This window comes from Ranitomeya variabilis, chromosome 8 (assembly GCF_051348905.1).
Source record: "Ranitomeya variabilis isolate aRanVar5 chromosome 8, aRanVar5.hap1, whole genome shotgun sequence".
Classification (NCBI taxonomy): Eukaryota; Metazoa; Chordata; class Amphibia; order Anura; family Dendrobatidae; genus Ranitomeya; species Ranitomeya variabilis.
In genome coordinates this window covers 194,845,638-194,917,726 of record NC_135239.1, presented here as the reverse complement: position 1 = coordinate 194,917,726, position 72,089 = coordinate 194,845,638, and the positions used below count along the sequence as shown (strand labels likewise).

At 42.8% G+C, this 72,089-nt stretch overlaps 1 long non-coding RNA gene across 1 annotated transcript; it reads left to right on the top strand.

The window, feature by feature from the left end:
* Positions 1–33,121: 33,121 nt before the first annotated feature.
* Positions 33,122–40,027, top strand: LOC143788524 (uncharacterized). The gene is made up of 4 exons (XR_013218657.1): positions 33,122–33,258; positions 33,454–33,582; positions 35,808–35,871; positions 39,809–40,027. It is a non-coding gene; the product is annotated as an uncharacterized LOC143788524 (long non-coding RNA).
* The last annotated feature ends 32,062 nt before the right edge of the window (positions 40,028–72,089 follow it).

Below are 72,089 nucleotides of genomic sequence, written 5' to 3'. Positions count from 1 at the left end.
ATTGGCATTTTCATTTATCCTTGTACATCTTCTTTTGTTAGTCTGATTTGTGTATTCTTATACACTACAACTCCCCAACCTTCTAGGTGATGGAGGGGGCAGATAAGGGCTGATATAGGAGCTCAGCAAGGCACATGGCCCCGGCATCTTCACCATCAGAAGAAATCCGGGAAGCATGGATAGCTAGGGCGCCCCTACCTTTAGGGATAGGGAAGGAGCCCCGGGGATATCCTGCAACAGTGCAGTGACATAGTTGATATGGTTGAAAATAGACAAAGATCGCACCATCAGGTGTAACCTGTAATTCTAATACGTTGATAAAAAAGGCAAAAATTCCAGAAGGAAAATTCTAATTTCCCCAAATTAGGCAAAAAGAAAAACATCCTGTTCGGCTCCAGATATTAAAGTCATAATAAATGTTTTGATCAATGTCCCATCTCCAAAATATAGTAGCCATTACCTGTAAGTTCATATTTCTTAAGGATGGCATCCAGACTCTTCTTGAACTTGTTTAAGGAATCGACCATCACAACAACCTGAAGAAGAGAGTCTCACAGTCTTACTGCTCTTAAAATGTAAAATCCATAGTCTCTCTGCTCGTACAGTAAAGAATCCATACTCCCATAACTTGGACAGTAAAGAACCCATAGTCTTACTTCTTGTACAGTAAAGAATTCATAGTCCTACAGCTTGAAGGCGAATCCTTCTTTCCTCTATACTTAGAGGATGCAATTCTAGGTTTAGAAAAGATCAATAGAAAGATCTCTGTACTGTCCCCTCATATATTTGTACCTTGTAATAAGATCGCCCCTAACCTTAATTTTTTCAAACTAAATGCCTCCAAGTTTATTAGCTTATCTGGTTACTTCAGTTCACCCATTACCTTAATAACCTTGGTTGCTCTACTCTGCTCTCTTTAGTCCAGCCATGTCCTTCTTATACTATGGAGCCTAAAATTGTACACAGTGGCCGTACTAGTGACTTGTACAGAGTCAAAACTATTTTTTTGGCAGGGGAATCTATGTCTCTTTTTACGCATCCCATGATTTGATTTGCCTTGGTAGTAGCGGTCTGGCATTTTTCTGTTGACATCCACCAGTACACCCAAGTTTGTTTTCCACACGATATTGAATCCAGTGTTTTACTACTTAGTACAGAGAACCAAAGGCTAACATTTCTCCTTACGGAGAGCGACAACGCAAGCATGCCGAGATGTGGAGACTTTTAAGCCACAATGCTTCTCTGGGAAATATGCAAATTGTCCCTTCAGAGAGGAAGAGGACTAGAACTCCAGTGCCACCTATAGGAAGTAGCAATCCTAGAAGTCAATGTTAACCCTTTAACGAGCCTTGTCACATGACTTAGGATAAAAGCCAAACCAGAATCTCAATTTGCAGACACGGTGTTTCAGGGTGCTGACCCTCGTCAGTGCAAAGTGGAGATCTAGTTTGGCTTGGTGAGAGACATTACACCAGGATCCAAGGGGTAACTTTTCTCCTTACGGTGAGCAACATGTCAAGCATGCCGAGATGAGGAGACTTTTAAGCAGCAATGCTCCTCTGGGAAATATGCAAACTGCCTTTTCAGAGAGGAAAAGAACTAGAACCCTAGTGCCACCTATAGGAGGTAGCAATCCTGAAAGTCAATGTAACCCATAATTGTACATTTTCTTTCCTTTGCCCAAGTACATGAAGTGGTCAAACTTTGCCATCTTCTGTTTCACCTCATAGTAGATATTTTTTTTGGATGGGCAAGAATTAAGACTACGCTTAACTGTGTCCCTTCAGGACTTATGGAAATGGTCCACTGCCGTAAACCTCGTTAACAGATATTGTCAATGTTCCAAGAGAAGAAATTAATCAGAACAAAGGATCAATCATTTAAAAAAAAAAAATTTGAGTATTTTACTTGGTTACTCCAAGTTTTTTCCTGAATGTATCACATTTGAGTTTGTCAATGGATTCCACAGTCTATGGCTCTTCTGAAGTCAATCACAAAGAAATTTGATTGTTGTCATTTTTTTTGTACAAAAAATTGAAGGCAAATTAATTTCACCTTGAATTGACTCATCTCCATTAGTGAAATTGATACAACATGAATCCTTAGTTGGTTCCAAGCCTGCTCCTGCTTTATTTAAGTAGGCCATTGGGTTATACATTAACTTTCTTCGAGATGTCGTTTCTTTATACAGGAAAGGAATGTTTACAGTTCTGATATTTGGGCTTGAGGAGCAATCTGTCAGATTCCCACCCACGTTGCACCTGTTCCTCTCTTTGGCTGGTGATTGATTTTTCAGCCTCACTTTCCTCACGTAGAGATTGTCAATCTTTTGTCTGACTGTTCCTTTTGTTCGGACAGGTGCTGCGTAAGCCGCTCCGTGAACTTCTATTTACGCCGATCTATAAAACATTGAATCACTTATGTCCTTGATTCTGGAGAGTTGGCCGCTTGACCGTACGATCGATTTCTTGCATTAATAGCTTTTTGCAGTAGAAGTGAATATAGCAAAAAATAAAGATTTTTTTTTCTATTTTTCAATGATTGGCTTGGAGCCAATTAACAGCACTTTAGAAGGACAATGGAATCCATTATAAAATACAAACTGTATGTATTCTTCACCATGTAGGCGTTTTATCACTAAGATGTGGATCCATAGAAGTTTTTCTTAAAGTTTATCTCTAAAGTGTATCTCTGTTCTTCCTGATCTTTCTTCTTGGCTTGGCATATCCCAAGATCAGGGGTGGATTAAAACTAGTCAGGGCCCCGGGCAGATTAGAAGGTGTGTCCCCTCCTGTGTACAGTATGATCCCCACATAGCCTCCTATGTACAGTATGATCCCCACATAGCCTCCTATGTACAGTATGATCCCCCACATAGCCTTCTATGTACAGTATGATCCCCCACATAGCCTCCTATGTACAGTATGATCCCCACATAGCCTTCTATGTACAGTATGATCCCCCACATAGCCTCCTATGTACAGTATGATCCCCACATAGCCTCCTATGTACAGTATGATCCCCCACATAGCCTCCTATGTACAGTATGATCCCCCACATAGCCTTCTATGTACAGTATGATCCCCCACATAGCCTCCTATGTACAGTATGATCCCCACATAGCCTCCTATGTACAGTATGATCCCCCACATAGCCTCCTATGTACAGTATGATCCCCACATAGCCTTCTATGTACAGTATGATCCCCACATAGCCTCCTATGTACAGTATGATCCCCACATAGCCTCCTATGTACAGTATGATCTCCACATAGCCTTCTATGTACAGTATGATCCCCCACATAGCCTCCTATGTACAGTATGATCCCCACATAGCCTCCTATGTACAGTATGATCCCCCACATAGCCTCCTATATGCAGTATGAGCAGCCACATAGCCTCCTATATACAGTATGAGCCCCCACATAACCTGCTATATACGGTATGAGCTCCTATATAGCCTCCCATATACAGTATCCACCCCCACATATCCTACTATACACATTATGAGTCTGCACATAGCCTCCTATATACAGTATAAGCTCCTATATAGTCTCCTATATACAGCTCTGGCAAAAATTAAGAGACCTCTGCAAAATGTTCGGTTTGTCTGATTTTTCTCTTTATAGGTATATTTTTGAGTAAAATGTAAATTGTTCTTTTATTCTATAAACTTCTGACAACATGTCTCTGAATTTCCAAGCAATAAATTTAGTATTTTTTTTTCTGAAAAGGAGAAATGGTTAAAATTAAAAAAAACAACCCAGTGCTTTCAGGCCTCAAATAATGCAAAGAAAACAAGTTCATAATCATCACAATCAACAACAATACTAATGTTTTAACTCAGGAAGAGTTCAGAAATCAATATTTGGTGGAATAACCATGATTTGTAATCACAGCTTTCATGCGTCTTGGCATGCTTTCCACCAGTCTATCACACTGCTTCTGGTGCAAAAATGTAAGCAGTTCTTTGTTTGATGGCTTGTGTGACTATCCATCATCCTCTTGATTACATTCCAGAGGTTTTTAATGGGGTTCAGGTCTGGATATTGGGCTGCCCATCACAGGGTTTTCATGTGGTGGTCTCTTAATTTTTGCCAGAGCTGTATAGTATGAGCCCCACATAGCATCCTATATCCATTATGAGCCCCCATATAGGCTCCTATAAACAGTATGAGCCCCCCAAATAGCCTCCTATATACATTATGAGACTACATATAGCAACCTGTATGTAGTATGAACCCGCACATCCCATATACATTTTAATAAAAAAAATAAAATACAACACATACAGATATACTCACCTTGCTCCCGTTTCCCTGACGCTCTGCTCCAGTCCATGAGGCACTACTTCTACTGGTAAGCTTGTACATGCTAGTATGATGACATTATCGCACCGGTGCCAGCTGATGATGCCATTGCGCTGGCAAGTCACAGTAGAGATGACAGGAGCTCCCTTGGAGCTGCGCTGCCATTTTCTATCACTGGCAGCTCAAAGTCAGGAAAGTTCCCTGCCAGGAGCATTATAATGAGGGCAATCTGGCAATGGGCCCCCCGGAGCTTCAGGCCCTGGGCAGTAGCCCAGATTGTCCTCATTATATTTCGCCTATGCCCAAGATGAGTAATGATAGATGACCAACTTTGAAAAAGAACACGATTTTGTGATACCTTGTCAGGAAATGTTTATTCTATATGTGAGCATATATGGCCACATGGAAGTGCCGATAGTGCACATCGCTCTAGAGCAGTACTCACAATAAGGACTCATCCACATGGCTGAACCAACATGGCAATTCATGAAGACTATACGGCATATTTGTTAACGCTTCCAAAATGCCTGAGGTGCTCCAAAATTTCTGAATTCTGGAATGATTGGAAAATCCCTTAGTCTTTTAGAAAACATTGTTTCTGGAAGACTTATTGGAAGTAAAGCTGAGATGCAACATCATCAAGGGTCTGGAAACAGCAACAGACCCAAGCACATGGCTGAATGTTATGTAGGGAGCTAGAGATGAGCAAATCAAATTCATGTCAAATTTTAGGAAACTTCCTCGACTCGGCAAAATTGAACAATTTGCAATTTGATCATCGTGAATTACTCCCCAAAAAATCACATTGTATCAGCCAGAGAAGTGTAAAATGTTCTCGGCCCTGGAAAAGTGAGCTTCCCAGTATGGCATTGCACCTATCACATCACATGATATAGCAAAATCAATCAGGAAGAACTAGCATAGCCAGTATAAAAGCAGAGGCAGGGAATGTGAAGAGAAATGATCCAGCTTCTTGGTTCAAAAATTCATAAAATGGCATAACTTTTATGTCAATGGTTAAAAATTGCAAAGAGCCTTGAAATATCATTTACTAGAGTATATATCGCCGATAGATTTTAACATTACTGCAGTAAATAGACATTATAAGTCAGAATAAATATTTTTCTCCATTCCTGGAGGTCACATATCAGCCGCCAACAGATATATTAGATAAGTGAGGTTTTTACGGTATGAAATTGTTGTCAGGTGTACATACCGTAATTATGAAATGAAAACTTAAGCGAAGCTCGCCTGGTTATGTAGCGGACTTAAAACCATGACCCCTAAACGCTGAGTTTATCTCTGATTAATGCTAAGCTTTCCTGGAGCTTATTCTAAGGCAGCATTCAGCGGCTGCCTGTAATATGTGTATTTACCTAATGAATACTATAATGTATTAAGCAGAACCTCAGCTTAGGAAAGATCAAAGTGGATCATATATCTAATCATTGAGAGGTCATTTCCAAGTGCAATATGTCTAATCACCTCTTCAATCACATTAAAAGAAAATCTATATTGCAATTTATTTAAGAAATTATTTATTATTTATTTGGGAAAATACTAGACCCCATGATTGCTTTGTCTTGTTTTTTTTTAATCTGGTAAAATTAATAAATAATAAAATATAAATATAAATATAAAATATAAAATATGGTATGGCAAGTGCTGGACCTGAGAGGGCATCATAGGTCACAGGGATTCCAAAAATGCCCAATATAAAAGTCATACACCAAGTGGCGTAACTTGAAGCTCATGGGCCCCAATGTAAAAGCTCCAACCGGGCCCCCAATTATTGCAAGTCTTTAACGGTATTGGTCTTTTCATATAGGTCAAAATGACTTATTGGGCCCCCTTGGCTCCAGGGTATGGGTGTGATTGATACCCCTGCACCTATTGTAGTTACACCCCCTTCAGGCCCTGTAATGTAGAGAATCAATTCTTCCTAGAGCGCTTATTTGGCCCTTCAAGACCCAGTGATTTTTTATTTAATAGTTTTTAGTTTTCTCTCCACTTAAATGAAAAGTCATATATTTCTTAGCTTAATGAGGCCTTGTTTTTTTTTCCAGACCAGTTGTAATTTTCATATACTGAAAAATGGTAAAAAAAAAATTCCAGGTGAGGTGAAAGGGTGAAAACAACGCAAAAAAAAATACTTAACATTATTATTATATTATTATTATTTTTTTATATGTATATATTTGTTACTCAACATTTTCAATGCAACTTTTTTTTCTATTTTTTAGTAGTTTTGTGGAAAGTTAATGATCCCCCTTTGTCTATTTATTGTTATTTTGTTAACGAGACAATGATGTGTTGAATCGTTAAGAGTAAAGGAGGTGGTGAAGTCGTGCCCAGGAAGGAGCCACAAGGCGAAACTCAGAGAGGCCGGATGATCTCATCATATTGATTTTTTTTACGTATTGCTGAAAGAATTTATCTTGTAAGTTAAATAAAATCTTTTGGTGATAATTAAACCCCATGGAGCATCACTATTGTGTGACATGCTCACTTTCTCTTTCTTGCTAAAAGGCATGGAAGAAAATCTAACCCCAGATAAGAAGAGAACATGGGGTAGAAAACATAAAACCTGTGCTGATATACTACGAAGAGTGTGATGAGACCATCTTTATCAATGATTTAGATGAAGGAATTAAGGGTAAACTGATTAAATTTTCAATTAAATGAAACTGAAAGGGAGAAGATACAGATTAGATATTAGAAAAAACTTTTTGACAGTGAGGGGGATCAATGAGTGAAACAGGCGGCCACGAGAAGTAGTGAGTAGTGATGAGCGAGTGTGCTCGTTACTTGAGTTTTCTGAGCATGCTCGGGTGTTCTCCGAGTATCTTGGGCACGCTCGGAGATTATGTTTGTGTCCCCACAGCTGCATGATTTGCGGCTGCTAGACAGCCTGAATACATGCAGGGATAGCCTGATTGTTAGGGAATCCCCACATATATTCAGGCTATCTAGCAGCCACAAATCATGCAGCTGCGGGGACACAAACATAATCTACGAGAACATGCAAGATACTTGGAGAACACCCGAGCATGCTCAGAAAACTTGAGTAACGGGTACCCTTGCTCATCACTACTAGTGAGTTCTGTTTCAGTTGAAGTCTTCAAACAGAGGTTGGACCAAGATCTGTCTGAGATGAATTAGTAAACCCTGGGGGTTGGACACGAAGACCTTGGAGTTCCCCTCAAGCTCTACCTTTCTAGGATTCTAGGATTTTATAAGTCAAAGGAAAGAAGCCAACTACAATGTAACAAGTGCCCAATGGTAGCCGCATGGTCCTGGACATGTCCCTATAATTTTTTTTTCCATTTAAATAATTTGAATAAACCATTTCATCTTACAATTATAAAGGGCAAATAGGTCATATTTTCTGAACAAACATACTGTATTTAGCAAGACTTACAATTGAAGGATCCTTATCTGGTTGGCATCATAAAGAAGCCACACAGTAGGGTCGGATCTACCCACTGTCCTCGCTGAGTCTTCTCTATAGAAGCTGTTATCTCACACCTCAATTTGATTTCAGAAATGAGCGGTAAAAGACGTTTTCACCCGTATCGATCCTACGAACACCGTGTGGCTTTGTAGATTGTAATATCTGTCGATGGTTGAGCTCTAAGAATATCGGAAAAGTTGTCATGTGGCTGCCAAAAATAACTTCACCTTCACTCACGACCAGTAATGTATTTGTGCTGGGATTTCACAGTACGAGTCTAGAGCTAGTAAATACATTGATCTTTGCCTGACCACACGGTTAATGGGCTTCAAAATTAACAATCAATTCTCTGACAAAAAGATCAACTTCCTCCGTCCACTTTTCACGCCAGGTCTTACAAAACCCTTTCTCCCCCATAGGAGTCAAAATGAGCACATAAAGAGTAGGCTACATTTTTGATTATTTACTATTGCAAGGAATTATGAACCTTTATCAAGAAACCTATTAAAATAATCATCAACTGGCTGCTCAACGAAAGTGATGATTGGCCAGCGGAACCCGACCCAAACAGACAGCAATGTACAGATGTATCTTTCCATTAACTTTGCTCTTGGCTTGACAAAATCCGAGTTATCCTACTTTAAAAAAGTACATATGTTTGTTCAGGAGATACTCAGTTTACTCTGCATATCACAGCAAAATGAAAAAATCCAGCATTCGCAGGAAAGGAGGTACATATATTAAACAATATTTTATTAGCAGCTTAGTTAAAAAAAGGGAAAAATTAAAAATCAAAACAGAAAAAGAAAATAAATTGGACACAGGTCTACGCGTTTCGAGCATAACCGACCTTAGTTCTTCTCAAAACACGTAGACCCGTGTCCTTTTATTCTAAATTTTTCCCTTTTTTAACTATGCTGCTAATAAAATAATGGTTTGATATACTTAACTCATTTCCAGAAGATGCTGGATTTTTTTATTTTTTTATGAGGAATCCCACAGAATTGTACCTAAGCTCGTATGGGCCTTCTCTGGCTGATGCAATCTTCTGCTATGTGAAAAAAACATTTTTTGGGGGGGTGATTTGTGCAAATTGAAATTAAAATATTTCAAATTCGCCATATTCAGTGAATGTGTTAAAATTTGTAAAAAAAAAAATTCTAGAAGCTGTCATATGTGTGAGCATGAGAAATAATTATTTCTGGCAATTATATAATTTGTATCTTGCATTTTTTTTTACAATTTTTGGTGATATGACATTTACAATACACAGTAAACAGAAAAATTAGGGTTTTTTGGTTTCCTATCTCTGTACAGCAGAGTGATACATTATACAGCAGTACTGAGCAGTTTAGCTGTGAATCCAGCTCTGGGGTGAGATGAGACTAGAAAGTTGATTTCAGTGAATAATGTGTTCAGGAGGCAGGGGAAGAGAAATGACTCATTAGTGGAAAAATAAGCAGATTTTCTGGGATAAGACATATTACACAGTTTTTATATTCGCTCGTGCTTTTAATTTATGCAAAGTTTGTTGAAACAACGGCGACAATTTGATTTTAATGATATTTTGTACAGGTAACATACGTTCTTCCCCCACCTCCTCACATCTGTAGCCTTTATATTTCTGTGGCGGAATATATATAAAGTTAATGGAAGATCTCTGCAGATATAAATATCCTACAAGGAAACATTAATAGGAGCCATAAGAAATTACACACTCAGAAAACTGGAATTGGATTTTTTTAAAATCAAGATTGTGCACTTCACCCAATTGCGGAATTGGATTGTTATCGTCAAGAACGCTGTTTCTTTTTTAAATATTTTATTATTATTTTTGCAGAATATTTCTGTTTTATTCCTTTTTTATTGTTATTTTTATCAGTGTGAATGTTAGCAAATCATATTGCGCATCTGGACCTGGCCGAAAAATTGCTTTTCAATATGATACAAATTTAATATTTTCACGTAAATTAATGGGAAATGCTTAATAATGCATCCTGCCAGATTGTATATTGTATAAATTGTATAAAGAGTCGACTAAACTTTTGACATGTCACCTAACACCTTCTATATGTTTAATTAAGGGATGTTAAATGGAACATTCCGTATCACGAAAGGATCATAAAAATCAGTGAACATTTTTACTTAAATGACATTTGACAGCCTAGAGAGATGAACTGGAATGTACAGTAAGTTGGTATGTATGCGGTGTGTAGGCGTCTGTTCACACTGGCCACTAAACAGACAAAACCTAAGATAAAAACAAAATGAGCAAATACCCTGCAGTAAATATAAAAATAGCAATAGTGCATGAAAATAACATTGGGAACTTAGTTGACACAATTTTGATAAAAAAAAAAGTAAAAGCCATCCCACCGCGTCAAGGTGACCCTATTCGGGACGGTTCTAACCTCTAGTACTAAAACCATACCATATATCAAATGATGTAAATGTGAATAAAGGCCGAGCAGGACTGAGACCCAACTAATGGACTTCCAGTCATGGAGAGCTACATCCACATAATGTCCAGCTCAAAGAGAAGGGAGGCCATGCCCTTATTTGCAAAATCCTGAAACAAAAACCTATTAGATGAGCTGGAGTATAAGTTGGTATGCATGCAACATGTACAAAACCTAAGATAAAAGCAAAATAAGCAAATACTCTGCAGTGAACAAATGAATATCAATAGTGCATGAAAATAACACAGGGTGCTTAGTTAACATCATTTTATCTCTTTAGGTAGTTGTTTTAGGTTTTTGCACTCAGTGCAAATAAGGGCATGGCCTACTTCTTCTTTGAGCTGGAGATTACTTTTATGTGGCTCCTCATGACTGGGTGTCCATTAGTCGAGGTCTCGGTCCTGCTCGGCCATTATTACCATTTACGTCATTTGACATATAGTAGGGTTTTAACACTAGAGGCTAGGACGTGCCGAATATGGTCACCGTGACGTGGTGGGATGATAATCAAAATTATGCTAACTTAATACCCTATATAATTTTCAAGTACTATTGGTATTTATTTATTTACTGCAGAGTATTTGCTCATTTTGTTTTTATCTTAGGTTTTATATAATATTCAAGATAAAGGGGGTAATGTTTGGCTGCTGTGTCGCATGGCCACACTACTCTGAGGTCACTCCGCTCAACCCACTTTGCCTGAGTCTGCTACCTCCCAATCTTCCTGCAGTGGTGGTGGAGTCCACCCTCGAAGCTCACCAACTTTTTATCTTCCCGTGACAACTTCTTCCCAAGATGGTGGTGCATCTTCCGATCTTTCACAGTGGTACCTACCCAAGCGTGTCTTAGACACTCAGTACACCTGCACAATTGCAGAGATAAGATACACTCACGCACACATATTTTCGGTCAGAGTACTGCTCATGAAAAAAAAATTACATAACACAGACAGCACTTGGTCCAATGTGATTCATTGGGTTGTTTAGATGATCAATTTTTTTTTCATGGACCTAATGTCCAGGTGACGACCGCAGCATGCACTGGTCTCTTTGGATGATCATCCGTATTTTGGATGAGAATTGCCCACTCAAATCTAGGGGTTTCAGAAAATAAATTGATCCTCATATGGATCAAAACTGTTTTGGGGTCTTGTAAATTAAATTTGCTACCGATGTGTAAAAGAAAATGCCACATGGATGACAATACAGGTGAAAAATTATCCGTTTTTTTTTCTGGTTAATAAAGATAAAGCCAAAAGGGTTGTCCCTATAACACCATATAGTTGTCCTAATGCCAAAGGACCTACTCAGAAAAAAACATCCAGCTGAGATGGTCGGCACATTAAATTCAGGAGTAATCTCGAAGATATATCTCCTGCACTGCTATAACACCTGCTAAAACTATTCCAATATCTCCTTCCCTCGTTCTTGTCGTTGGACTGAATTTCGAAAGATGATTCTGCTCCAGAGAGAGTTGCGTTAGATTGCATCCATTTCTAGCAAACTAAGGATCGACTGCAGAAGCAGGTGAAAAGGCATCGTTCTTATGCCCTACAACTTCATATCCATTTTTATGGATGTTTTGCACCACTAAACTGAAACTCCGTAAGAAATTTCTTGCCAGCGCTCTGCTCTACCGAAATTAAATATAAGTGGGACTTTCCTGGAAAATAACTTATCATATCAACCTCAATGGGAATGCCTATACTGTGTCCTCGGCTGCAGAAGGTCTATCTGTTTTGAACATCCCAACTGATCCCACCACATCCCCTCCACAAGCCAAGTCTCCCACCCACGTCTCCCAAGATTAATCTTTGGTTGGAAAATGCTGGTTGGCACTTATAGACTTGTTCATAAGTTGCATTTTTGCCATTTTGTTTCCCTGAGAAAAACTCAGCATTTTACAGCACCAGCAAAGTGAATGATGACATTTCTGAAATCTCATGCATATCCTGCCAACACTCCAGTTTCTATGGCTGAAAAATCTGCTACAAATACTCAACTTGTGCACATATCCTTCTGTGACTTTTTTTTATATATTTGCTAAACGCATTTCCTTCTGTTCTAAGGTCATCTCAATATATTTCGGAGCATGAATGTAGAAATAATAGAGTTAGTGCAAATCGATACTCAGGACCCAGCCTAGCAGCCAAATCAGCAATCTGTGCCCGTTGGACATGAGACTTGAGAACCTCCTCTTACCTGGTGGCTCTTCTTTTGATTAACCGGCATTGCACATCGCAACGATGATGTCGCACTGGAGATGCCGCTTTGCAAGAGGCCATTCTCAGGGTCAGATATTCCTAACGTGGCCAATAGTTTGGGTCTTGTGAATTGATTCATATCAACTCTATAAACTAACAAATGTCCTCTGCACTTGGATGCTCAGCCTTTGTACCGATGGCACCAAGTGTATTTGTTTCTAGCGCTTTGGAGGTGCCATTGAATTTGCCTTTCCGAGTATTTTTGCTGTTTCATGTTTGGTATCTGTTGCATATTTGATGGCGTATTTGTTACTCATACTCCTTGTTGTCAACCCGGCATCTCTATTGTCAGTTATTATCACGCTTTTTATAATTGTCTCTCTAAACGTTAAGGGTGTAAACAGCCCATTCCAATGTAACACGCTCTGGCGTGAAGCCACTTAAATAAATGTATAGACCTGCTCCAAAGTCTCCATCTTCAGATATCATTGAGACATGCTAAAAGTACTGTCCCTACAGTAAGCACAGTGGCCACATCTGTCAGAAATGAGGCATATTACACATCCGGAATTGAATATTGCTGTTAAAACAAGTTGTCATCTATCCAGAGTGGAAATTATTCTGCTAGATCACTAGAGATCCAACCGTGGCAGATTCACAGTGGATTCATCTCGAAATCTACCGCCTGTTGAAAAATCCACCGAGTGTGCAGATAGCCCTGAAGTAACGAGGGATCAGTGGACAAAAAGTGCAATGATTAATAACCAAAAACATCCTTAAATGTTGGATCATGTCACAAAACAATTAATTTAGTGGTTTAATTAAGAGGTATAATGAGGACAGATTGCGGCACCTAATTAGCACATACTTGATACATTTACTCCGAGCTAATCTTCAGATATTAACACTATACTCTAATGCTGCTAACTTCCAAGCTATTGAATGTCAGTCATATGTCATCGTTAAATGGATGTACAAGCATTAAAAATAAATACATCGCTTTTTGTATCTCAGAATCAACACCCAAGGGGCTTTTTCTGGAATTGCAGTTTTGCCCTATTTAATTGAAAGATGCAATATGAGTAGAGAGGTGGAACATGCAAAATTTGCACTGTTTTTGCCTGCAAATTAGATCTGGGGAGAACTTATCCTCCACAAATTGAATGTCCCTTATTATGTCTTGGGGTCTGTACAGACCCCAGAGCATAATAAACGTAATATGTAAAAAGTAAGAAAAATCCTTTGGGTGCTGTCACATTGCGTTCTGTGTCCCTGTTGGACCATATGTCCAAAATCCATTGCAAAACGGGGTCCGAACGCATTCACCAATGGGGTGGGGCCATAGACTATAATGGGGATAGGAGAGTGAACGTAAGCGCTGCCGTGCACTTTTTTCATGAGTGTACATCTGCAGGGAGATGGACCGGACCGCGAGTACCTGCATGCCGGGTCTGGAACTAAGAGGGCTGCATTCTCTGTCTCCTGGGGGAAGCCTTAGAGAGGCAGACCTTCCCCTGCTGCCAGAGGGAAGGAAGAGGGGGACAGGGCTTCCTGCGGAGACGAGGGGACAGGGAGAGCCAGAAAAGGGCATGCAACTAGAGAGGAGAAAATGCACACAAGAGGAGAATTGCGGGCCAGAGCAGAGCAGTGCGCAGAGCGGTGAGTGGCGCGCTCGGTCTACCTTGCCCTCAGAGAGTACCGGCGCTGTAGCAGGCCACATAGAGGGGGCCCCGTCATCTGCAGAGACAGGCATGGAAAGTGGAGCGGCCCCCAAACGCAGGGCAGTGGGGTACTCGGTACCGGGTCCCTCGGTTCTGGGGATGTCACGGTGGTCTGACCCGGTGTAAGAGGGTGAACTGTAGTCCCACTGAGAGGGCACTAGGACCCTGTGGTTTTTGCCTGCTGCAGCAGAGAACAGACCCTGCAAGACTCCGAGAGACAATGTGTGCTGGGGGGTGGGGTCTGGTATCTCGTGTGTAAAGTGAAACAAGGAAGTGAGAGGAGAGAGAGAAAGGCGGGAAGAAAGAGCAGAAGCTGCTATGATATAGCAAAGAGACTGTTTGTGGATTTTACTGCGAGTTTGTTGGAGAAAAAGAAGCTATTGAGAGACTTTCATTGCTAACGTTTTCCTGGAGAAAAGCTAACCTTTTGTTCAACTCTGAGAGAGACCTTTTGTTCCTAACGTTTTTCTGGAGAGGAGCTAACCTTTATTTTGAAAGACTGAAACTTTACTGCAAACCCACTACGTGTTTGAGAGTCTGTGGATTCTCTGTGCATCAAGTGGAGAAACAAGTCTGACAGACTGCTGATACAGAAACAGACGGGTTGTCGTGGAAGCATTCCTAGGAGCTACAGAAGCAGGGACAACATGGTGAGACCACTAACTAAGTCCCCGGCGTTTGGGCTCAGCATCGACCGATCAGACAAGAGGAGCTTGCTGTAACTTATTGGCGCTGAAGATATGAACTGGCTGCAGCCTGTGCAGATTCCTGCCTGAGAGGAGATCTATCTCAGGATATGGTACCAATAGTCATAGATACCCGGGTATCCCTGCGCAGAGTGTTTAATTGTTACTTTAGAGGTGTATCTCATATTAGAGTTGTGTAAGTTATACTCAGTGTGCCGTTCCAGGGGCTCCCCTGATAACATACATTCAATTTACACTTGTTCCTGTTTTTAGTTGCCCTGTTAGGTAAATTTCTTATTAGTCTTTTGTAGCATACAGTTCTCAGGAGACCTTGGAGTGGCACAGTGATTTCAGCTGCCGCTGAGTTAGTGTATCTTTGGGGTGCATCTGCCTTAATATTCTCCATATTACCTTTATTATTTTGCCTTTGAGTAAATACAGTTGGAGATTTCTGCCTTGGTCTTGGTTTGTGACTCACTGGATCTTATTCGGACCTCTGGTCATTACATTTTTGGCGTAGTCGGCAGGATCCAGTGTTTGTCATGGACGGGGCGAGGGTGGAAATGACCCTGCTGTATCCGCATCCTCCTCGGGGGTTGGGGTTCCCCTGGCAGCCGCGGCGACTCCGGGAGGGTATGTGCCTGTAGGAGCTTTACTTCAGCACATGCCGAAATACGATGGGCGCAATATGGCGTTGCAAGATTGGGCTGAGAGAATCCGGAGTATTCTGCGCATGTGTAATTTGACCCCCGCGTTACACGCTGAGCTGGCATTAAATGCACTGGAGGGTGATATTAGGCGTATGGTGATGGTGCGCCCAGAATCAGAGAGGGATACGTTAGAAAAGATTTTGGAACTGTTAGAGGGAAGTTTGGGGGGCCGAGCGCGTGTGGCCCAGCTTCGGTCCCTATTCTTTAATCGTCCCCAGAGAGAGTGCGAGTCCCTGATGCAATACTCTAATATCTTGCAAGAGACGCTGAATGAGATGCAGCGACTAGACCAGGGGGCCATGGGAGCGTTCCAGGAGGTAGACCGCTTGCTCCGGGATCAATTCATCACCGGTTTAGCTAATAGACTTCTCCGGGACAAACTGTTGGAAATGGCCCGGGCTGCACCAGAATTATCCTTCTGGCAGATTTACCGAGCTGCAGTGGAAAGAGAAGAGAAATCTGCCCATGTGCCCGAGGGGCCAGTGAACAGTGCCCAGCTGGAGGAAGGTGGGTCATCAGGGTCAGGGGAAGAGGGGCTGGTGAGCATGGTACAAGCTTTGCGTGCTGAGGTGAAGGAGTTGAAGCTGAAATTGTCTCAACTGACAGTTGATCCCGCCTCTACCCCCTCACGGGGGCCTCCTGCCCCACCTCCTGGAACGGTGACCCCACAGACGGCCAGGTCGTCCTATCAGAATGAGTCAAGCCCTCGTCCACGAGGAGCAATCACCTGCTGGAAGTGTGGGCGCCAGGGACACATCTCTCGTTACTGCCGGACGCTTGCAGCCCCAGAAACCCCATCGCCGGCTTTAAACTTCCGGCCACTGCCATGAGAGGGCAAGCAGCGGCGGCCCCACCCACACAAAGCCCTCGACGGAATGAGCAAGATTTGTTTGCATATAGTCCAGTGATAGAAGCAGAATTTGAAGGGCAGAAGATGAGGTGCTTGGTTGACACGGGATCCGAATGTACTATAATGCCACTAGAAGTATATGAGAGATACTTCAGTCGACTAGTGATTCCAGAGGATGGCCGAGTGATACGACTGACCGCCGCAAATAATGGTCAACTGTCAGTCAAGGGAATCGTGTGGATGCAACTAAAAATGTTTAGTCAAGAGCTGGGGCAGAAAGGGGTAGTACTGGTGGATCACCCCCCTAGAAGAGGGATGGAAGTGACGCTCGGAATGAACGTGCTGCGAGACTTGAATCACCAGATGTATGCCAGTGAAGGACCCCGATACTGGGCCCGTGCGACAAGACACCGACCCACACAGAGAATTCTACACCGTCTAGTGCTGAGTTGCGACTTGCTGAAAAGTGCGGTCCCAGGTGGCCGGGTGGGCCGGGTCCGAGTGCCATCGAGGGCCCTGATCCTGCTGGAACCAAGACAAGAGGAACTCTTAATGCTGCCTGTGAGAGCTGCACAGAGATTGAATGGGCTTGAAGTGCTACTTGAGCCCGCCCGAGAGGGTTCCTCATTTGCCAAGGTACATGTGGCCCGGTCTCTGGCGATTGTGAAGAATGGACGAGTGCCGGTCCGATGCATCAATGTTTTAGATGAAGCTGTTGCAATTCCTGCTGGAACCATACTGGCTGAACTGTTCGTGCCGGCAGAAAAGGTGCCGGAAAATGCAGGATTCGAACTGCGACCAGACCAACAGTCATCCTGGACCTTTGAGGTCGAGGTAGGCTGGACTGAGCCTCCTACGGAGGAATGGAATGGTCATGTGATCATGGAGCAGATGGGAGTGGATCGGGAGAAGCTGGCCCCCTTGCAGTTGGAGCAGTTGGAGAGAGTTTTGTGGGAACATCAAGAGACCTTTTCCCGACATGGAGAGGACTTCGGGTGTACCCAGATGATTGAGCATGAGATTCCAACGGGGGATACTCCACCCATTAGAGAAAGATATCGGCAAATTCCTCCAGCGCTTTATCAAGAGGTGAAGAGCATGGTGGCCAGTATGCTGGACAACCAAGTGATCCGAGAGAGCCGGAGTCCCTGGGCGGCTCCTGTAGTCTTGGTCCGCAAGAAGGATGGGACACTCCGATTTTGTGTGGACTATCGAAAATTGAACGCCCACACCGTACGGGACGCATATCCTTTACCCCGTATTGAAGAATCCCTGTCGGCCCTGGGTCGGGCAAAGTATTTCTCAACGTTGGATTTGGCAAGCGGGTACTGGCAGGTCCCAATGGCTGAAAAAGATCGGGCCAAGACGGCGTTTGTCTTGCCAATGGGGCTCTTTGAGTTCAACCGGATGCCCTTTGGCCTCGCTACCGCCCCGGGAACCTTCCAACGCCTGATGGAACATTGCTTGGGCGATCTAAATTTTGAATCAGTCCTGATATATCTAGACGACATTGTGGTGTTCGGAACCTCATTTGAAGATCATCTGGAGAAGCTGCGTCAAGTTCTCCGGCGGCTCAAGAGCTACGGCCTGAAAATAAAGCCCAAAAAATGTCAACTGTTACGAAACCAGATTGAATTTTTCGGGCATCTGGTGACCCCGGACAGGGTACTACCTTTAGACAGTAAGATCAAGGCGGTACAAGAGTGGCCACCTCCTTGTGACTTGCGAGAAGTGCGGGCCTTCCTGGGCCTAGCAGGATACTATCGGCGGTTTGTGCCTAAATTCTCACAAGTGGTGAGTCCCTTGAATGAACTTTTGAGAGGGACAGCGCTGGGTCCTCGAAATCGCCCCATCCCATGGGGGCCCCTACAGAAAAAGGCATTTGATGAAGTAAAAACCGCCCTAACGAGAGCCCCATTGCTGGCCTACGCCCGGTTTGACACCCCTTTTTTGTTGTATACCGATGGTAGTCTCCATGGGTTGGGGGCAGTACTAGCACAGGTGCAGGACGGCCGAGAGCGAGTGATTTCTTATGGCAGCAGATCTTTAAGAGACTCCGAGCGAAATCCGGCTAACTACAGCTCATTCCGGCTGGAATTGCTGGCCCTGGTGTGGGCAATGACAGAACGCTTCGCCGAGTATCTAACAGGAGCTGAGGTGCTAGTCATGACAGATAACAACCCGCTAGCTCACTTAGAGAATGCAAAACTGGGAGCGTTAGAGCAGCAGTGGGTCGCCAGACTAGCCAAGTTCAATTACCGCATTAAATTTCGCTCTGGTCGAGAAAACGGCAATGCAGATGCATTGTCAAGAGTGCCCCTTGGGTCATCAGGGGAAGATGTTGACGAACAACTTGAGGACACTGAAACTCCAGCTTTGGGGCAGATACCTATCTTCCAAAGTGTGGTACACTCAAGTGGGGTGGCCACCGGGATGCCCTGTGTCCTGGGTAAAACATCCTCAGATTGGACAAGAGTCCAGGATGAGTGTCCGGACGTTGCACTTGTGCGCCGTTGGGTACAAAACAAGGCCTGGCCCAGTGCAGAGGACAAGGCTCAGTTGTCCATGGAATGAATGAAACTCCTTCGACAATGGGATAAATTGTGTGTGGAACAAGGTCTTTTGTACCGTAAGGTGTACCTGCCATCGGAGCTGCAGCATCGGTACCAACTGATAATTCCTGTGGGGATGGGTCCAGTGGTCGCTCGTGAGGCGCATGAGAAGGGGGCCCATTTTGGAAGTGAAAAGACACTTCAGTGGTTGCAGCGAGTTCTCTACTGCCCTGAGTTGGGAGGGATGGTGGCCGACGCGTGTCGGCAGTGCCGAATTTGTGGGCTCAACAAAAGCCTTGAGCAGCGGGCTCCCACACAGTCTATTAAGACTTCAGCTCCACTGGAGCTACTCATGATTGACTACGTGTTGATAGGGTACTCTACGTCAGGGTACTTTTATTGCCTGGTGATGACAGATCACTTTACCAAGTATGCTGTAGCGGTGCCGACAAGAGATCAGACGGCCAAGTCGGCGGCTGAGGCAGTGTGCCGACATTTCTTCCAAGTGTTCGGGTGTCCGCAGAGAATACATTCAGATCAAGGGGCCTGCTTTCAGGGGACGCTGATGAAAGAGTTGCACCAGCTCTATGGTATCGAGCAGTCGAGAACAACGCCTTACCACCCTCAGGGTAACGGGGCGTGTGAGCGTTTTAATCGGACCTTGTTGCAAATGTTGAGGTCCTTAGATAGTCAGCAACAGACATGCTGGCCTGAGTATCTCCCCGAATTGATGTGGGCTTACAATAACAGGGTGCACAGTACTACTGGTTACTCACCACACATGTTAATGTTTGGTAGACCTGGCCGAGACATTGAGGATTTGAACATGCCAGATTCCTCCTCTGCCCCCCCTCGGACTGCATCCGAGTGGGTACGAGAGCATCGGCGGCGGTTGAGGGTGGTGCATCAGGTGGTGGGCGACCGCCTTCGCCAGGTGGTCCATAGGGATACGCGACCTGTACAAACAGAGCTGTTCTCTCCGGGAGACAGAGTGTTGGTGAGGACAAAACGACGGTCAGGAAAGCTGAGTGACCAATGGGAGGCGATACCGTATCTGATAAAAAAACAGGTGAACCCTGAGATTCCAGTGTACGAGGTCGAACCGGTGGGGACAGGGGGGCCAACCCGTAATTTGCATTGTAACATGTTACAACGGTGCTGGTTTGAAGATTCGGCGCCTACTCCCCTAGAGCCAGAGGCCATGTTCTAAGGGGCGGGAACTCTGAATGATCTTGAGTTTGATGGTGTACTTACTCCTGCGCCTGCTTATTTGCCCCCTGTGACCGATCTGGCCTCGGGTGATGAGAATGTTGGGGATATGGAGGATGTTGTTGAGGAGAGTGCATCAGGTCAACTGCTTGGTCCTGACGCTGTATCACAGGACATCGAGCCGCAGGAGGAGACAACTCCACTTGCGCCCACTAACACGACCATGGAAGAGACGTTAGCTCCCTCTAAGGTTGCACCTGTTGATGTAGGACTCAGGAGAACTACACGATCTACGGCAGGAATACCGCCTCAGCGATATGCTCAAGATGAATTTGAGTGGGAAGGTATGTCGAGGACGCCAACCTCTAGTGGGGTGGCATGTAAGAGGGTGAACTGTAGTCCCACTGAGAGGGCACTAGGACCCTGTGGTTTTTGCCTGCTGCAGCAGAGAACAGACCCTGCAAGACTCCGAGAGACAATGTGTGCTGGGGGGTGGGGTCTGGTATCTCGTGTGTAAAGTGAAACAAGGAAGTGAGAGGAGAGAGAGAAAGGCGGGAAGAAAGAGCAGAAGCTGCTATGATATAGCAAAGAGACTGTTTGTGGATTTTACTGCGAGTTTGTTGGAGAAAAAGAAGCTATTGAGAGACTTTCATTGCTAACGTTTTCCTGGAGAAAAGCTAACCTTTTGTTCAACTCTGTGAGAGACCTTTTGTTCCTAACGTTTTTCTGGAGAGGAGCTAACCTTTATTTTGAAAGACTGAAACTTTACTGCAAACCCACTACGTGTTTGAGAGTCTGTGGATTCCCTGTGCATCAAGTGGAGAAACAAGTCTGACAGACTGCTGATACAGAAACGGACGGGTTGTCGTGGAAGCATTCCTAGGAGCTACAGAAGCAGGGACAACATCGTGAGACCACTAACTAAATCCCCGGCGTTTGGGCTCGGCATCGGCCGATCAGACAAGAGGAGCTTGCTGTAACTTATTGGCGCTGAAGATATGAACTGGCTGCAGCCTGTGCAGATTCCTGCCTGAGAGGAGATCTATCTCAGGATACGGTACCAATAGTCATAGATACCCGGGTATCCCTGCGCAGAGTGTTTAATTGTTACTTTAGAGGTGTATCTCATATTAGAGTTGTGTAAGTTATACTCAGTGTGCCGTTCCAGGGGCTCCCCTGATAACATACATTCAATTTACACTTGTTCCTGTTTTTAGTTGCCCTGTTAGGTAAATTTCTTATTAGTCTTTTGTAGCATACAGTTCTCAGGAGACCTTGGAGTGGCACAGTGATTTCAGCTGCCGCTGAGTTAGTGTATCTTTGGGGTGCATCTGCCTTAATATTCTCCATATTACCTTTATTATTTTGCCTTTGAGTAAATACAGTTGGAGATTTCTGCCTTGGTCTTGGTTTGTGACTCACTGGATCTTATTCGGACCTCTGGTCATTACACCGGTCCGTGGCCCTGCTAAGGGGCGCCCAATTAAAGATGTAGGTGATGGTGTAGGTCGCAGTAAATGACGAGGACACAGGGTTGCAGTCTCTTTACCTTTTTACTGAAGGCTTCGGCATCTGCAATCCAGAGCACTGCTAACAGGGCTGGCTGAGACCGGCCGGTCCGAAGGCACCTCCAGAGTTCCCTTTGCAGGTGGAAATCAGTAGCCTTCCTACTAGCGCCTGGGTGTTGTAGTACCTCCCTGCTGAGCACCACGGGATAGTCCTCACAACTGTCGTGTATGTTTCTGTTCTCTCTCTCCGTCCCCCAGATGGTTTGGATAGGACGCACCCGTATGACGAAGTAGGCCTGGAGTTATTTTATAGGGACCCTAGAGACGCCCCTCTCCCACAATTGCCTCCGTTGTCTTCATTAGGTGTAAAGGTGAGGCAGCGAACCTAGAGTTAACTGCCCTGCCGTAGTTTAAAGTAATGCGTAGAGTCTAGTACTTCCTCGGCGTTCCGGCCGCCGGCTACGCGCCTCAGAAGGATGTTGCCGATCTCGGGGCACGACTCCTTCTGGTTCTATCGCCTTTGTGCTGTGATCTCGTTTCTCACTTCTATATACAATATACTTCGCTTCGTGTCCTTTCTTAAGATGCCGCCGCAATGAGGTGCAGGCGCGGCTCCGTAACGATCTGTCCTGTGCTAGGCCACTGTCAGGATCCCACCCCTGACAGGGACGCCCCTGAATCTTCCCAAGTAACGCTCTCCTCTCACTAGATGTTACCTGGGCAAAACCCAGTCAGCATCTCCCTAACTTCCTATCCAACCCCCAGTTTTACCAGAGTGTGAGGAGTGGCCTAATACATAGAACCCTTTGCTCCGCCTGGTGGCCAGAGTGTGAAGTGTAATGTGTGACTGTGATACCTGGTCAGGTGAACTCCTTTAGTGCCATCAGACGTACCATCACTCCCCTTAGCGGCAGAGCAACGTTACTGCAATGACCAGGGCTCTGGGGTGCTGCAAAAGTAGCACACCAGAGAGAGAGAGAAACCGCTGCAGAGCCATGAAGAGTGGAGCAGAGCCATGAAGAGTGGAGCAGAGACGTGCAGAACAGAGTCGTGCACACAGAGCGGAGCCGAGCCGGGTGCCGCAGCAGACATAGAGAGGAATGCTTCGGCCAGGAGCACCAACGCCAAAGAGAGCAGAGTCGCCTGCCGCCAACAGCTGGGACCAGGGAGAGGAGGACGTGCAGTGTGTGCCTAGTAATAACCAGAGAGTACCAGGTGCTGTACTGAGTACCGCACATGTGTTGCCCCCAAGAGAGATCACATAAGGGACTGAGACTTGCACCCTGACGTGGGGAGAGAATAGTTGTCCTGACCGTCTGTTACCTGACTACCCCCCATTTGAGATAGTTAATGAGCCACGTTGGGCTCGCACAGGACTGTAGCCCATGCCTGTAATAGCCACATTAGTATATGGACTAGGCCCAGTGGAAGGCACCAGAGACCGACCACTGCCACCAGAAGATGGAACCAGTGACTACAGTACCCTCCAGGAGGAGGCGCTGCACCCGCCGTTGCCAGTACTATTTAGTGCGCAGCAGGAGCTGCAGCGTGAGAACTTTCCATATACTCTTGTTTCCTAATTGTTGTGTTTGAACTGTTGCATTTTACTGTGCCTTTAATACAGTTAACTCTTTACCTCCCTGCGTGGAGTATCTCTCTTTTAAGTAAACCTGTTAGCCCTTGCTCTGCTTCCCGTCCATCACTGCATCCAGCGTTCCTGTTTGATATCTTACACATCTACAGGAGGCGGACACTAAGATGCAATCTACTACGTCTGAGTGTCGGCATCCTGCGCTCCCGAAAATGATGAACAGCAGAGCACACGTTCGCTCTGCCATCACCATTACAGTCTTTGGCCCTGTCGGCGCATATGTCTGGACCCCGTTTTGAGACGGGGACACAAAACGCAATGTGAAACCAATGCCTCAACAATCCCATCTCTGGCGATTCCGCTCCTCGCTGCTGCATGTCTGGTCCTTGTCACATCTTCTGACTCATTATCACCGCTGTGAGCTGGGACTTCCCTCTCTGATGGGGTCCACCAGATTTTAGTGCATGATGTTACGACATGCAGAATTGAGCGGTGAGTTATTAGTTTTATTTGTTTTTAACATCTTAAATTTGTTATGCTCTGGGAACTAGAGAGACCCTAGAGCATAATAATGAACATTACATTTGAATACTCATTACTCATTACTATAAATAATAATCCTTGTATGGTGTCATAGGGGCAATTTGTAAAAATCAGTAGGTGGCAGATTTGTCTTTCTACATGGAAGGGTCCAGTTGGATGAACATGTAGGTGGACTGTACTGCTGGAGTAAATCAGTTCTTCAGAAATAATGATTAGAATAAGACTTTTTATTCATAATGCATTTCAACGCAATACTGGTATACTGAAGAAACCAAATGACATTTGAAACACGTTGTGAATAAAAAACTTTATTCTCATCATAATTTCTGAAGAATTGATTTTCTCCAGTAACGCAGCCCACCTACGTGTTCATCCAACTGGATCCAATATCTCCTGGAGGTGTTGGGGCAGCAACAGCTGTTTTTCTTCAGGCCTACATAGGAGATGCTCCTGTCACAACTCCATCAGGTGAGCGTGACCAGCACTCTCCTACTCTACCTCCATATAGTATCACCCTATTGTGCTCTCTGTTTCCCACTTCTAGATTTATTCCTCTTCCTACATGGAAGAAGACATGCAATCTGTGATTAATATTCTGCATCTCATCCTGTTGTACGGATCCACTAAATCTTTGACAGTGGTATAAGGAAGTCACAGGCACAAAGTCTCTTGGTGGAAGCGAAAGATTTATTTTAGTCCATAAATCTCTCCAACAGAAACAGCCTTGTCTCGGCATAAAGGAACAAAGTAAACAAAACAGTCCATATAAATGAAACAGGCTTTGCAGACCTTGTCAGCTTCTTGCAGACCTGATCAATACACCAGAGGTGTTTCCACCTCAACTCCCAGCACTAAATGAGGCAGCTGTAGTGCCTTTTATAACCCGTTCCAAGCTCTGTTACTGGAGGTAATGGAACGGCCAGTCCCTCCAAACTCTATGGCCGTTCCTAAAACCTGGACCCAAAATGCGGGTCCATTAAAAAACACATCTCACCACTATACGTGCTGGAGCCTGCCTCTCCAGGTCCTACATCACGAGGCCTGGCACCTCGGTGACACATAACTCCCATCCAAATCCTGCCCAGCTGCCACGTTAAACTCTGTTCAGCTCAGTTGGAGACATTATAAACTGAATGGCTATTTTATTAGAGACACCATCTAGTAGAATGCTGACAGGGGAGGATACTAAAAGTAAAGAGTTCCTGTGCAAGACATACTGAATGTCTGGGTTCCCCATCATGATCCATCCGCTTATGCATTATATGCTGTAGGATTCCACTGTTTAGCTGTGCTTGAACTTGAGATAGACACATGCAGTGGGTTCTCAATCAAATAAGAAAATGTATTTATATTCATAAATCCTCAAAGAAAAGAAATGGCCTTTATTCAGCTAAATTATATAATATAAATTAAACAGGTACAGTTCTCGATATCACAGTCACAGCTTATGTGTGTAGTTACCCTATTACCTGTTACCCTATTACCTGTATTACTGTCCAACAGCTTCTCACCACAAAATGCTTCAGTACCTCCCAGGTCTTTTCCTCATGCCACACACAGACACTGAATGAAGCATCTGGAGGTATGGGAACGTCCAGTCCCATGCATCTCTAGTAGGCCGTTCTCATAACCTGGACCCAAAATCCTGGCTTTTTAATGAAACCTCTCAGAACTATCTGTGCTGGAGCCTGCTTCTCTGGGTCCTATATCACCGAGGTTAGCCACCTCAGTGACACATACCTCCCATCCAGGAATTGTCTGGCTGCAACTTTACAATGCACATCTTAACTCCATCTTGAATCTGTCTAAAAAAAAGCACCACAAAGCTGCCACTAAAAATAAACATAGTTCGCAGCACAGTAAAAACCACATTGCTCTGCACATGTTCTATCTTTTGTTACTTCTTTTTAACAACTTGTGTGTCAAATACCGAGGACAGACAACCAATTAAGCCACTTCGGGAAAAAGACTGCTAGTGTTTACCTGAAATGACTTTGACAAGAAAAACTTGGTGGCTTCCACAAGAAAGTTGTATGCCCATACCCTAAAAGAGGTTTCCATGAATTTATATTCATGGCTAAGTTTTTCTTCAAGGCATATGAGGTAGGGCTCCATATACATCTATTGGCAACATATCTTGCCTCCATACAGTTCAGCAGTTGTACAGAGTCATAATGCAGTAGTGAACGTGATGCCTTCGACATTTTTGTCTTTTATCTCTATACGAGATCCTCTACATGTTAACTTCACAAATGATTGCCGACCTACGCATGTGTCTTATGGGGTAGTTCAAGGACATCTTCAACATGCATTTTGTCAATATGCTCAGCAGTCTTTTCCTGAGGGTCTGTATTTATTTCCAGGTGTCAAGGATGAAGCAGAGATAATTTGTTGGGGCAGAACAAGACTTTAAGCTATCGGTTTGATGATTTTCCCCTACGGACATTTCAAAATGAACAGAGAATGTTAACTACATCAGAAACCAGGCTCAGGAACACAGAAAAGGCAACTTTCAACGGTGCCGTGAGCTTCTCGGGAAATGTCTAAATCTTTCCACTGGATGAAAGTAGCTAGCGTCATGACAAGATCGATTACATTTACTGACTAAAGCAAAGTAGAAAAAAAATCTTTGTTAGTCTATCAACCTTCAACACTTTGTCCTTTACAATATTTGTCTGGCTGTTTAAAGGGTTTGTCCATATTTAAAAATCCGTTTGGATTGAAGCTCCCCTGATGTTGTTCTAACTACAGGTTGTCCCGTTGTGAGACTTCAAAAGATCCCCTATAATCTATTCTAGAACTTGGCAGCAAGTGTTTATTTTCCTTGCAGCGCCACCGCCCCAGAAATATACTATTACACAATTTTTGCTGAAATGAATAAACTTTTTTTGTGTAATCTCTGGAGATCCTCGGTCCCCTGAGGCAGAAATAGTCTTTCTAGCCACTTTCTACTCAGGCAATGAAATGAAAGTCTTACATTTTAGCCACAAGGACTCACAACTAGTGATGGACAAACATCTAAAAAAAAAATAAGAATTAAAAATAAGATCATTACTGCCGATCAGAGATCTCCAGTACCCACTTTGTCAGATGACAGCATGAGCCAGCAGCTGTTACCGGTGGTAAAAAGGTTCCTGACAGTCAAAGGCGTTGGCTGATGAGAAAGTCCTACCCTCATCAGCCTACTCCTGGTGTGGCTGATAACAGCTAGAGCAAGCGCTGCTGATAGGAGTATTCATCAGATGGCACTTGTGCTGTAAATGTTAAAAAAATAAGGGGTAACACCCCGTTTTATTAAAAAATTATTTAAATAAATACATACACAAAAGCAGAGTGGGGTCCCCCTTATTTTTGACAGTCAAGCTAAAGCTGGGGGCTGGTATTTTCAGACTGGTAAAGGGCCATGGATATTGCTCCCCCAGCCTAAAAGTAGCAGCCTGCAGCTGTCCTAGAAAAGGTGCATCTATTATATGCGCCAATTCTGGAGCTTTGCCAAGGCTCTTCCCAATTGCCCTGGTGCTATGACAAGTAAGGTAATGGTTGTGGGGTTGATGTCAGCTGTTTTATTGCTGCTGCCATCAAGTAATTGGGCAGCGTCTATTAGACGCCCAATTACAAATCTTATAGTTGATTGTAGAAAAGACACAGCCAGAATAAAATACTTTAATTGAAATAATGACCCAGACTCATTTAATTGAAATAAAAATAAAAAAGAACAGTTATATTCACCTTTACGCCTAATCCATTGAAGCCCAGGTCACATGTAAAAACCAGAAAATAATAAACAAACATAATACTGTCATGTCGGACACTGTTCAGACCAGGTCGTCTGACAGACAGCGGTAATTCCGCGTTTGACCACTGTTTGCTCATTGGCGTCGGCTAGTTTTCGTCTGGCTTCTGCGGGGTTAATTTATCTGATCCTCGGATTGGAAGCTGGGCCATGCCCATTTCCTTTAAATGGTTCTCCTGATCTTTGGGCGTCGCCGATTATAGCTTCTGTCTTATCCGTAGTTATCTCGGTGCGGAGTGGAGAGCTGGTTGTTGGAGAATCGTTGCTGGTGGTGTATTTTCCTTTGTCTTATTTACTCCTTCCTATATTTGTATTTATTTTGCCCTGCACCTTTATAGTGTATTCCTGATTGACTGCGGCGTGGTGTATATTTTCCTTTATCCTTGTTTGTTATAATTGTGGGTATTGGTCTATTGCATTCACTGGGTGGTGGACGGTGGTGTTCAGTCTAGAGCTGAATCAGGAATCAGGGTGAGGGTGGAGGCCTGAACATGCACACCTTCAGTGTAAACTTCAGGTAGAGGGTCAGACAGGGTTACCCTAGTCTGAGGGAAATTGCAGGGGCCCGGGTTATTAGCTCTCGCCCTCCTTGTATCCCCGTGACAAATACTCACCTTTACGCCTGATCCACTGATGCTCATGTCCCCTGAAAAAGCAAAAAAAAAACAAAAACAACCATATCCCTATCCTGTCCCATGTGAAGATATTCCATACTGTCTTACAATGATTTGGATTATTTGGATAGCGGCCACATCAATGATGCCACATCTATCCCTGCTAGCCAGATCACACTGATACAGGAGCATAATCACCCTTGCAGTGTCTAGCGCTGAGCTGCTGTGAGAAAGTTCACCGGAGTTCCAAGCTGATGAACCCCGGTGACCTCACTTATGGTACTGCTTGCTGCGTAACAGTTCTCACTGTAATTGAAAGACACTGACACTTTTATTTGAATTATTAATAAAAAAATGCCTAATCCATGACACCTTATCCACCGATGCCCTTGTCCACTGGAAAAGAAGAAAAATAATAAGCAACCATATCCCTCACCTATCCAAGTGGTTTCGTAAGTCAGGTCACCGGAGTTCATCAACTTTGAAATTTTTGAACTTTCTCATGGCAGCTCAGCGCTAGACATCGCAAAAGCGATTACGCTCCTATGTCAATGTGTTCCGGCTGGTGGAGATACCGATCGCATCACTGCTGTGACTACTACCAAAATCATCTGGATCATCGTGAGACAGTATGGATTATTTTCATTTCTTGCTGGACAGGTGAATGATATGGTTGTTTATTATTTTTCTTTTACAGTTGACTTGGGCATTGGTGGATTAGGCGTAAAGGTGAGTATTATAGTAGTTTATAACCAAGAAGCTGTAGGAGAGATCAGTGCAAATAGGGTCTTATCCGACTCAAACTGTCATGTCGGACGCTGTTCAGACCAGGTCGTTCGACAGACAGCGGTAATTCCGCTTTTGACCACTATGTGCTCATTGGTGTCGGCTAGATTTTATCTAGCTGGTCCGGGGTTAATTTACCTGATGCTCGGATTGGAAGCTGGGCCATGCCCATTGCCTTTAAATAGTTCTCCTGAACATTGGGCGTCGCCGATTATAGCTTCTGTCTTGTGCGTTGTTATCTCGGTCTGGAGTGGTGAGCTAGTAGTTGGAGTATCGTTGCTGGTGGTGTATTTCCCTTTGTCTTATTTACTCCTTCCTATATTTGTATTTATTTTGCCCTGCGCATTTATAGTGTATTCCTGAGTGACTGCGGCGTGGTGTATATTTTCCATTATCCTTGTCTGTGCTAACTGTGGGTATTGGTGTATGATCTTTTCACTGGGTGGTGGGCGGTGGTTTCAGCCTAGGGTTGAAACAGGAGACAGGGTGAGGGTCGATGTCATGATTCCCAATGGCAGGGACATGGGCAAAAACGGACTAGCTCTAGGAAGATGGTATCTCAGGTAACCGCGATGCTGAACCTAACACGCAAATAAAAGTAGCCAGGGGGTGTGCCTACGTTGTATCCCTAGACACCTCGCGCCAGCCGGAGAGCTAACTACCCCTATAAGAGGAATACACAGACCTGGCTTGCCTCCAGGGAAACCCCAAAAGTTATAGTAGCCCCCCCACATGTAATAACGGTTAGGTAAGAGGAAAACACAAACGCAGTATGAATATAGATTCAGCAAAGTGAGGCCCTCTGACTAGATAGATGAAAATACAAAAGAGGACTTCGCGGTTACCTCAAAACCCTAAGCAGCCATCCTGAAACCACCTTAACTCCGTTATCAACTCATGACACTGGAGTAGTAATTTCAGATCACTAGAGCTTCCAGCAGCACGAGAAATATAAATGCATGCTGGACAAAACAAACACAAAAAGCCAAAGATTTCAACTTAGCTGAATTGCAGACTTGGAGCAGGTAGCAAGCAACAGAGATACTCTGGTAACATTGATTGCCGGCACTAGAGTGACTGAGAAGCCAGACTAAATAGGAAACTCCCAATTTCCTGATGAAAACAGGTGCACTGGAAACATAAGACCAAAGTCAACCAGTACCACCAGTAGCCACCAGAGGGAGCCAAAAACAGAATTCACAACAGGTCGAGGCCTAGACATGCACACCATCAGTGTAAACTCTAGGTAGAGGGTCAGTCAGGATTTCCCTAGTCTTAGGGAAATTGCAGGGGCCCGGGTTATTAGCTCTTGCCCACCTAGTCTCCTCGTGACACAAACAGTAAGCTTTACACTCAGATTAAGCTCACCTGATAAATCTGTTAAAACAGCATATAATGTAGAAAGTCAGCTGCAGGGGATCCACGGGTCAGCAAGTGACCATCGGATATCAGACACTAAAAGGAGTTAGTGGACAAATTCCATGCTGCCAACAGAATTGAGACGTATATCTCAGTATGGTACAGTAAGATGGTGTTTTATTTCAACACGTTTCGAAGTAGATAGTTTCTTCATCTTCTGGAGAAACCACATGTATCATTACATTTATCGTCTGATATTAAAGTTATTTGTTATTTTCTGTCTTTTACAGGTGACATGGGCTTCATTGGATTAGGTGTAAAGGTGAGCATAACTGTGTTTTTTTATAGGCACCTCTCTATTACTAATCTGTAGGCTTGATGTCAGCGGCCAACAAACAGCTGAAATCAACCCCACATCCATTACCCTACTTGCCACCAGACCAGGACAAGTGGGAAGGGGAAGGCAAAGTGCCAGAATTGGTGCATCTAATAGATACGCCTTTTCTGGGGTGGCTGGGAGCTGATATTTTTAGGTTGGGGGGCCAATAGCCATGCCCCCTTACCAGTCTGAGAATACCAGCTCCAAGATGGTTGCTTTAGCTTGGCTGGTAGTCAAAAATGGGGGTGCCCCATGCCGTTTTTTTAAATTATTTATTTAAATAATAAAATAAAACAGCGTGGGACAGTACTCTCTCATCAGCCGATGAGACCTTTTTACCGCCGGTTACAGCTGCTGACTCATGCTGTCATCTGGCAATGTGTAAACTGCAGCTTCTGGCTGGTGGTAATGATCTTACCGCCGATCATAGCCGCCATTGTTTCTCAAGCTATCATGCACATAACAGCGTTTGAAACACCCGATGTTCGGGGTGCCGAACCTAAACAGTAACACGGACTTCCTAGAGAAGTCCATGTTTCTGGTCTGTGCATGAACACTAGGTGTTCGGTACGGACCCCAAACTTTACTGTTCAGGTTCGCCCATCTCTACTCGGGACGTCTTTATAGGTAAGTATCAAACTGGGTTTTGTAAAGAAGCCAAATTCTTTAGGGGATTATCATTGACTTTCTTACAGTTTAAGAATTATAGTCACATCTAAATCTTGGACTCAATGAAGGTTAAAGACCTGTGATTGTTGGAGACCTGTTGAAGATTTTGCATTGGCACCCATGAGCTACCAGTTACACCACTGTCGAACTTCTCTGTTCAGTCCTACTGCTTTTTTGATGACAAGCTTCATCGAGCCACACTGGCCAGTAAGGTGATCTTATATCTAGATCTATCTGTAGACCAATCAACAAATTATTTTGGTGTTCACAATCATTGTTCCCGATGATCTATTTAAATCCCCTCTGCTGTATACTTTTTTGATACTACCCTAGTTTGTAATCGGGGCCGCAGATCGTTATTCCGATCCCGACATTCTCCTCAATATTTTCCAGATTTAACCCTAATTGACCCATGGAATATCTGACACCTCTTCTGCCTGTTTACTGTGCTTGACGCTTGTACCACATGGAGTGGTTTGTACTACTTCTGTACGTAGAAACCAACATTGTTCTCTTGGATTTACAGTTATGATTTTGGCTCTACAGTCTGTATTCTTTGTAATATGTCTTTAATGGTTTTTTTCACTTTTTCAGTCCATTTTTACTCTGTATAATGTAGAAAAAGATAAACTTCTATAATATCAAATAACTACAGTTTACAATTGCTGACTATCTAGCCAAAGGAGGTTCCCTTTAATGGACCAGGAATCAAATAACGTGTCCAATTCATCAGCTCCTCTATTTTCAAGCCAAAGTAATATTTTCTTAAAAAAAAAAGATATTTTGCTCTGAAGGTTGAACAATACATTTTTATAATTTGCATTTAATCCCCATGATATCTGACCCAGATATAAAGTAATTTAATTGCAAATTAGAAATCTGGAAATATTTGGATTGTGATTGTATCATACATCTCACAGGTTTCATTTATTTATTTTGATGATTAGAAGACTGGATCAAAAAATAAAAAATAATAGTTTTTTATTCTTAATTTATTTTATACATGAAAAACAATTAACTTTTGGAACAAAAAATTGCATTTTGGAAGTGTATTGCATAAGTTGTGCCATTGTACGCAGCCAGTGATGGAAAGAACAGCCCAGCCTGAGTTTAAAAAAAGACATAGGATCATTATTTCTGAAAAAAAGCTCTTTTATCCATCGAGTTTTTCTTAATTGATCATTTTATTATTCAAAAAATCTAAAAAAAAACTATAGACATGGCCAACGTCAAGGTCATAGGTCTAACTATCAAACTGTGGAAAGGATTTAGGAGACACTGTTTCTTATTGGAGACAACAACAACTAGAGTAGAGACTCGTATAAGTGCAATGCAATGCTTCCTGGAAAAAACATGCAAATTACCTCTCGTCCAGGTGAAAGAAAACTGTCTTTGTTTATGGTAGTTGCAAGAAATGCCGAAATCTGCCAAAATTTGCCCAAATTCAGCAGGGAAACTAGACTTGCAATCTTGCAATTTCTTTTTTTTTCATATGTGGATCGAATGAATCTCCATTGCCATTAATAAACAGATGGGCCTGAGAGGGGTTAAATTTTTTAAAAAAATCATACTTACATAGACCCTAACTAATGAAGCTCATCACCTGGTCACCGATAGCTACCTAAGCCTCCACTCCAGCTATGGTCTTTTCTTCACTCACCAGCACCGGTTAGGCTACGACATATGTTCTGATGGCATGATGTCATAAAGTGCATATCCCTATGCTATCACATGTAGCAGCTCATGTCATGATATCTTGATATCAGAACATGCCTTGACGTATAGCAGTCACTAGGAGCTCCGCTAGAGGGTCAGCGGAGTACCAGCAGGAACCTACAGTGGCAGGAACAAATTAAGGACTTGGTAAGTATGATTCTTGATTGTTTTAACCCCTTCGCTGGATGATATGAATTCAGCAAAATGATGGCTGGCTAGCTGCCATATTTATGGATTCATGTGATTTAAATTCCCCAAAATTCAAATTTGCTCAATTTTAACATTTTGGAAAATTCTAAACAAATTTGATTTGCTTACAGACGATTTTCTTGTATTCAATAGTTAACTTATATCACATATGGTAAAGAGAAAGCCGTCTCACCTAGTACTTGAAGTCCAGCTTGCACGGAATCAGGTGGATCCACACCAGATATTATACTCAAGGAAAAACAGTTGTTATTCCAGCGTCTGGTAAAATACTTCTTTCTTTATTTTAGGTCCATTAAAAATTTACAAAAATGACAATGGTTGCATAGACAGGGCAAGGGAGCAAGACTCGTTTCGAACGCTCACTTGTGTTCTTTATCAGAGCTTCAATATGTCTGTGTTTGACCCTATAACAAATCTTGAAATATGATTAAGTCAAATCATAGTTTCCGCCAAAAGACAGAGACGTCAATCTGCAGACTCCTTTTTCAGAGTTCTTCTCCCGGTATGGAGCATTCAATGCTTTCCGATAAAAGGGCATGCAAATGAGCTCTCCTGCAGGTGAAAGAAGGTTGTCTTTCGAGCGCCACCAATGGGAGGTAACTACCCTGTAAGTCAAAGTCTGACCTTTTGCATTCAAAGTCATGATGTAAAGCCTGTTAAAGGGTCAGATGTTTATCTGTTCCAACCTCCGATAGGTGACGTTAGAGATATAGCTTTCTTACACCAGGAATAGCTGATATTTCTCCCTATTTGAGTTGAGACAGCAGGGTATTAAAAGCCACTGAAACACCCCATGCACATCAGATGGTTGTGGAACGAGCAATACTTTGGATGACTCTTTCGACAACTGACATCATCTCAGTCGACTCTCCCACAGACAGAAGTGCTAGTTTAGCCGATGACATACACTTTGGCTGACATCTTATCTCCAGGAGAACAAAGTAGTTGGAAATCTGAAATCGGACATGCCCGATTGGCATCTCCTCTGACAATCAGTTGACCGGTTAAGCTCTCCTTGGACAATCAGTTGACTGGTTGACATCTCCTTCAATCAGTTGACTTGTGAACATCTCCTTCAATCAGTTGACTGGTTGACATCTGCTTCAATCAGTTGACTGGTTGACATCTCCCCCTTCAATCAGTTGACATCTCGATTGACAATCAGCTGACCGGCACCCCAAATCACATTACAATGTCAGTCAAACCCATCTATATTGGTGAGTGCGGCCGACATTACCCTAACTTGTATGGATACTTAACTCAGAGGCAGCATAATTCAGCCAATTCTATGGCAACAGAGTGAAAATCCTCGAAGAACTGATGTGCTCAGATTGTAGACAAATATGTTCGAGAATATATAGACATGTCACATATAATTGTAGAGTGCAAAGGCTGTTTTCCAACCGGTTGTGAAAGTGCAACTTCCATCATTCCCAGACAGGCTGATGAGAGTTGCAATTTAACAGCTGGAGAACATGGGATGAAAAACATTAGTCTAACAAACAATATAGATTATTTCACAGCTATGGTCAATGAGGTCAAATTCTAGGTTCAGCTAACTGAAAAATGTACCAAAATGTCAACTGTGATTTATAGAAGATAGCATTTAATTGATAAACTCTGTGGACATTTCTCCATGGGTTGAATGGAAAAGTTGGCTTCATACTTTCCCTAGTGCTCCATTCTAAGCTCAGGGCATAAATGAAGAATTCATTCAAAGATACTGTATGATGAGGGCTGAACTCTGCCCATATGTCTTCTTTCGTGGCATAGACTTTAATGAAGCAGCATGACACACGTATGAGCAACTACTCTACTCAACTTCTATGAGTTTTGTGGCCAATCGAGATGCAAATCCCTAATTCTGGCAATCTATGAGATTCCCAGGGTTGAGACCCAAACAGATCTAACAACCATCTCCTATGCAGTGGATAGAAAACAAATTATGTAGATAGAATACATCTTCAAACTGACTATTAACATGTACTTCCTGCAATTCCTTCAAGCATACTCATGCTTGGCTTGTCTGAGGTTGCATAGCTTTAGACCTAACCGTGGGCCATAGTAAGCAACATTGTTGGTGACAATTTAAGAACGCTTTAGTCCTTCCCCCAGTCCCGCCCAGGACAAACCTAATCCCATACTTTTGTGGACATAATTTATATTCTCCAAAAAAATCTGAACAGTCTTGGCAATTTTTGGGACTATCAGCAAGTTTGCGCTGCCATAATTATATCATGGCACAGACACGGTTCTAGAAACTTGTATTGAACCTCTATTATGGGGTCTGCGCCCTCTTTTCTGCATTGCATGCCCACAATTGTAACTTGGGAGTGCTTCAGACTGAATAATCAATGCAAGCACCGAGCATTCAATATCTGCTGCCTAGTAATTAGTTTGGACAACATCTGAGACTTGGAAACAAATGTAGTTTAGTTACCTAGATCAATACAGATGGAAATTTTTCTTTTTATATATATTGACAGTGGCTCCCTGGCAATGGAATGGAGAAGCACCAGAAGAGAGTGGGATACCAATCTGGTCACATAGGTAAATATTAAACGTTTTATGTAGGACTATATATTTTTTTCTACTGTCTAAAAACTTACAGACAGGTAGTTGCTGCCGGCAATGCTTAGGCTTCCGCTGATGTTATGTGGACAGAGCACCACCTTCTCTTCTGCTCTGTTGATGGGGCATGACCGGTGACATCATGCTGATTGGAAGCTGGTTCCCTGCTCCATAACTGTGGGAAGCCGGCTGTCAATCATCATGATGTCGGCTGTCATGTCCCAGAAGAAGAAGAGCTGCTCTATTGATGTGGAGCAGCTGAATCGCCGGCAGGAGCGGTCATTGAGCCAATGTCGGATATAATAGGTAGGTAGTTGCTAACTACGTTCAATAACCTGCCTGTACATTTTTTGGCTCATAGTAAAAAATAATTTAGTCCTGGACAACCTCTTTAAAATGGTCGTAGCTCCTCAGAACTAGAGCTGGGAAAATGTATTTTTGCCTTTTACTGGCGCTACTGTACAAGGTGAAAATAAACCCGAAGTTTTCTATACGAGCTATGGAAAACCAGACATCTGGTGTTAGTGCTCAGTTCTCCTATACATGGTATTTGTTTTGCCCCTTTTGTTTTGTCCCCCTGCCTTGTATTGTGTCAGTCTCCTTTTCTTTCAGTCCATCTGGTGTATTTCTGTACAGTCTAGTGTTACAAAATAAGCTTATTAAATCCTTACATGCGTGTCCCATTTATCTATACATACAATGTACCTATTCTTAGTATCACATGGGCTCCTGGGATTTTCAGTAAATTCTTTCATCCAAGGTTCTAGTGGAAGAAATCTACTAATTTAAAGCTTATCTAAATGAATTGGCATTTCAGTAGTGAAGGTGGAAATTGCTGTTGGGTGAATTTGAAAACTATTCTTTCACTCCGAATGTTATGACCTTGGCTATGTCATATGCAACACCCCACTTTTAAATAATTCTCTATAAAATGGCAGTTTAAGCAAACATTTTGAAATATTTTTGCAAAATCAAAATCATTAAAACAGACATAACGAATAATAATGAAATCCTCAAAATTTCATGGCAAAATCGTTTGCCATAGGTGTTGAAAGTGATGCCTGAAGCCATCAACTGAATTGCCTTTGGGGTTGTCTTGAGTTGTGAATCCTATTAGAGGAGTTGTGCATGATTTTAACATTGATGGCCTACCCTAGCGTAGGTCATCAATGTCTGATCGGTGAGGGTGCTACTGGAACTGCTCAGTTTCAGAACTGCACAGCACAGTTGACAGAATAGTGGCCACGGCCGGGTACTGCCCATCCACTTCCTATTGATTTGAATAGGGGGTGGATGTGAAGTACCCAGCTCTGGCCACTATACAGTCAATGGCTATGTGCTGTGCAGCTCCATAACTGAGCATTGCAGGCTGCCGCCAACACTGTAAACAGCTGATCGGCATGGGTGTAGGGTGTTGCACCCCCACCGATCAGACATTGATGACCTACGCTAGGGTAGGCCATCAATGTTAAAATCATGCACAACTCCTCTAATAGGATTCACAACTCAAGACAACCCCAAAGGCAATTCAGTTGATGGCTTCAGGCATCACTTTCAACACCTATGGCAAACGATTTTGCCATATAAGGTTAGGCCATTGATGTAAATGTCCTGGATAACCCCTTTAAATAATCAACATATACAAACTGATACTCATAGATAGAGGTGGAGAAGAAAGAAGGTGGAAGGAAAATATTTATTTACATTACTCACTTGAAGGGTACATATGGTCTTCCATCTCTGTTGGAAAGAATAGGAAAGTCTTCCAATTCTATACCAATGCAAGTAAGCGTGGAAGTCATATGGGGTTTTAATTGAGTTGTATGGGATAAGAAAAACATGGTTGCTATTTTTCTAAAGCAGCACTACTCCTGCTCACAGTTTGTGCACGGTATTACATCTAGTCCCAATTAACCTCAATGTAACTGAGCTGAATTATCACATAGGAGTGTAGTGCTGTTGTAAGAAGAACTCCTTTAAAGGGAATATGTTAGCAGATTTTGCTAATCTGAGAGTGGCATAATGTAGGGACAGAGTTCCTGATTCCAGTGATGTGTCACTTGCTCAGCAGCTTGCTGTAGTTCTAATACAATCAGAGTTTTATCAACAGGAGATTATCCATACAGGAATATATGTTGTAAGCAAGCCAGCCCAGCTAATCTGTGTAATCCCGCCCCACCACTGATTGGTAGGTTGATGACAATACACACTAATCTGCCAATCAGGGGTGTGGGCGGGACTATATATATGAGCACTGCTCTATAGAAAGCAAAGGAAACAGGTATTCTATCAAAACTGCATCAAGCAGCCCAGTAAGTGACACATCACTGGAATCAAAGTCTTTGTTTCTACGTAATGCTGCTCTCAGATTCCACACCACTGGTCAGAATTGTAAAGTTTGGCCTAGTTGTTAAAGGGAAAACAGGCTTGTGAGGGTTAAAGGAAGCAAAATTCACAAGAATAACAGACAAGGAGACAGAAGGTGGCAGCTGCAAATATCTGTAATTATATCTGAGCATTGTTCGTAGATTTAAAGCATGCTACAGGTCCGAGAAGTGCCTTGTATATAATAAACTAGAAACATCCAGTGACAAATGACATTTTATCATTTCGCTCTCCACGGAATATTATTGCAATTCCCTTTATAGCCATCAAGTACAGCGTACAGCCGTAATCCAACTTTATGGGCAATTTTTGGAGAGTGGGTGGAGACTAATGAGTTGGAGGAAACTACCGGTAGATTATTACCGACTTCAGCTCCAGGCGCACAAATCTGTCACCCATGGTGACATATGACATACAATTAAATAAAAAGCCTAAGATAGGAGCACTGGCCGTAGATCAGAAGAATCACTGCAGGGAAGCACTGTAACAAGTAATGTCCTGCAGTGATTGTCACGCATGAGGTATCCTAATAAATTCTTTATTACTGAACCCTTAGTCAAGTGCACCTGAGGGTACAAGCATGTAGGGTAAAGTGACATTTGGCATCCATCTTCCACTATATTAAATGGTCCCTCTACCAGATTGATTTATTTTAAAAGATGTCATAAATATACAATCTTCAAATCACTGAATTTACATATTATGTTGTCCTATCTCAGAAAAAAGCATCCAAACTGGTTAGGAGTTTCCCTGAAGTTTACAAATCTACTTTGCTGTTCACTGCCTGTTGTGAAGCGTAATCCATCTTGTGCAGTAGAGACACCAAAATGAGTTACATGAAGTTAAAGGCGAGTCTTTGCCTCTCTACAAAAAGTGTATTATGGACTGATGTGATGAGTTGGATCCTCTAAGCCGTAGGTGGTCCGAAGGTGATGGCAACTGGTTAGGAGTTTCCCTGAAGTTTACAAATCTACCTTGTTGTTCACTGCCTGTTGTGAAGCGTAATCCATCTTGTGCAGTAGAGACACCAAAATGGGTTACATGAAGTTAAAGTCGAGTCTTTGCCTCTCTACAAAAAGTGTATTATGGACTGATGTGATGAGTTGGATCCTCTAAGCCGTAGGTGGTCCGAAGGTGATGGCAACAGTGGTCAAGACTTGCCGGTTGGCATGTGGATGACCGAAGACTCTGGCAGGGTATACTTAATGGCAGGCAGAGAAGCAGAGTAGGAAACCCCTAAAAACACACAATCAGGAGTGTAGACATACACAGCAACTGGAGATGTATAGACAGTCCAAGTATTTCGGTAAACAAATAATTAAAGACAGAGTTGTAGGCCAACTGAATACTTGTATTCTGTTGCAGTAGTGTTTTTAGTGTGAACAATACCAGAGAAGAGTATGTTTATGTAGGAAGATGGAAGTGTTGCCCAGATTTCCCCTTGAAGGCACGTGTGCTGTTCCAATGTGTTTTATGTGCAACATGTTTATGAATCTGTGTTATTAGTGATACGTTGTGTTTTGCCCAGTAGCAGGTAATTAATAGCGACTGTTAATATTTGGGACTAGTCCAGAGTGGAAGAAGCTAAAGTGAAGGGACAGAGACAGTTTCCTGTCAGGAGGTCAGACAGGGCCTAGCAGGCAGCAGAAGCAGATCTACGGTCCGATAAGTAAGCAGAGCCACATGACACCGGTGTCTCTGGGGTCAGTGGAGACTAAGGGAACGGATAGCGAGATCCAACAAAGAGGTATAATGGCAGCACGTTGTTCTACAGGTTTTGTGTGGAAGGAGATACATATTAAAGGCCTGATTCATATTGCATTTGCACCTATTTTTTGTCTAGTATGGAATTTTTTTGTAGGAATTTCGCCCCTCATTAAAATGGACATTTTATGAGCCCAGAAAGAAAAGGCTCATTAAGATATAAATTTTCATAGAAAGTACACCATCCACACCAGGCGAAACCGATCTATATCCTGTAATAACGTACACAGTTTGTATTGTAAAATCTGCTTTAATATTTAGTACTATGATCGGCTGCTTGGTAATTAGAATGTTGACCTTTGATTCAGCGAATACTAATTCTACCATTTACAACCCTGCACTTATCACATATCCTTCAAATCACCGGTTATTTGGTCTTCAAAGTTAAATCTATACTTGTGGAAAATATCAAGCAAATACCAAGCAGTCATCAAAGTTTAGAAAAGGACCTCTCGTCAGGGAGAGAAATGAGATTTAATATATTTTTTCTTTTAAAGAGACATTTCAGTTGTGGCATGAATGTATAAATGATGCGGGATCTTTCAAGAACGGGTACCTGTGGAGGAGAGGTGGAAACTAGAGATGAGCGAATCAATGACCATGTCAGTCCTCTTCCTACTTACCTGGTTACTTGCTTCGTCGAAGGTCCAGTGTAAAGTCATCGAGGTGCCGTGATATCACTTGGGTCTACTAATCAGAAAAGGTGCCGGGGATACAAGCAGGTCAAAGGAGGTTCACATGGAACCTGTCCGGTGGCCACAAACTATTGAAGTGAGCGGTGGACCAGGGTCCTGCAAATCGATCTGCTCGACGATAATGGCCGCGCTTGCGCAGGTCTCTGTTTGCCTCCATAGTTCTGAAAAATTGTTCTTGCTTTTAAGGACAGTGTCCAAATCTCTCAAAAGATCTTTTTTTAGGTGGAGATTCATTTTTAGAATGTAAGCAGCGTTCTAAACAATCGGCTTGATTGCCATAGCCGGTCTACGGTTGTGAATTCATAGTTTCGGCATTTTCCGCTACAGTAATAAAAAATCAGAACGTTTTTTTTTTAAATTTTTTATCTGATTTGCAATACAGCATGTACTAATCCATTCAACGGCGGCGAGAGCTTTGTACAGCTCTGGAATATCTCTTGTATTATTCAGTCACAGGCGAGCGGAGCTAAAGATAGCATGTCAGTTAATTACTGATAATAGGGTGCGCTTGTGTACTGTCACTGCTAACTTTCTTCATTACTGAAATGCACAAAAATAGGAGAAAAACAAGATCCAGATGCAAAGGAGTGACAAAGTGTATAGACATGTGCGGGCAAGTATTCAGACCTTGATGTAAAGACCCCCATACACCTTAGACAAACGTTGGTCAAATCCACCAACTCAGCCGAAAGTATAATGTATCTATGATGTTCCTGAACTATCCTCCAACAGATGATGTTGGGGAGTGAAGGATCCGGCATGTCCGATTTTGGATCCTCTTATTCTCCTTTAGATGAACCACTGCCAAAAGAGTCTGGCAGAGGATCTTTCATAGAGAAAACAGGATTATTAGGCTGAGCTGCGAGTTACTCTATACAGGGGACTATGAAGAGCTATCTATTACGTACGGGGGGCTTAACACTGAGGAAGATGCATAACGTCTAGATTCTGTCCCCAATGCAAAAACAGTAACAAAAACCCACCACCTACCATGTTTTATTTATAACACCAGTATTTTCTTATGCCTCAGAAAGGGCTTTGGGCCCCATGAGAGATCCAAGCCAGAGTTCTGTTGGATTATACAGCAGCTGCTGGTTTATGCTTTGGAGGAATTATATTGGCCTCTTTGGTTTGTTTTGTCTTGTTCTTATTGTAGTCCTCCCTGTTGTGATGATGCAGCTAATGGTTATTCAGTATGTCCCAAGTAAAATAGTTATTTTGCAATGAATGCTGAAAAATTGAGCTTAAAGAGGCTGTCTAGGCTCAGGGTACAAGTCTGGAGTCACCCCATGTGAATGCAAACTTGTGAATGCTCACAGCGTGCACAATGTACGTCCAGCTGGCACATGACTGCATGTTTGCAAATTGCATACTTACGGTCATGTGCCAACCCACTCCCGGCACTAGCACTAAAAATCCTGACAGCAGGCACACTTTGTCTGCAGTCACATAGAGGATCGAGTATCGGTTGAATTTCCTGAAATGCCTGGATTTACAATAATTCAATCATTTTGAGATTTGATTTGCGGTTTGCAAAAAAAACTACTTGCCTGCCATCATTTCTTACATTGGTGAAGCATCAGAGAGCAGATTAATGTCATTTTTCATTGCGGGCTTCTTCCTAATGCTGCCATGCCATCTAGCGGGTTTCATACCTTGTACAGTGGTGGTCAGTACCAGGGCCATCACAGTTTAGTGCTTCCCAGAGGAGCTCAGTTTGGACTGCAGAGTCATTTCGAACTCTAGAGTCACTGGTAAGTCTCTCTCTCTCCTGTAGAGTGTAAGCTCTTATGCTCAGAGGGGTCCTCTCTCTATCTCCAGTAGAGTGCAAGCTATGTACCTTGTTATGATCCTAGTGGCAAGGATCGCAGGACGGACTAGCTAAGTAACTGAACAGACGACTAGCTCTGGGAAGGTGGTAACTAGATTGACCGCAACCTGATCCTATCCGCAAACAACTATAGGCAGCCGTGGAACGTTACCTAAAAAATCCTAGACGTCTCTTCACGGCCTGAGAAACTGACTATTCCTGGAGGGAAAAGAAAGTCCTCTCTTGCCTCAGTGGAATGACCCTAAAGATATAGAATAGCCCCCCACAAATATTAACGGTGAGTTAAGGGGAAAGCACAAACACAGAGATGAAATCAGATTTAGCAAATGAGGCCCGCTAATACTAGATAGCAGAAAATAGGAAGGGAACTGTGCGGTCAATAAAAAACCCTATTCAAAATATCCACGCAGAGATTGCTCGAGCCCCCGCACCAACTAACGGTGCGGGGGAAGCAACTCCGTACCCCAGAGCTTACCAGCAACAAGAAATCACATATTAGCAAGCTGGACTAGACTAATCTTAAACAGAAATCATATTGCAGGCAGATGAGCAAAAAATATTCAAACAGAACTTAGCTTATCCTGAAGAGGCAGAAAACGAGATAATCAGGAGTAATCAGAATAGCACTGAATACATTGACAGCCGGCAACAAGTGGAAGTGAAGCAGAGCTAAATAGGAGCCTCCCTGGTGAATAACGAGGCAGCTGATCCAGCCAGACCCGCAGGATAATAAACCAAACCACCAGGGGGAGTCAAAAAACCAAAGTCACACAATACCATCTGTGACCACAAGAGGGAGCCTGAAAATGGAGTTCACAACAGTACCTCTCCTGAAGAGTGTTAGCTCTTATGACCATCAGGATTCTCTCTCTCTCCTGTAGAGTGTAAGTTCTTTTGGTTAGCTGGTCATCGCTCTTTCTCTCTCTGTCCTGTAGAGTGTAAGCTCTTATATTTAGTGTGGTCCTCTCTCTCCCTCTTGTAGAGTGTAAGCTCTTACGGACAGCACAGTCATCTTTCTTCTGTAGAGTGTAAGCTCTTATGGTCAGCAGGGTCATCTCTCTTCTGTAGATTGTACGCTCTTATGGTCAGTGAGGTCTTCTCTCTTCTGTAGAATGTTAGCTCTTATGGTCAGCTGGGTCCTCTCTCTCTTCTGTAGAGTGTAAGCTCTTATGGTCAGTGAGGTCTTCTCTCTCTCTTCTGTAGAGTGTAAGCTCTTACGGTCAGTGAGGTCTTCTCTCTCCTGTAGAGTGTAAGCTCTTACGGTCAGTGAGGTCTTCTCTCTCTCTTCTGTAGAGTGTAAGCTCTTACGGACAGCAGGGTCATCTCTCTTCTGTAGAGTGTAAGCTCTTATTGTCAGCAGGGATCTATCTCTTTCCTCTACCCTACTTGTATTTTCAGAGCAATTATAAGCTTTCCAGTATTGAAATTTGGGCTAATTTATTTGATGCAATCATTTTTTTAGGAAATCTGTTGAAGTCATTGAACTTTGAGTCTCCAAAGATCTTCTCATCTCTACCTATTACTAAAGGATGACCAACTGATCCACATAAAACATGAGAACACAGTTAAAAGCATGTGAAATACATTGCAAAAATTGCCTGAGATATAAAGGTCTTACAGGCTTGTGCTGGAAAGTGACAGTGAAAATGATCTCTAGGTAATAGATACAAGGTTACACAAAAAGCAAACTAGAGCATGTTTCAGATGATAGAAACAGTGAAAATGTGTGTGATATGGAAAGCAGAACTGCATAAATAATTTGCAAAGGTGACTAACCAAAAGGTCAAACTTACAAACTGATGCATGTGCAAATAATTGGAATGACACTGTTAAAGTAACATAATCAGATATTGGAAGGATGGCACATCGACTCCGGAGCAACAAGACATATGACAAGTGATATAACCTGTTTCACATAACTTGACTTATGTGACAATGATGGAAGCAGAATAAATGCTGAAAATACTGGACATAGAATCTTCATGTGCCAGTAAAAATGGAAAGAATTTAGTCAAACAAGTAAAAGACGTGTTGCAGGTTCCCAGTCTAGAAGGAGGACTGATATCAGTAAAGTGCATGACAGCTAAAAGACTCACTTTACAATGATAATGTTTGCTATTCTGGATGAAAAGTGGATGATAGCCATTGCCATTGTAAGTAAACATTTATATTAACCCAATGCAGAAATGGAACAGGTGAGAGTCTGAATACATAGACACATTGACTGTATCCACATATGGCATAGATGTCTGAGGTCTTAGACATCCAAAAAGCATTTTGATAAAAATAGAACCTGACAAACTATCTAAAAGATAATATAATGACCTCACTGAAAAAATAAGAACAAGAGGGAAGTGACAATGGTTAAATTACTTCTGAATAAATGGTTGAAGTCAACGAAAGTTCAAGCACTACAAGTTAGCTGACGCGACTGAACATAGATGCAGAAACAAGGAGTTTAACAAGAGAAAACATGGTGTGACAGGGTCACTGGCAATGTATGTGAGGGAAGATATGTATCACGAAGGTTGCTATGTTCTGTGATGTGAAACCCAGAAGTTTCTCACCAGCATGTTATGTGCTGAGAAGGGTTAATCAGTAGGGTTGAGCGACTTTTGCTTTTTTTAGGATCGAGTCGGGTTTTGTGAAACCCGACTGTCTCGAAAGTCGGATCGTGTGAAATCGGCCGATTATTGTGAAAAGTCGGGGGCCAACCGAAACACGAAACCCAATGCAGGTCAATGGTGATATTTTTCATCCCTGCAAAGTTTGTGTTTCACTGTGCAAATCGCTATATCCCAAACGTTAAGACGGTGGTTTTACCCCCTGTGACGCCACACAAAGCAAGCTGGAACCTATGTCATCACGCTGCCCACACTCCTTCATTGGCTGAAAAAATGGCGGGGAAAGCGTCATATGAAACGCGACTTTGACGCGAAGATCGCCGACCGCATGGCCGATCCCACAGTGGGATCGGGTCGGGTTTCATGAAATCCGACTTTGCTGAAAGTCGGTGACTTTTGAAAATGTCCGATCCGTTTCGCTCAACCCTATTAATCAGCCATGACAGGGTTGGGTTTTTTGTGAGTAGCTGTAAGAGATAGGCGGGATGGTTACTCACCATATCTCCACCTCAAGGGTGTGGTTTGTCAGATTAAATTTCCCGCCACTGAGGATTTTTCTCTCTGTGTGTTTGGAGACAAGGAAGTCTCCAGTGGGAGCTGGAGTTTGTTGTATCCTGAGGGGGTGAACTTACAGGCATATGGACTGTGCTACAAGTTGTCTTTTATTTTGCCGTTATGCCAGAAAGGCTATGTTTTGTTAAGTCTTGCACTGGTTTATGCCGTGTTTAAATACACCAGTAGAAGAAACAATCCTGTGTAGACCTCTAAAAAAAGCCGAGTGAACCAATCTACACCAGTGGCATAGATGTATGAGATTGGTGTACCCCATTAAATGTTCAGATTTTGCCCATTACAATGTTCCAAAGGGTATTTTAATTATTGAATGTTGTACAGGTATGTCATTGTTGTTCTATACGGACCACGATGCCCCGACTACCCACACTATCCTTACCAAAATTTGCAGCCTCATTGGCGTACACAGTATATCTTCTGAAACTGTATCATTTAGTTTTCATGAGCATGGACTACAATTCCCATCATCACCAAGGCTGTTCAGTATTCTGAGCATGATCAGATTGTTAATAGGTGAGTGATACATTAAAATCTATGCAAATCAAAGACCCTTAACGTTAAGCTTATAATATGGACCCTGAATATGACATATTCCCTCCAGTAATGATGAAGCAGCAGGGTCTTCTCTTCCACTTTAGCTATACCACCGAGTGGAGGTCATCCAAGTCATTTTCAGAAGACACAAAGGAAATCACGCTGGAAGGGGATGATATACTTCAGAAGACACAATACCGAGCATTCCCTATTCATCGCTTGTCATTGAGTTCACGTCTTGTCAATGATTACTTTCACCTGCGCTCTAGTTAATAATCAGAAAGAAGAAAGAACTGAAGAATTATGGCACTCAACCGTAGGATACATGTCAAGTTGTAATCTTAAGAGAGAATGTGCCATTGTCAAAGCTCCTCAAACTAGTCAAAGTCCTGGCATAAACCCAACAGAGATGCTGTAAGGGAGCCTGCGATGCCCAGCGCTGGAAAATCTGCAACTTGTGGTGCTTCTTGCTATTACAAAACTGTAACTTTCAGCATTCCCTTATAAACAGCAGATGATAGATGGCGTGAAAATAATGACAGAGTGTTAAAATGCAGGAACACAAAACGTTGTTCATACACAAGGTACTTTCCAGCTGGGAGTTTCTCCCGTTAGTGGCCACTGAGTCTGTGCTGTTCCGGCTCTGTCCATTGATCAAGCCGAAAACCGCTGATGGGTTAGACTGCTGGATATCGGACCCAAACCAATCCAATATTTATAACCTATCATCAGTATGATCAATATTAGATGGCTATACAACCCATTTAAGCCAGGGGTGATGAGGCATCCTCTGTGGTTTCCAGCTTTCTGTTGCTTACAGAATTTGCACCCATATACTGCACTGTCATTTGCATTAGTTGTACCAGGAAGGTTGGGAATACCCCACCAGAAGCTCCAAATTTGTACTTCCCTCTCTTCTTGCCGCTTTGGCCTCCCATGACAGTGTGGCGACCACTTTTAATTGGTGGCTTTTAAAGGGGTTGCTCAGTGCTCCACATAGGTGCTCTGTGGCACAAGCGTATCCTTCTAATGGTATATACACACAGAGTTTTGACATGGATTTTAAAGTGGATTAAAAGCCCACCTCAAAAACTTCAGATACTCTTTAAAGAAGCACTCCTCCTCCTTCTCCTCGTCTTCCTCCCATCAAAGTTTTTATTCTCTTAATATATTGCAGTCATCATATTATATCACACTGTGTACTTACAATTGCTCATTTTGCCTTTCTACCCAGTTAATGCTTCTCTTTTCTCTGTTCTATGTAGAAACAGGAAGTCTCTTTCCCTGCTTTTACCATTCCCCTCTTCAGCTCCTCCCTCCTCTTCCCTGCCAGGGACTTTTGCAGTGACTCATGACTTATTCGGGGAAACTTGACCTCCTGTTTCTACATAGAGCTTAGAATGATTCAGCATGTCAGTTATTAATCACGTGATGTCATAGCCCTAATGAAAAAGAGTAGAATTAGCTGGGTAGAAAGGCAAAATGAGCAATTGTAAGTACACAGTGCTATATAAAATGATGACTGCAATATATTAAGAGGATAAAAACTATGAGGGAAGGAGGAGGAGGAAGAGGAGGAGGAGAAGGTGTGCTTCTTTATATACTCTTCCTATTGATTTTGTTGGGAGATCCGCTTTGCCACTCATATTAAAAATGTGTTACAAGTTTCTTCATTTCCCGTTTTATTAACCTCGCCACAGAAAAAAATAGAAATTACCTGACTGTTTCTTCTTAGATGCAAATTCCTCCTGGTATTCACCTTCAATTTTGACATTGCCAAGTGCTTCAAAAGCCATCTTCAAAACTGCGAGCAAACCTAATAAAAAAACTCTTCCAAAACACTACAGGTCTGCGATTATGGTTAGAAGCCACACGGATTCCTGATATGGGTTATGTGCACATGACATCTATTAAACTCAAGCAAACCCAACGAGTTTTTCTAACAGAAGAAGCTTCAGGAAACTACAGTATGAGTGCCTCCTGTAGTTCAGATTTATGTTTCTATATCTTTAATTCATTTGTTTATATGTTTATATTTCTTGATTTATAAACTTTAATATAGTGGCTTTTTATTCTAGCTTCACCCTGTGCGTTTTGCCCATTATTTAATGGGCTGGTTCAATGGTGGTAGGAGATGTGCAACACTTCTAGTTGGATAATACAGTAGAGGGTCTTGGGGGATTAAAAACATATTGTCATTAATTTCATAAGTAGAAGTTTTTTGGGGGAAGGGCACCCTGCTTGAATATTTATCTAGGGGCTTCCACTAACTTTGATCCATGGTTGTTCTTCCATGAAACTGACATTTGTGCTAACCGTTTGATGGGAGAATACTCAAATAAGACATGGCTGAAAAATGAGGCATGATGCTAAGTGTACACTTAATAAGAGATATTCTCAAGTTTGGAAGTTATACGCTATGCAAAGAACAGGATATAACTTACTGATCGCTGAAGGTCTGACTTCTGGGACTCCCACCGAACCCAAGAACAGGGGCTCGTGTGAACTGATCAGTGGTCGATCATGTGCACTGCTGCTCATGCCATTCTTAATATGACCTCCTGAGATAGACCCACCGAATGGTCTATAGAAGAATGAATGTTGTGGCAGTAAGCTTGATTGACCTCCATTGTAGTCACACGTGGCTCTTCAAAGTCCCTGTTCGCGAGATTGGTGGAGGTCCCAGTGGTTGAACCCCCAGTGATCAGGAAGTTATATCTTACCCACGCATAGGGGATTATTTCCAAACTTGAGAATACCCCATTAATTACCAATGCTATAGTATAATGTAGCAAAAAGTACCTTTTTTTTTAGCATTCCTAGGGTACAAAAGACTGGACACAACGCTCCTATAGGTAAATGGCTTCTTCAATCGAAGACCAGTGCTCCACCACTCGCAGTTGTGACCATTGGATTTGGCAGAAGCCAACAGTAATAATGAGCAAGAGTCATGAGACGTGATCGGTAATTGGCCCATGACCCTTATTGCCCAGTGGTCCAGGAGACTTGTAGTCTAAGCAATCCTTTCGTAAGGTGGAAAAATAATACAGCTCTATTACCCTCCGAGAACCTCCAGGACCGAGAGTCCAATTACCGCTTCTGCACATAAAAGATAAAAGTTGAGTCATGACTACAAAGCGCCATATGTAAAGCGTGATGTTTTTCTTCCGCAGCCGTTTCTACGTCTCTTTTACTTGTGTATTTGCTGTCATGTCGCTGACTCTTGGCTCTGCACATTCAGCACATTATGAAATAGGTTTGTTATCCAGAGTGACAGTATCATGAATTCAAGCTGAAGCTGGAGAGGAGGATGAGGACATTTTGTACTAGAGGAAAAAAAAAATTCTTATTCTGCTGAACTTCTTTGCTGTTTTTAATTCATCTCATATCTGAGTGTTAGAAACTGAAACATATTGACAGAATATTGCCTGTTATATATATTAATGCAGCCAACACTTATCAATTATAAAATATTGGAATTGCATGTAATTTTGGTTACCTTAGTTTAGATTACCTCTTCCAACATCTCAGGTCTTAGGGTTAGATGTTGAGGATCCACTGGCATTCTCAGCAAACAGTCAAAGCAGTCATCCTCCCCGCTATCCACTTCATTCCTGGGACAAGGACACTAAATATGTCTGTAACACCCCAGGAAGCCGGTTGTTACAATGGCATTGCCTTCCTCATGGGGAGGGTGATGCCATGCCTGGAAGCGAGAAGGATCCCTTTAATAGGTAACAAGTACACACAACTCTGTTCTGACTCCAGACCAAAAGGGGGAGCTCTGATCCAGTTTGTGGGTGGCTTCCCTAGAGATTCTGGCTGGAGGAGGAGTTAGTCAGTAGGAGTCGGAGTGCAGTCTGTGAGAGAAGAGAGAGGAGAGGAGAGTTTGAGAAAAGCTGGGGCCATGCAGACACGAGGTTCTGCAGCTCCTGGAAAAAGAAGAGAGAGACCGAGCAGTTTGTAGGAAACAGTGAGGGAAAAAAAGCACAGGAGAAGTGAGGAGCTGGAGGGGAGCTGCGACTGGGTTCCCTCCACGCTGAAGTGCAGGAACCGGACACCGGGAGTCCGAGGCTGTGTGGGACTGTATGCCCCACAGCAGAAACCGGAGGGCAGGAGATTTCAAGTTTCCTGTCCACCCCTACACCCGAAGGCACAGCAACACATAGAGCCTGGAGTCGCCGCAAATAGAGACACCTGTATAAAGGCTTGCGTTGCCTGCCATGCTGGTACTGTCCTATATATATATATAGGATAGAGAGAGGACCTTGTGTGAAGCCTCAGGCAGCAAGGGACCACACTACAGAGCAGAAAGGAAGGCTTCCAACCCCACCTGCTAAGAGGACTCCAAATCGCTTCTAGGCTGGCCGGACCTTACCATCATCCGTTACCGGTATCCTGGACTGTAGCTGCTTACTACCAGTAAAAGGTAAAGGGGCTGCAACCTTGTGTCCTCTAATTCTTTCTGGCACCACACCATTTACCATCTTCGCCTACTACACCGGGAGCCCTGGGGACTAAGCTTCACTTGTGGGAAGCCACACCATCATTGCTGCAATAACATCATCCCCAGTGAACCCCTTTAAGCAGTGTCAGTCATCCCTGACCAAACACCACAGGTGGCATCACGAACACTCTTTATTTCTATATTCAAAACAACCCCTTTAAAGACTGTCCCTTTAACTTGGATGCCCGGGGCCACAGACCAGGTCGCAGCCACTGTGACTACTGTTATGACCCCAATGGCAGAGGGTCTCAGGAATAATGCTAAGTCAGTAAATACAGAAAACCAGCTCATAGGGCAGTGGTAACTGGGCTGACCATATAACTAATCCTAGCACCACAAATACCAGCAGCCGGGGAACGTTCCTACGTTGATCCTAGACGTCTCGCACCAGCCGGAGAGCTAACTACCCCTAGAAGGGAAAAGAAAGACCTTTCTTGTCTCCAGAGGAAATACCCCAAAAAGTTGGATAGAAGCCCCCCACAAATAATAACGGTGAGGTAAGAGGAAAAGACAAACATAAGGATGAGCTAGGCATTTAGCAAAGAGAGGCCCACTAGCTAATAGCAGAATATAGAAAGATAACTTATATGGTCAGCAAAAAATCTTATCAAAAATATCCACACTGGAAATTCAAGAACCCCCGAACCGTCTAATGGCCCGGGGGGAGAACACCAGCCCCCTAGAGCTTCCAGCAAGGTCAGGAATCACATTTAGTACAAGCTGGACAAAAATGATAGCAAACAAATAACCCAAAAAACAAAGAAGCAAGACTTAGCTTAATTTAGCACGAACCAGGACCAGCAAACAGGAGCAAACAGAATGTGTCTGATAACACCGATGCCAGGCACTGGACTAAGGTTCCAGGAGGTTTATATAGCAACACCCCTGAAGTAACGACCCAGCTGGGTGCAAACAGAGGGAAGGAAATCCCAGAGTCATATCACTAGTAACCACTAGAGGGAGCCAAAAAAGTCTAATTCACAACAGTACCCCCCCCCTTAAGGAGGGGTCACCGAACCCTCACCAAGACCACCAGGGCGATCAGGATGAGCAGCGTGAAAGGCACGAACCAAATCGGCCGCATGCACATCAGAGGCAACCACCCAGGAATTATCCTCCTGACCATAACCCTTCCACTTGACCAAATACTGAAGCCTCCGCCTGGAGAGACGAGAATCCAAGATCTTCTCCACCACGTACTCCAACTCGCCCTCAACCAACACCGGAGCAGGAGGCTCAGCAGAAGGAACCACAAGCACAACGTAGCGTCGTAACAAAGACCTATGGAACACGTTGTGAATGGCAAACGAAACCGGAAGATCCAAGCGAAAGGACACAGGATTAAGGATTTCCAATATCTTGTAAGGACCGATGAAGCGAGGCTTAAATTTAAGAGAGGAGACCTTCATAGGAACAAATCGAGAAGACAGCCACACCAAATCCCCAACACGAAGTCAGGGACCCACACCGCGGCGGCGGTTGGCAAAACGCTGAGCCTTCTCCTGTGACAACTTCAAGTTGTCCACCACATGATTCCAGATCTGCTGCAACCTATCCACTACAGAATCCACTCCAGGACAGTCAGAAGGCTCCACATGTCCAGAGGAAAAACGAGGATGGAAACCAGAGTTGCAGAAAAATGGCGAAACCAAAGTAGCGGAACTAGCCCGATTATTTAGGGCAAACTCAGCCAACGGCAAGAAGGTCACCCAATCATCCTGATCTGCCGAAACAAAACACCTCAAGTAAGCTTCCAGAGTCTGATTAGTTCGCTCAGTTTGTCCATTAGTCTGAGGATGAAAGGCAGACGAGAACGATAAATCAATGCCCATCCTAGCACAAAAGGATCGCCAGAACCTGGAAACAAACTGGGATCCTCTGTCAGACACAATATTCTCAGGAATGCCGTGTAAACGAACCACATTCTGAAGGAACACAGGAACCAGATCGGAAGAGGAAGGCAGCTTAGGCAAAGGCACCAAATGGACCATTTTTGAAAAGCGATCACATACCACCCAGATGACAGACATACCCCGAGACACCGGGAGATCAGAAATGAAATCCATGGAAATATGTGTCCAAGGCCTCTTCGGGACAGGCAAGGGCAAGAGCAACCCGCTGGCACGGGAACAGCAAGGCTTAGCTCGAGCACAAGTCCCACAGGACTGCACAAATGACCATACATCCCATGACAAGGAAGGCCACCAAAATGACCTAGCCACCAGATCTCTGGTGCCAAAAATTCCCGGATGACCTGCCAACACCGAGGAATGAACCTCGGAAATGACTCTGCTGGTCCACTTATCAGGAACAAACAGTCTGTCAGGTGGACAAGAGTCAGGTCTACCAGCTTGAAATCTCTGCAACACACGTCGCAAATCAGGAGAAATGGCTGACAAAATAACTCCTTCTTTAAGAATACCAACAGGTTCTGTGACTCCAGGAGAGTCAGGCACAAAGCTCCTTGAAAGAGCATCAGCTTTCACATTCTTTGAACCTGGTAAATACGAGACCACAAAGTCAAAACGGGAGAAAAACAATGACCAGCGGGCCTTTCTAGGATTCAAGCGTTTAGCAGACTCGAGATACATCAAATTTTTGTGATCAGTCAAGACCATCACACGATGCTTAGCACCCTCGAGCCAATGACGCCACTCCTCAAATGCCCACTTCATGGCCAGTAATTCCCGATTGCCCACATCATAATTCCGCTCAGCAGGCGAAAACTTCCTAGAGAAGAAAGCACATGGTCTCATTACCGAGCAACCAGGGCCTCTCTGTGACAAAACGGCCCCTGCCCCAATCTCAGAAGCATCCACCTCGACCTGAAAGGGAAGTGAGACATCAGGCTGGCACAAAACAGGCGCCGAAGTAAACCGGCGCTTCAACTCCTGGAACGCCTCCACGGCTGCAGGAGCCCAGTTAGCAACATCAGAACCTTTCTTGGTCATATCTGTCAAAGGTTTAACAATGCTAGAAAAATTAGCGATAAAACGACGGTAGAAGTTAGCAAAACCCAAGAACTTCTGAAGAGTCTTAACTGACGTGGGTTGAGTCCACTCATGAATAGCTCGGACCTTGACTGGGTCCATCTCCACAGCAGAAGGGGAAAAAATAAACCCCAAAAAGGGAACTTTCTGTACTCCAAAGAGACACTTTGAGCCTTTAACAAACAAGGCATTCTCACGCAAAACCTGAAACACCATCCTGACCTGCTCCACATGTGAGTCCCAATCTTCAGAGAAAACCAGAATATCGTCCAGATAAACAATCATAAATTTATCCAGATACTTCCGGAAAATATCATGCATAAAGGACTGAAATACTGAGGGAGCATTAGAAAGCCCAAAAGGCATCACCAAGTACTCAAAATGACCTTCGGGCGTATTAAATGCAGTCTTCCATTCATCACCTTGCTTAATGCGCACAAGGTTGTATGCACCACGAAGATCTATCTTGGTGAACCACTTGGCACCCTTAATCCGGGCAAACAAGTCCGACAAGAGAGGCAAAGGATACTGAAATTTTACAGTGATTTTATTCAGTAGCCGATAGTCAATACAAGGTCTCAAAGATCCGTCCTTCTTAGCCACAAAAAAGAATCCCGCACCAAGAGGGGAAGAGGATGGACGGATATGCCCCTTCTCCAGAGACTCCTTGATATATGTACGCATTGCGGCATGCTCAGGTACTGACAGATTAAATAATCTTCCCTTAGGAAATTTACTACCTGGAATCAAATCTATGGCGCAGTCACAGTCCCTATGAGGAGGCAGAGCACTGGATCTGGACTCACTGAATACATCCTGATAATCAGACAAATACTCAGGAACTTCCGAAGGAGTAGAGGAAGCAATAGACACCGGCGGGGAATCAGCATGAATTCCCTGACAGCCCCAACTTGACACAGACATTGCCTTCCAATCCAGGACTGGATTATGGGTCTGTAACCATGGCAAACCCAAAACGACCAAATCATGCATTTTATGCAGAACAAGAAAACGAATCACCTCCCGATGTTCAGGAGTCATGCACATGGTCACCTGCGTCCAAAACTGCGGTTTATTTTCCGCCAATGGCGTAGCATCAATACCTCTAAGAGGAATAGGATTTACTAACGGTTCAAGAACAAAACCACAGCGCTTGGCAAATGACAGATCCATAAGACTCAGGACAGCACCTGAATCCACAAACGCCATAACAGGGTAAGAAGACAAAGAGCAAATTAAAGTCACAGACAAAATAAATTTAGGTTGCAAATTACCAATGGCGACAGGACTAACAACCCTTGTTAGGCGTTTAGAGCATGCTGATATAACATGTGTAGAATCACCACAGTAAAAACACAACCCATTCTGACGTCTATGATTTTTCCGTTCATTTCTAGTCTGAATTCTATCACATTGCATTAAATCAGGTGTTTGTTCAGACAACACCACCAGAGGATTAGCGGTTTTGCGCTCCCGCAAACGCCGGTCAATTTGAATAGCAAGCGCCATAGAATCATTCAGACTTGTAGGAATGGGGAAACCCACCATCACATTCTTAATGGCTTCAGAAAGGCCATTTCTGAAATTTGCGGCCAGAGCACACTCATTCCACTGAGTAAGCACGGACCATTTCCGAAATTTTTGGCAATACACTTCAGCTTCATCCTGGCCCTGAGAAATAGCCAGCAAGGCTTTTTCTGCCTGAACTTCAAGATTGGGTTCCTCGTAAAGCAATCCGAGCGCCAGAAAAAACGCATCAATATTCGCCAATGCCGGATCTCCTGGCGCTAGCGAGAAAGCCCAATCCTGAGGGTCGCCCCACAAAAAAGAAATAACAATTTTAACTTGCTGAGCAGAATCTCCAGATGAACGGGGTCTCAGAGAAAGAAACAATTTACAATTATTCTTGAAATTCCTAAACCTAAATCGATCTCCAGAAAACAATTCCGGAATAGGTATTTTAGGTTCAGACATAGGACTACTGGTAACAAAATCTTGTATACCCTGCACACGAGCTGCCAGCTGGTCAACACCTGTAATCAAGGTCTGCACATTCATGTCTGCAGCAAGCACACGCCACTCAAAGGTAAAGGGGAGGAAGAGAAGGAAGGAAAAAAAAACCCTCAGAATTTCCTTTCTTATTATCCCACTTCTGCAATGCTTTAAACATTCAATATTGGCCTGGCATACTGTTATGACCCCAATGGCAGAGGGTCTCAGGAATAATGCTAAGTCAGTAAATACAGAAAACCAGCTCATAGGGCAGTGGTAACTGGGCTGACCATATAACTAATCCTAGCACCACAAATACCAGCAGCCGGGGAACGTTCCTACGTTGATCCTAGACGTCTCGCACCAGCCGGAGAGCTAACTACCCCTAGAAGGGAAAAGAAAGACCTTTCTTGCCTCCAGAGGAAATACCCCAAAAAGTTGGATAGAAGCCCCCCACAAATAATAACGGTGAGGTAAGAGGAAAAGACAAACATAAGAATGAGCTAGGAATTTAGCAAAGAGAGGCCCACTAGCTAATAGCAGAATATAGAAAGATAACTTATATGGTCAGCAAAAAATCCTATCAAAAATATCCACACTGGAAATTCAAGAACCCCCGAACCGTCTAACGGCCCGGGGGGAGAACACCAGCCCCCTAGAGCTTCCAGCAAGGTCAGGAATCACATTTAGTACAAGCTGGACAAAAATGAGAGCAAAGCAAATAACCCAAAAAACAAAGAAGCAGGACTTAGCTTAATTTAGCATGAACCAGGACCAGCAAACAGGAGCAAACAGAATGTGTCTGATAACACCGATGCCAGGCACTGGACTAAGGTTCCAGGAGGTTTATATAGCAACACCCCTGAAGTAACGACCCAGCTGGGTGCAAAGAGAGGGAAGGAAATCCCAGAGTCATATCACTAGTAACCACTAGAGGGAGCCAAAAAAGTCTAATTCACAACAGACTACCCTTTTAACGACCACCGGACCCGGTACCGAGTATCCCCTAGGCCCTGCCGGGGGCACTCCATGTGCATGTGCTTGTCTAATACTGTCAACCCACCACAAATAAGTATACACTCGGCATGCCATTTTTTTCTTAGGAGAGGGATTAGGCCATAACCCTTTCCTCTGGTAGCACCCTGTGAACCAAAGATCTAGGTAGTTGAAATCCATCATGTCCAATTCCCCTTTCCTCTAAAACCTACATTTGGAGAATCCAATTCTCATTTCTCCAAAAATCTGCCTTCAGAGATCCCAATTCTGATTTCTCCCAAATTCTGCCTTTGGAGAACCCGATTCTTATTTCTCACAAAATCTGCCTTCAGAGATCCCAATTCTGATTTCTCCCAAATTCTGCCTTCGGAGAACCCAATTCTCATTTCTCCCAAAATCTGCCTTCGGAGAACCCGATTCTCATTTCTCACAAAATCTGCCTTCGGAGAACCCGATTCTCATTTCTCCCAAAATCTGCCTTCAGAGAACCCAACTCTCATTTCTCCCAAAATCTGCCTTCGGAGAACCCTAATCTTATTTCTCTCAAGATCTACCTTTGGAGGAAAAATAGGCTATCTCTATAAATATTGGACAGTCGGTCGATGCTCGGGTTCACCCCACATTTATCTACTCTAAATTGCCATCTTTACACCTTTGTCCATTTTCCAAATATATAAGGCATAATCAAGAAAAAAAAAGCCACACACATATACATGGGCAGCATCTGTTTTGGATTAAAATAGGGGTATGCATCCAACTCTGTTAGGTTGACTGAAAGGTAATGGGATACAATCTCATTATTAAAAGAGAATCTGTTACCAGGTTTCTGCTAACCCATCTGAGAGCAACATGATGTAGAGACAAAAACCCTGATTTCAGGGATGTGTAACTTACTGGGCTGCTTGCTGCAAGTTTTGATTAAATCACAGTTTTTTTCTTCTGCAGATCTAGCAGTTTTGAGCTGTGTATAACCCCGCCCCCCCAAACCACTGATTGGCAGCTTTCTGTGTATACTGTGCCTAAGCAGAGACCTGCCAATCAGTGGTGTGGGCGTGGCTAAACTACCTGGCAGCAAGTTCACTAGTCCTCTAGTGATACTGTGCTGCTGATAAAATGGTGACTTTATCAAAACTACAACAGGCAGCCCAGTAAGTGACACATCGCTGGAATCAGGGTCTCTGTCTCTACATTATGCCGCTCTCAGATTAGGAGACAAAAAGCTCGAGACAGATTCTCTTTAAGAACATCACAGAGATATAGTTCAGGACATGACAAGCAAACTTTACTTATTCAGTGTCTATAGAAGGCGCAGACACGTAAGGGTTAGTAAGAGGCATCGAAGCTTTACAGTAGAGGTGCAATCGGTACAAACCTTACAGTAAGGTGCACAGATTTGACTCATACACGGCGACAATATCATACGGTGATCCCAGGCAAAGAAGGGTAAAAACTGAACACGTAGGGGTGAACATACAGTAGCTTAGGATGAAAGTGCAAGGGAAAGTTGTAAAATAATGAGCTTGGGTAAGACCGATTATCTCAGCTCTATCCCTCTGTACGAGGAGTCAGAGAACCTTCGCATTAGTCAGAGTCGTACTGTATGGAGAATCTCCAATTTGCGTGAACAAATTTGGGAACCGAGAGGTTTACCTACGACTGTGCTGCTCACACTCGTGACGGACTACCGGCTCCTCATTATAGGAACTTTAGAGCAACTAATGTCAAGGTTACTGAAACAGCTGCATCATAATTCAGAATTAATCTACTAATGGTTATGTCTGTAACGATGCCAGTATCAATTATGGAGCACAGCTGTGATACACCAGAAGTTGGTATCTGTACAGCGATGTCTGGAAGATGCAGTGTGGCTAATCCTCCGAGACAGCCATGAGTGATTCACTCGCAGAGACCTCTTCCTTTTTTCTTTAATTTGATTTAAAAAAAATTACTACTCATGAATTTTTGAAGATTTATGCATATTAGGGGCTTATTACGCGGCATATTGCTGCATCCGTAAGAGGTTTACAGCAGGAGGATCTCTCGTTCTGTCGAAAAACACACTCTTCTGGTCTTGTTTTGAAGCTTTTTTTTATAAACTTCTTCACTGAATTAACTCTGCTACATCGCTATCACTGTGCCACCATTGGAAACTCAGCTGTGTTCCTCAGGCTGCTCATCACTGAGTCAACTCTGCTACCTCCCTGTTACAGCTTTACTGCTGATGTTCCAGTTGTGCTTCTTCAGTTGCTCCAGCTCAACCACATCGGTCCCAATTGTTCCAACTAGACTACAAGCAGACTGGTAGAAAGAAAATAGGACTGACACTGCTGATGCTTACTAAGAGCAATTAGAAGGGAAAACACGACACAGTTGCTACTAGTGATGGCGCTCAATACATCACAGTCACAGACATCAAAAATTCATACAGATATAAAAACTGTCGCGCGGCACTCAACGATGTCTGGAAAATATTCCTTATTCAAGCTTGCTGGGAACAACATGCAAAGTTGAGGCAAAGGTCGTTTCGCAGAATATGGGGCTTCATCCAGGGCTTGGATGAGGGATCATGTTGTGCGAAACAACCAGTGCTTAAACTCTGTGTATCTTGTTCTCAGTAAGCTTGAATAAGGAATATTTTCCAGACATTGGAACAGTTTACATCTATTTGTGTTGCTTCAACTAGATTTCGCTACTGCACTAACTGTGCCTTTACATATTAGTCCTTACCGTATAACCTAAATATCTATAGGTCACACTCCGTACATATCATTTGAACTCAGAACCAATTAAGGAACAAGGAGTGTATATATAAAATCACTTAATTTTATTCAAAAAATTGCATAAAATATTGAACAAGTATATTCTGGATGCCTCAAGCCAAACTAGAAAATCAGCACAAGCTAATACACAAAAAATCTGAAAATATTCAATTCAACAAACCTCATACGGAATAGAGTTTAAATATTCATTGTTAACAACAACCAAAATCTATAATGGATCTACTCCTATCACATATATAGTACTGGTCCTATACTGGTTGTTCTACCCATACTCAAGAGTGCACCTATTAGACTCCTTAATAAAGTGCATAATGCTTTTCTACTGCCTAAAACTTAGTGCATATCTTCAATGAATATCTGGATAGCGTGTCAGCTCAGCTGTATCTCACCCCGACGCGCGTTTCGCCTATTCTTTTCCGGGGGCCTGCTACATTGGATCTAAAGATGAACGTATCGATTCACATCTAATTTCCTTAAATGTGCGGTTTAATGCAGATTTGAGATTTGATTCAACTGCATAAAAGTCATGAGCGGGCCAATGATGTTTTGTGCGACCACATGGGTTTCTCCAATAACGCCCTACAGATATGATTATTGGGCTGATCTCTTCATGTGAGATCTTAATGATTGCCTGCCTCTGACCTGATAAATATGAGCCAAGTGCATGCATAGAAGAAAGACATTGGACACAGGGTAAGATGTGCACTCTTAAAAGATCATGTAGCAGGAAGGAACAGATTCTCGTGTCAGTCTATGATAGGTCCATGTTAGGTGTGTTCCATATATGGTCTTCAATGTATCCACCTCACATTCCAAGGATTCCAGGTCTTAGTTCCAGGATGTAGATGCCATCTTGCCACACCACATATATTACTAGCTTATGTAAGGTTAATAATTGATTTCATTAGCCATTCTCTCCTTCATATGATATCACATGATCTATCTCAACCTCTCCAGTGGATTACCAAACCTTGCACGGCTTTGAACAGTACTTGTGATAATCCCTATTGGTATACTGAGATTGCCTTCACTGTGCTCTCTCACATGTTCTTTTCTGTGGACATCCCACTTCTGGACAGCATTGTTAGGAGCTCCAAGTGACTTTGCTTCCTCTGCTTCTTTACCATCCCTGGGTTCGGAGATAGACGGGTTCCAGTGAGCACATCTGGATGGAGGACTGGTAGTTTTCACAACACAACTGGATTCTATCTCCAGATTCACCTGGGTGGCAAAGTCATTTTAGTAAGTTGATCATGTCCATTGTACTTCCTCTTATATCTCGGTACTGTGATTTTTTTTTATTTGGTGAATTCGAATTTCAAATGTTCTGTCCAACTTTCATTGGAATTCTTCGTTTGGACCAAGGGCCTCAAGGATCCACTTCCCTCTGTGAGATATAACGGCATGACTCTCCTACGGAAGTCAATGAATCAGAGCCAGTGTATTGTTGTCTATGGCCCGTGTGGTTGCTGTAAATGTATAAGAAGGATGCCATCATGTTGATTTACAGGAAGTAAAATAATAAACTCTATAATAAAAAAAAAGATTTTTAGAAAATAATATAGGTAGCACATTCCCTTCAGGAAAGGTAGCTTTTAGCTTTTTTAATTAACGGGCAAAATTATTTTGAGAAACAAAGATAAGCTAATTTAATTGTAGGACCCTGTGGTCCAGCGACCAGGTCACTCATCCGTGGGCCGTGGCCACTGGACCAGAGCCCTGCAAAACACCTCACACCTCCTATCTATTGGCATCTCGGGCTCCTTTTTTGATTTACAGTCTTGGAACAACATCATGTTTGAGTCACACGAGGACTACAGATCAAAAATGAATCTAGGATGCTGGCAGGTAGGAGACTTTTGCAATGCTCCCGTCTGGCATACCGACCTTGCCCTTGGATTGGGGTCCTGCAAACAGATATGGTCATCGGTATTACTAAGTCAATAAAATGACACAATTCTGGCAATGGCAAATTCTGGCACAAATCTTCACCCATGCATACGGTAGATTTTATTTCTTGACTTCCGGTCAGTCCAAAATATACAAATTACCCCTTAATAAATTTGGCACAGTTCAATCCAATTTTGTTTTGAGACTGTGTATAAAATCTACTCAGAGAGAGACAGAGCAAAGAGTTTCACTGTTTTTGGAAGGAGACCAATCCGGTCTCGTAGACACAGCCTTTCTTACATTACGCTACCTGGGAATACAGTTGCCTAATTAGCTCAAAGAGATCAGAGTATCCAACTTTTTTTCCCACTAAGGACTCATTCGTTGAGAAGTTAATGAGCATTTAGTAAGTCTTTGTTCAGGCGATGTTCCAGGCGGAACATAAAATAAGAAACCTACCGTAAATATCATTTATGAATTGATTGACAACAGATGTTCTTCCAGAAACTGCATAGAAGTTCAGGATTAGAAACTCTAAGAGTTTTCAGCATCAACAACACCCCTTTCTCTACGGGACCCTTTGTAGACATGCCTACTGAACGAGAGGAATTTCTGCCCTAAATTCAATCCCAAATTCCTATTGTCTTTAAAATTTTGCCAGGGTGCACAAAGTTACTTATATCAAATGATAAAATTATAAATTACCGTACTTAATTTTGTGAGTTCGAAAACATTTAAAAATCATCAAAAGTTCTGAGCTTCCACTGAATCAAATTCAGTAGAACATGAGATGAGTGAATCAATTTGATGCATACCAAATTATATTTTTAGTAATTTGCAGAACAGGGCAAATTTTCTTCATTTGCTTCATGCAAATCACTTAAAATGGCCACCCTTTTAGAAATTGCCGAAGCTTACATCCACCAGAATATAGAAAAGGAATAAACCTGGAAGGGACAAAACATGCAATAGGGTCTTATCTGTGTAGAAAGTGTGGAGGAGAATACACACTATCTTGCTCACCTGATAAGGTTGAGTGCACCGTAGCTAAGGTTGCTGCAGACCCACAAGAAATCAAAGGTGTTGGAATTTAAAGGAATTTACGAATTGAATCCAGAAAAAAAATTAAACACTTTTTGGAGTATTATATACCACCAAAATTTAACAGAAAGCATGTAATGCTCTATGGATGACTAATTGAATCCAGAAAAAATGTGAACGCTTTTATTAAGTGTTATATTCCACCAAAATTTAACGGAAAGCACATAATACTCTATGGATGACCAACTGAATCCAGAAAAAAAATCTATTTTTGGAGTGTTATATATCTTCAGAATTTAAAGGAAAGCACTCTATGGATGACTAATTGAATCAAGAAAATATATAGAAACACTATTTTGGAGTGTTACACTCCCTGACAGAAGTTATGTCGCTTATACATGGTATGTTGTCAGAGCTCAAGTTGCGGTTCAAGTGAAGGTCTGGGGTGCTGTTTTTTTTTTTTATACACACACACTAATTAACTGATCATTCACTGAGCACAGGTGAGGATGTAAAATAGGATTGGGTGCATTATATGACCAGGCGACAACTTTTGTCTTGCCAAAATCTGACCATTCTGTGTCCATTAACTGATCAATATTTCTGCATTGATGCCAATTTATTTTCTTAGCCTAAACCACATTTCGGAGGATTTCAGCTTTCAAAAGAATAATTTATACAACCAATGGATGAATTTAACAGCTGGTTATAAGCTTTTATTTACATAACATGGATAAGCGACATAACTTCTATCAGGGAGTGTATATACCACCACAATTTAACAGAAAGCCCATAATACTCTATGGATGACTAATTGAATCCAGAATAAAATGTGAACACTTCTTTGGAGTGTTATTTAGCATCGAAATGTAAAACAAACTACACAATACTCTATGGATGACTAATTGAATGCAGAAAAACATTTTAAACTCTTTTTTGGAAAGTTAAATATCATGAAATGTAAAACATTTATAGATGACTAATTAAATACAGAAACACTTTGTTAGGGCTGGCGGAACGCACCGAGTATATTTAGATATAATTATTGGTGCGTTCGCAGCCCGGGGTCCACCGTGCAGGTGACCAACCTGCTGCTAGCAAATGGTGGCACAATATGGCGGTAGTAACCATCCACACAGTATAATAATAATAATAATCTTTTATTTTTATATAGCGCTAACATATTCCGCAGCGCTTTACAGGTTGCACACATCATCATCGCTGTCCCCGTTGGGGCTCACAATCTAAATTCCCTATCAGTATGTCTTTGGAATGTGGGAGGAAACCGGAGTGCCCGGAGGAAACCCACGCAAACACGGAGAGAACATACAAACTCTTTGCAGATGTTGTCCTTGGTGGGGTTTGAACCCAGGACTCCAGCGCTGCAATGCTGCTGTGCTAACCACTGGGCCACCGTGCTGCCCAGTATCAGGTATCAGTATCAGGCTGAGCCAGGCGCTGAGACCGACGTCTCCGCTGAACAGGCTCCACTGCGGCTGGAGAACAATGGGAGACCGCAGCAGAGATGGTTCAAGACTCCCCCTGTGCAGAGGCGGGAACTTGACCCCTAACACACTTTTATATGCTTTTTCATAATGCCACATACCACCGAAATGTAAAACAAAGTGCGTAATACTCTATGGATGACTAAAAAATGATCCAAAAAATGTTTTGAATGCTTTTTGGAGTGTTATACAATACCAAAATGTAAAACAGAGCTCATAATTCTCTATGGATGACTAATTGAATCCAGAAACATTTTTAATGCTTTTTTGGAATGGTATACACTACCACAATTTTACAGAAAGCAGGTAATACTTTATGGATGAATAATTGAATCCAGAAAAAAATTCAATGTTTTTCTGCAGTGTTATTTACTACTAAAATTTAACAGAAAGCACCATATACTCTATGGATTACTAATTTAATCCAGAAAAAATGTTAAATTCTTTTTTTGGAGTATTATATACCACAAAAATTTAATGGAAAGCACGTAATAATCTGTGGATGAGACATTTTTTTCAATGCTTTTTTGGAGTGTTGCATATCACCAAAATTTAACAGAAAGCCCAAAATACTATATGGGTGACTAATTAAATCCAGAAACATTTTTAATACTTTTCTGCAATGTTTAATACCACTGAAATTTAACAGAAAGCATCTATTACTGTATGGATGACTAATTGAATCCAGAAAAAAATTTTACGCTTTTTTTGAGTGTTATATATTACCAAAATGAAAAAGAAAGCACATAAAACCCTATGGATTTCTAATTGAAACCAGAAAAAATGTTGAACCTCTTTTTAGAGTGCTGTTTACCAGTAAACCTTAACAGAAAGCACGTAATACTCTAAGGATGACTAACTGAATCCAGAAAACATTTTGAAAAATTTTTTGGGATGTTATATACCACCAAGATTTAACATTTAACAGAAAGCACATAGTACTCTATGGATTACTATTTGAATCTAGAATTTTTTTCACAATATGAAATCTATTGGTTGTCCGTGTAAAGTGCGGACTTGTGTGAAAGAGGCGGTCTTGAGTAACCGCACTTTACTTGCGCAAACGGTTGATGGTCCTAAACATGATGACCCTCTCTATTAATTGGTGTTCAAAATTGATTATGTAAACTAGAATACCCCTTTAATGTAATTTATGATAATATATGTTACCAAGCATGCTGACCTAATGTGACAGATACATCAGAACATTCATAAGGTTTTTTCATAAAAATAAATTATGTTACAGGGGTTTCTATGCAGAAATAGATTATCTTCTGCCTGAAGGGTGACAATGTGCTGTTATCAAGGAGGAGAGAACATCCTCAGCCGTTTGGTAAGCCATTATGTCTTCCCGACCTCCACAACTGTTTGATTTCATTTGATAGTAAATGTATGGTGCTGCAAATCGAAAAAGCCAAAGAATTAACGAAAGTCTAAATAATTGAACAATGAAGAGGTTGACACTGCGTGTAGCACAGAGTGACTAATCCCAGCTGCTTATCTTGACTTTCCCTGTGACTCATTTTACCATTTTAATTAAAACCCACACCGGATCACGTCACAGGTCTGAAACCTGACACAATATTATTTTTTTCATACTATGAATACTGTTACATAAATGAGCCGATGGCCTCCTTGTTTCTGTTTATGTCTCAGATAACAACAGTGTAAAGTCCATCGCTAGCCTCTGCACATGGTTTTCCTGTTCTCTCCATGCGGGGATGCCGACATACTCACCGCCCCGGCTACAACAACATCTTCATTCACCTCTTCCTCCTCCCTCTGTACATGCTGCACTGTGTCTCAGAGTGCTTGCACGCACTCCCCTGCTCTTTTCGGGGGCAGCACGCATAGTAAAATGCCCCTAAACAACAGTTGGGAGGCAATTAGTAAATGAGCTCACTTGCAAGATGACTCCCAGCCAATAGCTGGGAGGCATCTTGCATAAAAGTCACCCTCCTAAATAGGGAGGTGCCTAAGCAACCTCTAAAATTAGTTTGCTAGTGGCGTTGGTGTGTGCAACTGTATGTTGCCAGGTCCCCCGTCTTTAGTCCATTATAGTTGTACCCTATCCTGCACTGTTCCTATAGTATTGTGCAGTTTATACATTACCCTGAAGCCATGTCTGCGATGGCAGAACCCAATTGCCGCATCGGCGGCCCTGAACTGTTTCCCGAGACCTGTGTGTCTGTACGTGTCTGCCATCAGCAGAGCCGTCATATCTGCTATCGAGAGCCACACAGTCTGTTCCTGTCCCAACTGGCCATCCTGCCCTGTCTAGGACTTCCTATTTGAATGAACATCTCTGACCCTTGGTTCAGCTGCTACTTCCGGACTTTGCCCTGGAGTGGCACCTGGCAACTACCTGCCGCACAATCCTCACCTCACCACCAGAGGCTCCAGTGAACACCAAGGTAGCTGCTTAGTCATGCTCCTAAAGGGTAAGTGAAGTCTGTGGCACAGTGGGTCCATGAACCACGTGCTCCACCTGTGGGCATAGCAAGCAGTAATTGTAGATTATCGAAATTATGAGATCTACGGTTCTTGGTCCCACTCTTCTGTGCTTCCTCCTTAGGTCACAATTACATAAAAGTTAATGCACGCATTCAATATACAGTATATAACATTGAACATGAAGTATCAACATAATTTTTCCTGTAGAAAAGATGTCACATGATGTGTCCTCGCAACCGGTCTGTTACGTATTATGGCCCCAATTCATCAAAATGTTTTGCAAGATTTATAGGGTAAAAGACTTATCCCAGCCAGATCTGCCTTAATGGAAGGATGGGGCATAGTGAAACCCTCCCGACAAATTCTTCAAAAGTTACACTACTTTAAAGGTGTAATTTTCTCCAGAAATTTACACCAGACCCTGAAGGATAAGGCATGGCAAAACCCACCTCACAAACTTTTCAAAAGTTAAACCATTTTAGTGACGTACTGTACTCCAAAAATTTTTCTCAAGTCCTGAGTGTAGCAATATTTTTGGCAAAACGTATGAAGTCGCACAATAGTGATAAGACGCGCCTTATTCATTAATTGGCATGCGCTCCTTAATGAAATAGGCGCATGTGACTCCTGCACATCCATCATTAAGACTAGTGTACGAAGTGCCAGTCTTAATGGACAAGGTCCTTAGTCTTTTTGGTTCAAGCCACTTGGACACAGTTTTTTTTTATTTGTACCTATTCTTTCCATATCTGTTATACCATTTTGTCATCATCTATCCCTAAACCCACTGACTCCATCAGCCTCAGGAACTTCCTGTCCACTTGAGCAGTGTACCCGGGACTGGTCACCTGCCCTTCTCGTGATTCCTTGTCCACTGACCTCTAGATGTCAGAAGACCAGGCAGTCTCCCTAGTACCTGGACCGAGCCCTAGGCTCCGGACATTGAAGGGATATCAGTACGTCCTCCCACTGCCTCAACAATTGGCCCATGCTGGCCCTAGCAGCCCACTCCACCTGAACTTGAACTTGTCAAGGTATTTCCTTATCTGAGTCACTACCAGGAAGTGCCCACTCTTCACTAACACTAGTCCCCTCTCACTGGGCTAGTTCTAACCATTAACTATATCCTATCCCATAGACTTAACCTATTGTCCTTATCTTATGTATTATGCCATTTCTAACCCACTTAACTATATGAACAGTACTTACCTCATCCCTAGTCTAATCCTGTGCGTACCCTGCACTGGGAACTAGTCACAATGAACATTAACACTTTACATTACTTATATGCTGTACATTACTATTCAAAATAGGACACACATAGTGCAATTGTTGTCTTCAGGGATAGAAATTCAGAAGAACAGTCAATCGTTATTACAGATCCGTACTGCCTAAATCTGCCTTGAAAACAGGGGATCAGGCATGTTTAAAGTCAACATGTCCAATCCCTTTATTAAACTTTGTAATACAGGTTAGACGGTTGATCAGTACCATCAAAATCATCAGGCTTGACTGACATTAGTCTAACGTGTGTAGCCACCTTACATTCCCCAATGGTATTTGTTTATCACAGATTTACTGCCAGTTCCGACTTTTCTTCGGGCCAAGTTCTGGTCAGGCGCGAAAAACTTTATCCAACTCCTACATCAGCAATAAATAAAAAAGTCGTAGTGGTGTTAATAATATTGCTCAGCGAGCGGTGAAGATGAGCATGAAGAAACCTTTTGAAAGCATTCATTCTAGTGGCAAAAAAAATACTGCACTCAATGCAAAAGAGGTCAATGGAGGCCGTTCTATCCCGGCACTATATTTAGGTAACAAACATTTCCTCCATGCTAAACATTAGTCGGAGGAGGGCCGAGACTGAAACGGTTTTAGCATTTCTTCTAGTTCTTCTGCCATCAGACAAAGCTCCAGACTCGCTAATGCATTTCTCGTTTTCTTTTACAACAGTTCATCGTCTCCAGTGAAGAGTGCAATGAATCACCCGTGAATAGTATCATATGTCATCGGTGGATGTTCCGAAGAGAATGCAGAATATGTATTTTTCCACAGGGTCAATTTAATATTAAAAGGACAGTCATACCTTCTAGGCGGCTTATGCTTTATGAAAGGATGTAGACAATGTGCCGAAATAACAGGAAAAACAATCACTCTGACTCAGAAGTGCAAGAAAACAAACATCATCGGAAAATATTGTTTTAGCATTTTAAATAAAATATTTGTCAATATTTTTTTTTTATAACACAAACTTTATTCTAAAACAAAATACTCGAAATCTTGTAATTTTCACACTGGCCACTTGGGCTTTTTTTTTTTAGACTAATTAACCTTCCTGTCTTTTCAGGAAGGCTTTTCAGCAGGCTCATTACCGGCAGAGGGCATAGGCTGAAATAAAATAACACCTCTACATGCAGCTGATAGCACAGGATCCATCAATCATAATAGGCAATATTATTAATAATTAAGTAATAATATGCATGCTCATTATACGCTTCAATGCAAAAGAACCTGTTCATTGTTGTTGATGTACATACGTTGTTTCCTGAAACAAGAGAAAGTTAGAGTCTAAAAACGCTCCAGTGGCCAGTGTGAAATCTGCAAGATTTCTTTTTGATATATTTTAATACAGATTGTGATCTGTGAAAAAAAAATATATATATATATATATATATAACATTGCCCCCCAAAAATGTAAGACAAAAACACAGTACAGGGATAATACACACAGTGATGTCACAGTACAGGGATAATACACACAGTGATGTCACAGTACAGGGATAATACACAAAGTGATGTCACAGTACAGGGATAATACACACAGTGATGTCACGGTACAGGGATAATACACACAGTGATGTCACAGTACAGGGATAATACACACAGCGATGTCACAGTACAGGGATAATACACACAGTGATGTCACAGTACAGGGATAATACACACAGTGATGTCACAGTACAGGGATAATATACTCGGTGATGTCACAGTACAGGGATAATACACACAGTGATGTCGCAGTACAGGGATAATACACACAGTGATGTCACAGTACAGGGATAATACACAGAGTGATGTCATAGTACAGGGAAAATACACAGTGATGTCACAGTACAGGGATAATACACACAGTGATGTCACAGTAAAAGGATAATACACACAGCGATGTCACAGTACGGGGATAATACACACAGTACAGGGATAATACACACAGTGATGTCACAATACAGGGATAATACACACAGTGATGTCACAGTACAGAGATAATACACACAGTGATGTCACAGTACAGGGATAGTCCACACAGTGATGTCACAGTACAGGAATAATACACACAGTGATGTCACAGTACAGGGATAATACACACAGTGATGTCACAGTACAGGGATAATACACACAGTGATGTCACAGTACCGGGATAATACACACAGTACAGGGATAATACACACAGTGATGTCACAGTACAGGGATAATACACACAGTGATGTCACAGTACAGGGATAATACACACAGTGATGTCACAGTACAGAGATAATACACACAGTGATGTCACAGTACAGGGATAATACACACAGTGATGTCTGTTATGGTTCTCAATGGCAAGAGAACATAGCCCAGCATACATAGGAACTAGCTCTTGGAAGGATGGAAACTTAAACTGACCATGAACTAAACCTGCCGCACAACTAACAGTAGCCGGGTAGCGTAGCCTGCGTTTTATCCCTAGACGCCCAGCGCCGGCCGGAGGACTAACTAATCCTGGCAGAGGAAAATATAGTCCTGGCTCACCTCTAGAGAAATTTCCCCGAAAGGCAGACAGAGGCCCCCACATATATTGGCGGTGATTTAAGATGAAAATGACAAACGTAGTATGAAAATAGGTTTAGCAAAATCGAGGTCCGCTTACTAGATAGCAGGAAGACAGAAAGGGTACTTTCATGGTCAGCTGAAAACCCTATCAATACACCATCCTGAAATTACTTTAAGACTCTAGTATTAACTCATAACATCAGAGTGGCAATTTCAGATCACAAGAGCTTTCCAGACACAGAAACGAAACTGCAGCTGTGAACTGGAACAAAATGCAAAAAACAAACAAGGACAAAAGTCCGACTTAGCTGGAAGTTGTCTGGTAGCAGGAACATGCACAGAAAGGCTTCTGATTACAATGTTGACCGGCATGGAAGTGACAGAGGAGCAAGGTTAAATAGCGACTCCCACATCCTGATGGGAACAGGTGAACAGAGGGGATGATGCACACAAGTTCAATTCCACCAGTGGCCACCGGGGGAGCCCAAAATCCAATTTCACAACAGTACCCCCCCCTCAAGGAGGGGGCACCGAACCCTCACCAGAACCACCAGGGCGATCAGGATGAGCCCTATGAAAGGCACGGACCAGATCGGAGGCATGAACATCAGAGGCAGTCACCCAAGAATTATCCTCCTGACCGTATCCCTTCCATTTGACCAGATACTGGAGTTTCCGTCTGGAAACACGGGAGTCCAAGATTTTTTCCACAACGTACTCCAACTCGCCCTCAACCAACACCGGAGCAGGAGGCTCAACGGAAGGCACAACCGGTACCTCATACCTGCGCAACAATGACCGATGAAAAACATTATGAATAGAAAAAGATGCAGGGAGGTCCAAACGGAAGGACACAGGGTTAAGAATCTCCAATATCTTGTACGGGCCGATGAACCGAGGCTTAAACTTAGGAGAAGAAACCCTCATAGGGACAAAACGAGAAGACAACCACACCAAGTCCCCGACACAAAGCCGAGGACCAACCCGACGCCGGCGGTTGGCAAAAAGCTGAGTCTTCTCCTGGGACAACTTCAAATTGTCCACCACCTGCCCCCAAATCTGATGCAACCTCTCCACCACAGCATCCACTCCAGGACAATCCGAAGATTCCACCTGACCGGAGGAAAATCGAGGATGAAACCCCGAATTACAGAAAAAAGGAGACACCAAGGTGGCAGAGCTGGCCCGATTATTGAGGGCAAACTCCGCTAAAGGCAAAAAAGCAACCCAATCATCCTGATCTGCAGACACAAAACACCTCAAATATGTCTCCAAAGTCTGATTCGTCCGCTCGGTCTGGCCATTAGTCTGAGGATGGAAAGCAGACGAGAAAGACAAATCTATGCCCATCCTAGCACAGAATGCCCGCCAAAATCTAGACACGAATTGGGTTCCTCTGTCAGAAACGATATTCTCCGGAATACCATGCAAACGAACCACATTTTGAAAAAACAGAGGAACCAACTCGGAAGAAGAAGGCAACTTAGGCAGGGGAACCAAATGGACCATCTTAGAGAAACGGTCACACACCACCCAGATGACAGACATCTTCTGAGAAACAGGAAGATCCGAAATAAAATCCATCGAGATGTGCGTCCAAGGCCTCTTCGGGATAGGCAAGGGCAACAACAATCCACTAGCCCGAGAACAACAAGGCTTGGCCCGAGCACAAACGTCACAAGACTGCACAAAGCCTCGTACATCTCGTGACAGGGAAGGCCACCAGAAGGACCTTGCCACCAAATCCCTGGTACCAAAGATTCCAGGATGACCTGCCAACGCAGAAGAATGAACCTCAGAAATGACTTTACTGGTCCAATCATCAG